This window comes from Staurois parvus, unplaced genomic scaffold (assembly GCF_062004578.1).
Source record: "Staurois parvus isolate SC_StPar_1 unplaced genomic scaffold, SC_StPar_1.0 ptg000123l, whole genome shotgun sequence".
In the NCBI taxonomy this organism is placed as follows: Eukaryota; Metazoa; Chordata; class Amphibia; order Anura; family Ranidae; genus Staurois; species Staurois parvus.
In genome coordinates this window covers 262,419-334,507 of record NW_028317919.1, presented here as the reverse complement: position 1 = coordinate 334,507, position 72,089 = coordinate 262,419, and the positions used below count along the sequence as shown (strand labels likewise).

At 42.5% G+C, this 72,089-nt stretch overlaps 1 protein-coding gene and 2 non-coding genes across 3 annotated transcripts; all 3 read left to right on the top strand.

Moving 5' to 3' along the window:
- The first annotated feature begins 36,807 nt into the window (after positions 1–36,807).
- On the top strand, positions 36,808–63,449 carry LOC149467098 (P2R1A-PPP2R2A-interacting phosphatase regulator 1-like). The gene is made up of 10 exons (XM_089672218.1): positions 36,808–37,280; positions 44,992–45,070; positions 46,189–46,245; positions 52,316–52,359; positions 52,953–53,007; positions 54,994–55,095; positions 55,892–55,980; positions 56,632–56,696; positions 57,022–57,115; positions 58,943–63,449. The coding sequence occupies exons 1-10, from the start codon at positions 37,189–37,191 to the stop codon at positions 59,082–59,084; spliced, it is 819 nt and encodes a 272-aa protein (XP_089528344.1). The 5' UTR covers positions 36,808–37,188; the 3' UTR covers positions 59,085–63,449.
- Positions 55,552–55,689, top strand: LOC149467100 (small nucleolar RNA U109). Its single transcript, XR_016312017.1, has one exon. It is a non-coding gene; the product is annotated as a small nucleolar RNA U109 (small nucleolar RNA).
- On the top strand, positions 56,747–56,884 carry LOC149467099 (small nucleolar RNA U109). Its single transcript, XR_016312018.1, has one exon. It is a non-coding gene; the product is annotated as a small nucleolar RNA U109 (small nucleolar RNA).
- Positions 63,450–72,089: the final 8,640 nt, after the last annotated feature.

The window sequence follows — 72,089 nt, the reverse complement described above, 5'->3', positions numbered from 1 at the left end:
GCTGGTTGTATTTAAAGCGGAGCTCCACCCAAAAGGGGAATTTCCACTTTAAAGACTGGTCCCCCGCTCCCCATGAAGGATTGGCATCTTTGGGGAGTGGGTACCTGAAATTGACAGGTACCCGCTCTCACTTCCGCTGCGATCACAAGTGGAAGTTGTCCTCCAACCCTCCCCCCATAGTCTTCTGGGACAAGTCTCAGAACTCTACAGGGCCATTCAGGAAGCGCAGTGGGCACCCGGCTATGAAGCCGCAAGCTGTCACAGCCGGCTGCCCACATTGAAGATGAAGGCACCTGGAACACCAGACGGCTGGTGAAACGGGCTGCAGGGAGTACACCGCAGGATTGTGGAACAGGTGAGTGGCTGTTTTTTAAAAGTCAGCAGCTACAGTTTTTGTACCTGCTGACTTTTATTTTTTCACAGTGCGACAGGAACTCCGCTTTAAGTCAATCGATGGATCGACTTGGATGCAATCAGCCTGCCCATAGATGGATCAAATCTCGGCTGGTTCAGCAGAGATTCAATCCATCTATGGCTAGCTTTACTCTTTTCATTTGTCTTTAAAGGATAAGTTCACCTTTCCTAACAGGTTACATGTTACACCCACATTCAGGGTAACATGTTACTGTAGCACCAGCCCGCGCACCCCCCTGATCCCCCGTTTTGACAGCACCTGGGTGATCTTCTCCCCCCACTAGCTGCGATACTATTTAAAAAAATGTGGCCTTACAGGACAGAATTCTGTGAATGCAAAACGACAATGTAAGGGACCGCCCGGCGGCACCTCTAGCAATCCACCGGTGGGGTGCTTCCAGAGTGCGGAATCTAAGTCCCAGAGCACTTGTTCACCAGGGCCCCTGATGGTGGGGATGGACTTGGAGCACTCTGAGACCAGGTCGCGATTACTGGGCACACCCACCACTGGTAGAGGTATTCACCGAGGGCTCCCGCAGAGGAAGAGCCTGATGTGAGGAGGTCGGGAGATCCCAACGGGATGGATGGATGGAGGGATGGATGGATGGCTGAGCAGGTGCAGGGTCAAACAAGCCGGGTCGGGAACCGTGGGGTATGCGAGGTACAAAACAGCGGGCAGAGAATAGTCGGGTCACACGCCAGGTCAGCAAAAGTATATCAGAACAAATAGGAGGCATTCAGAAGAGAGGTCAGGCAAGCCAGGGATCAGGGCAGGAGAGGGCAGCAAGGTCAGACAATCCAGGTAAGTACTCACAGTAACACAGGTATCACAGGAACAGATTAGACCGAACGGCATTCAATGACACCTCAGGGCGATTTAAATACCGCGCCCTGCGCTGTCACTCAGTGCGCATGCGCGAGCTCGCCGCGGCCGGCCCGGACCTAGTGCCCGCATTCCTGTGTGAAGCGGCGCACTGCGCCTGCGCTGGGACCAGCGCCACGGCGATCCCTGATAGACAACTTTCCACACAAACAAAGGATTTCCCAGCAGCACTTACCAACCAGCCTGCAAAACAACCAATCTGTCTAACAGTTTGCGATAAGAACAGAGGGTTTTGTTTGCACACATTTGCAAACACATGCGTATGCGCCAGTCCCACGCCAATGGTCCTCTGTATACTGTGGACCTAACTCTAAAATTTCCAGACCCTCCATAGTAGGAGCACATATATCAATGGATAGGTTAAGGGCAGGTGTGCCTGGAGGGAGACCACCCCTCCTTAAAGATACAGGGACGCACGTGACACCCAGTATAGCACAATGACAGCAAAGGCATCCAGTGTGTTCCTGCATATGTCAGATTTGACTTTTTGTTTCTCCACTTTTTTGTGTCATACCGTTACAAACAAAAGAAATAAATGTGAGAATGCCTAAACATTTGTAGTTGCAACAATTTTCTGGGTGAAGTGTTGCATTGTCTGACAGAAATGCAGGGGTGCCAATATTTTTGGCCATGACTATATATATATATATATATATATATATATTAAAGCAGAACTTTACTCTCTCAATCAGCATTAACTATTTAATTCCTTATGTTGTTCGCCTTCGTATTACTTTTACCTGTTTTAAACTTTATTTTTTTACTTCCTGGTATCTGGCCTAGGCCAAAATCATGTCATGCATCCCAGGACTCTTCATACGCATTTTCTTTTCTTTCATCTGGAGGAGGGGAAGACTGTTTTTCTCAGCTAAGCACATCCTACTGCCTGCACGCCTGACCCAAGGGTAATTGGATTCCAGGAAGTAATTGGTACATGAATAATCTGCCCTTACTCACGATGGCCACAGATAGAAATGCAAGGGTTTTTTTTTTTTCAAAGTGATTTCTCAACAAAATAAAGCATGGAGACATGGTGCTTAAGTACAGTCAAATTCCGCTTTAAGTAAATCTGTCACAAACCTGGGATTTTGAAATCAAGTACATGCTGGAAAACATGAGTTATGTATGTGCATGGAGATCGCCATCCCTCAACTTTGAGGAAGTAAATTCAGGACTTCAGGACACCTTTAATACTGAAAACTTAATTGCGGTCTTAGAAGACTAACCTCCGTAGTAGACCCCCCTCCCGCCTTCTCCTCCCATGTATCTTTTCTTTTCTATTCTTCCTTTCTTTTCATCACTCTACTTTTCTTGATCCTTGGCTTCTTCTGTTAAACCTGCTTCTGTATGCCACCCCATTGCAATCCGTCCCATTTGGAGTTCTAAAAGGACCATTTGAAATGTTCATTATTGACTTGCACAGTCTATTGTTAAAAGGAACAGGACAACATTATGCAAAGCTCTGAATATATACCAGCTTTTATGGTATCATCTCGACTCTTGACTAAATTTAGACATATATATATTAATATTACAAGCATCAAGTGTTTTTCCTGCCAAAACACTGCTGCTCCTGGACTCACTGGGAGTGTTGTTTTTTTTTTCCTGCCTCTAAACTCTCTTGCCACTAAATGCTGCTTTTGTGCATGGACACACAGACTAACATGGAGGGGTGTTTGGAAGCAGGAAAAAAACGCCTGGCACCCCTAAAAGCTACAGTAAAAATGCCTTCTGTGCATGTGGTCTAATCTGGATATTTCATGGGCTTATGAAATCCTAGTTGACAGATGTTTTGAGAACTAAGAAATATCTGCTGGCCTCTACTTCTCTGGCTTTGTCTAATTTTAATAATATTACAAATGATAATAAAATGGAAACTGGTGCTTGATACATTATGTAATATCATTATGTTCTCTTATTGAGTTCGAAGTAGCGGATCACAGTGTGTATATTAACTGGTGTGTACTTTATCTAGAGAATGCATGTTGTGAATACATTTCTGGCCATGTCCATTCCAAAGCTGAGAACTTTGGCATCTGTTTGCACTGTATGGAATCCAGCCCTAGGCCAGTTCTGTGTTTAGTAGGGACAAAGATGCAGAGACAATTAAGCAATTAATCAGCACCCCATGGGTAGAAGTGTCACAGTCATTTCATCCATCACAATGGTAATATCCATAGTCATCATTCCTGCTTACATGTCAAATGTGCTTTTTAGAGATGATGAATAGACTACAGTGTGTGTTTATCAGCTCTACAACTGCCTAGTCACACAGAACTAATCTGCATTTCTGACCCATAACAGCCAAAGGGGGAAATCATCTGTATTCCGGGAAAAGCTGTAGCATTCTGGACACTAACAGTGAATAGTGCAGGTACAATGACTACAGGATTCCCACAGGCTGCAATCATAGTAAAGGTTTCAACTAAAAAAAAAAAAAAGCTTGAGTCCAAGGATTTAGGACTAGAATCATTACATATGTATGCTCCAGAAATCACTGCTTATCTGTACTCTAAATTTCTACACTGTTCAAAAAAATCAATGGAATACTTTTTATTTAAAGTATAGCATCAAGTCAATTAAACTCCTGGGACATTGACCTAGTCAGTTAAGTAGTCAGCTTCAGCTGCTTTGGTATTAATGAAATTAACAACAGGTGCACTAGATGGGCAACAATGAGACGACCCCCAAAACAGGAATGGTTTTACAGGTGGAGGCCACTGACATTTTTTTCCCTACTCATCTTTTCTGGCTGTTTTTCACTAGTTTTGCATTTGGCTAGGGTCAGTGTCACTACTGGTAGCATGAGGCGACATCTGGACCCTACAGAGGTTGCACAGGCAGTCCAACTCCTCCAGGATGGCACATCAATACGTGTCATTGCCAGAAGATTTGATGTGTCTCCCAGCACAGTCTCAAGAGCATGGAGGAGATTCCAGGAGACAGGCCGTTACTCTAGGAGAGCTGGACAGGGCCATAGAAGGTTCTTCACCCATCAGCAGGACCAGCATCTGCTCCTTTGTGCAAAGAGGAACAGGATGAGCACTGCCAGAGCCCTACAAAATGACCTCCAGCAGGCCACTGGTGTGAATGTCTCTGACCAAACGATCAAAAACAAACTTCATGAAGGTGTTATGAGGGCCCCTCCTCTAGTGGGCCCTGTACTCACTGCCCGGCACCATAGAGCTTGATTGGCATTTGCCACTGAACACGAGAATTGGCAGATCTGCTACTGGCGCACTGTGCTTTTCACAGATGAGAGCAGATTCACCCTGAGCACGTGACAGACGTGAAAGGGTCTGGAGAAGCCATGGAGAACATTATGCTGCCTGTAACATCGTTCAGCATGAACATTTTGGAGGTGGGTCAATGATGGTCTGGGGAGGTATATCCATGGAGGGATGCACAGACCTCTACAGGATAGACAATGGCACCCTGACTGCTATTAGGTATCGGGATGAAATCCTTGGACCCATTGTCAGATCCTATGCTGGTCGAGTGGGTCCTGGGTTCCTCCTGGTGCACGACAATGCCCGGCCTCATGTGGTGAGAGTATGCAAGCAGTTCCTGGAGGACAAAGGAATTGATACCATTGAATGGCCCACACACTAGCCTGACCTAAATGCAATAGAACACCTCTGGGATATCATGTTTCGGTCACCTCTGGGATATCATGTTTTGGTCCATCCAACGCCACCAGGTTGCACCTCAGACTGGCCAGGAGCTCAGTGATGCCCTGGCCCAGATCTGGGAGGAAATACCCCAGGACACCATTCGTCGTCTTATTAGGAACATGCCCCAACATTGTCAGGCATGCATACAAGCATGTGGGGGCCATACTACTGGAATACCATTTTGAGTTGCTGCAATGAAATTTCAGCAAAATGGATTAGCCTGCTGCATCATTTTTTCACTTTGATTTTTGGGGTGTCTTTGAATTCAATCCTCTGTAGGTTGATCATTTTCATTTCCATCAAACAATGGGGGATATTTACATTCCTAACACATTACCCAGTCCATATCAGTATAGATATCCAACATGATATTTTTCCTGATCTGATGTGTTTTCAAAGTGTTCCTTTCATTTTTTTTGAGCAGTGTATATTACTTTTGTAGTGATCTGGTACATAAAGATATGTACCAACTTCCCTATTATTAAATACACTAAAAATACATATTACTCATGGAATTTAAAGGTATGTCACAATTTACACAAAGACATTTCAATAAAATTATAACATGTTTTGTTGATACAAAAATTAATTAATTAAAAACCTCTTCACAGTTCTATAAAAACCAAATTCATGAGTGTTGGAGCTTTTAATAGTAACATCTTTTTCGGGCTACACTATTAGCAGTTTTCTTTTTTTTCTATATATGTTCATTTGCTTAACAGCATATGGATCCTCAGGTGTGTTCCTCTGGCCTCTGGACTATCCGGCACTTGCTTCCTTTCCCTCTCTTTGTGTGTTTCAATATCCTCCCATGGCTTTTGGGGCAGATGGTGTTGGTCCTCCTGGAAATTCATGGTTTTTAATTAAGCTGATTTGGAAGTGTTATTATTTTGCCTTACAGATTGACAATTGGAGTCTGGACAATTAACATTTCTATATATATTATTGTCATTATACTATCTAAACACAACACACATTTGTATTTTGTAGACAATCTGTCAATGGCACCTGCTCCAGATGAAGTGAATTAAAATTCACAAAACGCATTGAGAAATGTGAAGTGAGAAATATGAAGTGTTGATCTGCCTGGTGGGACAGTATGAGAACATCCCTCTGACCAGCCCGGGGGAAATAATACTTAAGTGGAATAGATGATTTTGTTGATGTACAAACTGACAAGTGAAACATCATGATTATAGCAAGTCAATCAAATCAGACATTTGTTTTTATAGGACCGTGAAGAGGTTTTTAATGCATTATTTTTGTATCAATAAAATATTTTATGATTTCTAATGAAATTTAATTGTGTAAGTGGTGATGTACCTTTATCTATCTAAATTTAAATTACTGTCAGTTCTCATAGCAAAGTTAAAGAGTTTAAATTTAAAAAGTGCCGCTCTTGGCTAAATGTAAGAATTAACATATAGCATACTTATTTGAAAGTGCCATTGTGTTTTACTTTTCAAAGGGAAATTGTAATATATAAAATAAAAATGTATATTTTACAAATAAACATTGAATACATTCAAAAAGATTTCTAAAGCACTATGGGTTTTAGGTGTCCTTTTATGAAACTGAGATCAGCGGCGATCATAAGGATTGTTGCTGATCTCAGATCATTAGTGGTTTAGGAAACAGAGATGATCAGCGGAGAACATGTTCTCCGCTGATCATCTCAGCACACAAAGAATCTGTCACTGACGGCCAGTGTATGAAGGAGCGATGTCAGCCCTTCACTGGTGATCTGTGTGAAAATTCTCCCTCCAGATTCTCCAGTCCAGAGGTGGATAATCGGGGAGACCACAAACAAAGCAGCAGTAATTTACCACTGCTTTGTAAACTGTTTGACTGATCTCTTACTGTAATCTCGCGAGATTACAGTAACACCAGCCGTTTTCTACACTTGAAAGCATTTGTAGATCGCTTCTCTCCTCATTAGAAGCGATCTACACCGCTTCATGAACAGGCATTCAGAGGAGAACTGTCTTCTCTGGGAATGTCAGAGAACTGAGCAGTGGTCATTTACAGCAGGGGGGAAGGCGGTTGCTGGGAGCCACTGATCTGATTCATTCAAGTGTTGAAGTGTGTCAGTGTGGGTGTTTGCAATTTTCTGCTTGTGCTAGGGATCTCTGTGAACAGCAGGTAGCATACTTTTGTTTTTTAATCAAATCTGATGATGATAGTCAGTTAAACCTGTGAAAATTATATGTCAAGTGCATTATACTTTCAGATGTTTCTGAGTTGCTTTTGTTTTACCTTTTGAGTTGCTCAGCAAGGTGCATGGGGAAGAAAACAGCTCATTCACAAAGTACATGTGTACACATGCCTTGAAACAGGGAAATTTCATCTGTATATGAATACAATATGCACACAAACATGACCGTCACTGTATAGTCCATCTATTCTAATGTGCTGCAAATAGTTACATGTACTGTATGTTTAGTATAAGTAAGACATACCTTTCTATTACAGGGAATCTACAGGGGATAGACAAAAATCTGAAAACACTACATGATTTGCAGGTGTGAAAGTGATTACATGTTTCGCTTTGAAAGTGGAAGTGATGTACCATTCTTTTCCTTCCACTGTGTGATGAGACACCTAGCTAACAGGTGGAAAGCCTCAATTTCGTCACAATACAAAAGTTGTACAAGCTAGGACATAGCCCTTGAGTGGTTCAGTGGATATGCAGCTGGCTAAAGGATAGATACCAAAGGGTGGTTGTAAATGGGGTTCACTCGGAACAGAGACCAGTCACTAGTGGTGTACCGCAAGCCTCTGTGCTAGGTCCTGTTCTATTTAATCTATAGGTAAGTGATATAACTAAAGGTTTGTTGGGTAAGGTATGTCTTTTTGCTGATGACACAAAAATGTGTAATAGGGTTGATATCCCTGGAGGTGTCTATAGCATGGAACATGATTTGGTATTGCTGGGAGATTGGTCAAAAAAGTGGATATTGCTGTTCAATGTTTCTAAATGTAAAATATTGCACCTAGAGAAAATGAATCCCTTGAGAGAGTACAACATTGGGGGTACAGTGTTGGCCAGCACTTCAGAGGAAAAGGACTTGGGGGTACTTGTTTCAGATGATTTCAAAATGAGCAAACAGTGTGGCCATTCAGTGGGGAAAGCAAGCAAAATTCTAGGATGCATCGCTAGAGGGGTCACCAGCAGGAGGAAGGAGGTCCTGATTCCCCTATATAGATCTTTAGTTAGATTTCATTTAGAGTACTGTGTCCAGTTCTGGAGACCTCACTTTCAAAACGATATTGATAAGATATAACAAGTCCAGAGACGAGTAACAAAAATGGTGAAAGGTCTGGGGGAAAAAACATATCAAGAGCAACTTTAGGAACTTAACATGTACAGTCTGGAGGAAAGAAGGGAATGGGGAGACATGATTTAAACCTTTAAATACATCAAGGGGGTGAATAAGATTCCGGAGGGTGGGATTTTCAACATGAAACCAAAATCAAGAACACGGGGACATGACCTTTAACTGAAGGGAAGTTCAAACTAATCTCAGAAAGTACTATTTTAATTGAAAGAGTAGTTGATGCTTGGAAAAAAAACTTCCAGCAGAGGTTAGTGAGCCAGGCAACCGTAAATAGCTTCAAGCAGGCTTGAGACAAGTATAGATCAATATCCTATAAACCCCCTCGGTGGACCACTCCATCTTTTTCTGCCGTCACTTTTCTATGTTTCCATTCACTGCATGCGCTACTAGTAATACAGAGTTATGTCAGAACTTGTTGAGCTTCAAAGAGGGCAAATTGTTGGTGCCTGCTTAGCTGGTACCTCTGGGAAAACGTTGTCTGATAAGTATAAGTGTGGTCGACATAGTCAACTGGCCAAGAGAGACAAAAAGAAAATTGTGCAGGATTGTGACCCAGAATAAGAAATCAACTGCTACAAAAGCGGCTGCAGAGCTGAATCTCGGTTCCATGAAGACTGAGATTGAGCTCTGCATTTGTAAGAAGGGGACTTACTGTACTGATTTTCACACAGCAGTCATGCCTGACATAGAGATGGCCAACAGCGGGTGCATCTGAAAAACTGCATATACAATTAAGGTGTCAGGAATGGACTTGCCAATAATGGTGGGACTCACCTGCCTTGTGGGCTGCAGTACCAGGGCTGGCCAGCGGGTGCTCTCAGCAATCAGAGGTTCACTTCGGCAATTAGCCATCACCTGGGGCTGATTGCAGGTGTATTTAAGGGATGGCCAGACCTGCAGTCTGTGCCTTGGTGTGTGTTTTTCCATGGGCCCCTGTATCTTGTTACCTGCATTCCTGTTCCTGTTCCTGCCTGACTTACTCGTTGCCTACCCTGCCTGATCCTGACCTCTGCTGTCTTCTCCTGTTTGATCCCTGGCTTGTGACCCCGACCACTCTCTGCCTGACCCCCTGTACCTACCTGCCCGTTAGTTGCTGTACCTGGCTCGTGACCTGACTACTCTCTGCCTGCTCCTCCTGTTCCTACCTGCCCGATTGTTATTGACCCGGCCTGCCTGACTACGCTTGCATTGTATGTATTGTTATCTGTGGGTGGTTTGGTTCGTTTGCACTGTGTTTATGTTTTAGTATTGCACTGCGTTTTTTATTGTTAGTATTAATAAATTATATTGTTTATAACATATCTGAAGCCTGCGTTTCCCTGCGTCAGTTCACATACCTCTGGTCATACCTGGAGCCATGACATAAGGAAACGTATGCAGCAAATGTAGGGAATTTGAAAAAGATAACAGCGTTTCAGTAAAATAATAAAAATTATAGGAGTTCTAAACACTTTCCATTCTATTCAAAATACCTTAAGCTGTTTCTGACATGTTCATTTGTTGTTTATGTTAATGTTATTATAAAATATATAGCTTGGGGTATCTACCACGCAGGACAATAGGAAAATAATTAAAATGTTAAATTTTTTCAATATTTGATGAATTATTATTTTTTTGTCAATTTACATATATTGTTTTCTTACTTTATCTATGTAACATTAAATACCTCTCATCTATTAGGCCAAGTTTGCCTTACGTTTAAATTATTCTACCAAGCCATTATTTATTATTTTCTAACCCTTCCCAATTCGGTCCTGAACTTTAAAAATAATGATTGTTCTTGGGACTTCTGAAGGCAATTGGTTAAACTAGATTTTAGTTAGGGGTATCAGAGTAAAGGGGGCTGAATACAAATGCACGCCACACTTTTCAGATATTTATTTGTAAAAAAATTTTAAAAACCATTTATAATTTACCAGATATGTGCTACTTTGTGTTGGTCTATAACATTAAATGCCAATAAAATATATTTACGTTTTTGGTTGTAACATGAAAAATTTCAAGGGGTATGAATACTTTTTCAAGGCACTATATATATATATATATATATATATTATACATTCACATAAGTCCATCTCTCCAGAAATGTTCAATCGGGTTCAAGTCCGGGCTCTGGCTGGGCCACTCCAGGGCATTCACAGAGTTGGCCCATAGACACTCCTTTGTTATGTGGGCTGTGTGCTTAGGATCATTGTTCTGTTGAAATATGAACCGTTGCCCCAGTCTAAGGTCCAGAGCGCTCTGGAACAGGTTTTCATCAAGGATGTCTCTGTACATTGCTGCATTCATCTTTCCTTCGATCCTGACTAGTCTCCCAGTTCCTGCTGCTGAAAAACATCCTCACAGCATGCTGCTGCCACCACCATGCTTCACTGTAGGGATGGTATTGGCCAGGTGGTGAGCGGTGCCTGGTTTCCTCCAGACAAGACGCTTGGCATTCAGACCAAAGAGTCCAATCTTTGTTTCATCAGACCAGAGAGTTTTGTTTCTCATGGTCTGAGAGTTCCTCAGGTGCCTTTTGGCAAACTCCAGGCAGGCTGCCATTTGCCTTTTACTAAGGAGTGGCATCCGTCTGGCCACTCTACCATACAGACCTGATTGGTGGAGTGCTGCAGAGATGGTCGTTCTTCTGAAAGGTTCTCCTCTCTCCACAGAGAAACACTGCAGCTCTTTCAGAGTGACCATCGGGTGCTTGGTTACCACCCTGGCTAAGGCCCTTCTCCCTTGATCGCTCATTTTGGCCGGGCAGAACGTTCTAGGAAGATTCCAGGTGGTTCCAAACTTCTTCCATTTACGGATGATGGAAGTCCAATCAATTAAATTTCCCACAGGTGGACTCCAATCAAGTTATGGAAACATCTCAAGGATGATCAGTGGAAACAGGATGCACCAGAGCTCAATCTTGAGTGTCATGGCAAAGGCTGTGAATACGTATGTACATATGTTTTTTTTTTTCATTTTTAATAAATTGCAAAGATTTCAGAAATAACTTTTCATGTTGTCATTATGGGGTATTGTTTGTACAATGTTGAGGAAAAAAATGAATTGAATCCATTTTGGAATAAGGCTGTAACATAACAAAATGTGCCAAAAGTTAAGCGCTGTAAATACTTTCTGGATGCACTGTACAACTGTAATTGAGCCAAAAAGAGCATCAATCACTTGACTCATAACTCTTTTTTATGTATATTTAGACCTCATAGTGGCTGAAAGAATAAAATTGTGTGGAAAGAACTCTCCCTGCCTTGTATGCTGTGTGCCATATGGCTGATACAGCATTCCAGAAGGTGCTTCAAGGGATGTGGCAGCTAATCTGACCATGGGTGATACAGGATGTCATGTATAATCCTGAAATCTCAGAAGAAGCAAAGTTATGCAAACTGACCATTACAGCATGGATTTGATTCTATGCTTGTATTATTATTATACAGTATTTATATAGTGCCAAAGGGTTTGCTCAGCGCTGTACAATAGCAAGGGGGACAGAACATGAGACAATACAGTAACAATACAATACACAAGGGGTTCGAGGGCCCTGCTCTTTCGAGCTTACAATCTAGGAGGGAGGGGATAGTGGTACAGGAGGAAGTGGCTGTGGGGGATGGAGTGGTGGGAGGAGTAGAGGAGATCGGTTGTTAGGTGAGGGTGGGGTAGGCTTCCCTGAAGAGATGGGTTTTCACGGTGAGCCTGAAGGTGAGGAGGGTGGGTGACAGTCTGATGGATTGGGGTAGGGAGTTCCAGAGGATGGGGGAAGTCCTGGAGAAGTCCTGCAGTCGGGCGTGGGAGGAGGAGACCAGGGAGCTAGAGAGTAGGTGGTCCTGTGAGGAGCGAAGGGCACGGGTAGGGTGGTATTTGGGTATCAGGTCAGTTAGGTAGTTTGGGGTGACGTTGTGAATGGCTTTGTAGGTCAGAGTTAGTAATTTGAATTTGATGCGCTGGGCAATCGGGAGCCAGTGAAGGGATTGGCAGAGGGGGGTAGCAGATGTGGAGCGGTTGGTGAGGTGGATGAGTCTAGCCGCTGAGTTCAGGATAGACTGGAGTGGGGATAGCGTTTGTTTGGGTAGGCCAGTGAGAAGGGAGTTGCAGTAGTCCAGGCATGAGATGATGAGGGAGTGTACGAGTTGTTTAGTAGTGTCTGGGGTGAGGAATGTACGTATCTTGTATTTGTTTTGTTAAAAAATGTGTTAGAACCTCAAACATTACATCTTTTTTAAGCAGAGGCCCTAGAGACTAAATTGATGGGTTTTGCAATTTTCTATACACGGTGTTTGTGCAGCAATTTTTCAAGTGCAATTTTTTTGGTAAAAAAAATACACTTTATTGAATTTTAATGTAAAAAAGCACAATACATAACCAAATTTTTGGTAAAATATTAAGGATGATGTTACGCTGCGTAAATAGATACCAAACATGTCATGCTTTAAAACTGCAAATGCCCGTGAAAGAGTAACAAACAACATATCTTTTACTAACCAAAGGTGACGGTTTAAAAACCTATACAGGCTACCACTTTAGATTTACAGAGGAGGTCCAGTGTTAGAATTACTGCCCATGATCTTATGTTTGTAGTGATACTTCACATGTATGGGACAATGGCTGTTTGTGTGCATGTAGGGCCAACATGTGAGTTCGCCGTTGCGTGCAAGCATGGGGGGGGGGGGGGGGGGGGAGAGACAGGGCACTTTAATTTTTTTTTAAATATTTATTTATATTTATTTTCATATTGTCACAAAAAATGTTTTTTTAGCACTTTTATTGCTGTCACAAGGAATGTAAACATCCCTTGTGACAGCAATAAGCATATGCCAGGTACTCGTTATGGAGAGATCTGGGGTCAGTAAGACCCCCAAATCCCTCCTCTGGCCTTAAAAGCATTTAGTCACACCAAGATCATTATGATTGAATACTTTTCTTTTTAAACAATGGCACAGTTTATTTCCGAGTAAACCGCAAGGTCATCGCTTCTGGGTTACTATATCATGGGTCCTGACCAAGCCAATCTGGTCTTTGTTTGGCTCTGTGATCAGCACTGTTTGATTGGGAGATCCCACTAAAGTCATGGAAGACCCTGGGTGGGAATTGGCATCCCCTCCTGCTGCTTGTAATAGCAATCAAGTGGCTAGTTAGCTGCTACAATTGCTATTACAAAAGAGCCAACCTTCAGCTCTAAAAATAGTGCAAATGCAGGCATCATCCTGGTATAACCACCTGAAGTCCAGTGATATACCAGGTACATGACTGGTCAACAATTAGATAGGTGCGCACCAATAGACAGTTACAAGTAACTAAACAACCTTCTATTCTCTTACTTTGAAAGACATTTGGCTGTATAGGGATCGTGGGGCCTGCTGGTGTGATTTTTGCTGTGGGATCAGATACAGCTTAAAGGTACCCTGCATAAGAAAAACACAAACATACATATGCTATATGATAGATATCTACTTTATTGCTGTTTGTTTTCAGAGGCACTTGTTAGTAGAAAAAACAGCAAAACGTCTTGGGAATACCCCAAGAAGCAGATGAAATGGCTATTCTCTGACTCCTGGGCTGCATACTATCGCCAAAGTATTGTTTGTGGGTGATTTATCTTTACTGCCCTGAAATTATAATGCACCCCATTAGTCACACCGTGGCAAATCCTGCAGCTCCCACAAGGTCCCCCTCCTCAGCAAGTCACATATACAGGCCTGTGTGAAGTTTGCCAATGAACATCTAAATAATTCAGAAAAGGATTGGTAGAAGTGTTGTGGTCAGATGAGACCAAAATTGAGCTCTTTGGCATTAACTCGACTTGCCGTGTTTGGAGGAAGAAAAGTGCTGACTATGACCCTAAGAACACCATCCTTACTGTCAAGCACAGAGGTGAAAACATTATGCTTTTGGGCTGTTTCTCTGCTAAAGGTACAGGTCAACTTTGCTGCATTGAGGGGTCAATGGACAGGGTCATGCATTGTTATACCTTGGATGAGAACCTTCTTCCCTCAGCCAGAACACTGAAGATGGGTCGTGCATGAATCTTCCAGCATGACAATGGCCCAAAACATACCATCATGGCAAGAAAGTAGTGGCTCAAAAAGAAGCACATTAAGGTCATGGAATGGCCTAGCCAGTCTCCAGACCTTAATCCTATAGAGAATTTATGGAGGGAGCTGAAACTTTGAGTTGCCAAGCAACAAGCAAGAAACCTTAAGTATTTAGAGAAGATCTGTAAAGAAGAGTGGACCAAAATCCCTCCTAAGATGTTTGCAAACCTGGTAACCAACTACAAGAAACATCTTACCTCTGTGCTTGCCAACAAGGGTTTCTCCACCAAGTACTAAATCATGTTTTGCTTGGGGATCAAATACTTATTTTACTCACTGAACTGCAACTCAATTTATAACATTTGTATCATGTGTTTTTTCTGGATTTTTAGTTGATAATCTGTCTCTAGCATTTAAAATACACCTATGTACTTGCAACACTTTTACTGTGTGGCACTATTTTTACTACAAATTTTATAAATACTGCCATGTCTGTAATAAAGAAAGTGGAGGTAAATATGACCTTTTCTATGCTGAAGAAAAGAGCGGATTGTGTTGCAAGTTTCATAATTGTGTTGCATCTTTGAGACAATTCTGCAACAAACTTTGCTCTTGATCTGAGATTTGATACATTTCTAGTACTCTCCCAACTTCTTGAAATAGCTTCTCTGCCTGTAACGGCTGATGCACAACAAGCTTAAAAAAAGGCAGCTTTTACAGACATGGAGCATTTCTTTTTTAGAGCTGGTGTAAAAGCACCTTTATGTATGTGTACAGTGGGGCAAAAAAGTATTTAGTCAGCCACCAATTGTGCAAGTTCTCCCACTTAAAAAGATGAGAGAGGCCTGTAATTGGCATCATAGGTAGACCTCAACTATGAGAGACAAAATGAGATAAAAAATCCAGACAATCACATTGGCTGATTTGGAAAGAATTTATTTGCAAATTATGGTGGAAAATAAGTATTTGGTCACCTACAAACAAGCAAGATTTCTGGCTCTCACAGACCTGTACCTTCTTCTTTAAGAGGCTCCTCTGTCCTGCACTCATTACCTGTATCAATGGCACCTGTTTGAACTTGTTATCAGTATAGAAGACACCTGTCCACAACCTCAAACAGTCACACTCCAAACTCCACTATGGTGAAAACCAAAGAGCTGTCGAAGGACACCAGAAACAAAATTGTAGACCTGCACCAGGCTGGGAAGACTGAATCTGCAATAGGCAAGCAGCTTGGTGTGAACAAATCAACTATGGGAGCAATAATCAGAAAATGGAAGACATACAAGACCACTGATAATCTCCCTCGATCTGGGGCTCCATGCAAGATCTCACCCTGTGGGGTCAAAATGATCACAAGAACAGTGAGCAAAAATCCCAGGACCACACGGGGGGACCTAGTGAATGACCTGCAGAGGGCTGGGACCAACCTAACAAAGGCTACCATCAGTAACACACTACGCTGCCAGGGACTCAGATCCTGCAGTGCCAGACGTGTCCCCCCGCTTAAGCCAGTACATGTCCGGGCCCGTCTGAAGCTTGCTAGAGAGCATTTGGATGATCCAGAAGAGGATTGGGAGAATGTCATATGGTCAGATGAAACCAAAATAGAACTGTTTGGTAGAAACACAACTCGTCGTGTTTGGAGGAGAGAGAATGCTGAGTTGCATCCAAAGAACACCATACCTACTGTGAAGCATGGAGGTGGCAACATCATGCTTTAGGGCTGTTTCTCTGCAAAGGGACCAGGACGACTGATCCATGTACAGGACAGAATGAATGGGGCCATGTATCGTGAGATTTTAAGTGCAAACCTCCTTCCATCAGCAAGGGCATTGACGATGAAACGTGGCTGGGTCTTCCAACATGACAATGATCCCAAACATACCGCCCGGGCAAGAAAGGAGTGGCTTCGTAAGAAGCATTTCAAGGTCCTGGAGTGGCCTAGCCAGTCTCCAGATCTCAACCCCATAGAAAACCTTTGGAGGGAGTTGAAAGTCCGTGTTGACAGCGACTGCCCCAAAACATCACTGCTCTAGAGGAGATCTGCATGGAGGAATGGGCCAACATACCAGCAACAGTGTGTGCCAACCTTGTGAAGACTTACAGGAAACGTTTGACCTCTGTCATTGCCAACAAAGGATATATAACAAAGTATTGAGATGAACTTTTGATATTGACCAAATACTTATTTTCCACCATAATTTGCAAATAAATTCTTTCCAAATCAGCCAATGTGATTGTCTGGATTTTTTTTCTCATTTTGTCTCTCATAGTTGAGGTCTACCTATGATGCCAATTACAGGCCTCTATCATCTTTTTAAGTGGGAGAACTTGCACAATTGGTGGCTGACTAAATACTTTTTTGCCCCACTGTATGTGTCCATGCACACAAAGGCATTTACAGGCGTATTTGAAGAGTTTACAAGCTGTAAAAAGGAGAGGAGCTGATGACTTTTTAATGCATTCCAGTGGACAGAACAAATTAATATTCTGGCCAACAGAATGCATTAACCCTCAAACACTAGACGCACCTAAACTCGTGTGCAACACAGGGGTTTTAGCATGTTTTTAGGCATTTTCCTGCCAGGAGTTCCCGCATTCAGAGGAGCTTAAACAGACGCCTCTTGTGCATGAGGCCTAAATTATCACAGAAAATATATTTGCATCAGTTCGGTCAGAGTTACAGAGAATCACATACACCTTGATGACATGTACATGAATCTGTTACAAATGTGGTCAATTAGCACACTACCGCAAGAGATTTCTAATGACAAATCTATGACACCGTTTAGGAATTCCAGGACCATTCTCTTATCTTACTGGAAACAAGGACACAAGCTCATCTATTTAATTACTGATGTGTAGAATTTACGAAGGTTCTACGGCTAACTGGGCTTTTGTCATTGCTTTACCTGAATTTAATTAGTTACAGATCCTGTGTTATTTATGTTCTGAGCAATTACAAAGATGATTTGCCGACCCTATTAAGACATGTTCCCAGCACTGCTGACAAAGACAGTAATAACAGCTGCACAAGCTTGTTATTTAAAGCAGAATTAAACCTTTGCAAATAAATAAATTGGCTCCCAGGAGCCACAATGTGAAAAATCCCACCTATGCATAACCTACGCCTCCCCCTAATTACAGGGGTGGGATTTTGCAATTGGGGCTGGGTTACACCTCTTATATATTGGTTGCGGGGTCTGGGCTTGACGAGAATTGTTACATCTACTTGTTTTCTACTCCTTTGTGAGCATATTGGTATACATATTTTTCATCAATAAAGAGTCTCACAATAATGCACTAGGCTGGTGTGCCTTCTTCCTATACTTGATTTTTAGAACTGGTTTCCCTAAACTGAAGAGAGCAGCAAGGCTGCCATTGTGTGTTCAATGGAGGATGTCAGAGATGGAGTTTTACAGTTGATCCTACTGTGAAGATTGTTTGTTTGTACACTTAACTGTGCATGTGCAGCTCAGTGTACACAAATGCTGACAGGCAAGGAAAAGGATTTATGACGGAAGAGACCAATAGGGTTTCTTCGGTCACAAATTCTACCTATCATTATTTTTAAGTTTAATTTTGCTTTAAAAGTGTATAGATTGTAAGCTCTAACTAGTAGGGCCATCTTATTCCTACTGTATTAAATTGTATGGTATTGTCTGCCCTTATACTGTAAAACGCTGCGTAAACTGTTGACGCGATATATGTGGTGGTATCAAAAAGTTTACAGACTAGTTTTGTAACAAGCCAACAGATGGCAGCACAAGGCTGCACGCACAACCACAGGGAGCACCGGCCTTCATAAGTCAGTGTTCCAAAAGACATCAACCTGTGTACATCAGGAGCTGTGCAACTGGTGCTATTCTGTTTCAATATTTTTATTAAGAAAGTTTTGTTTTTACGAATATAACAAGCTCAAAATAAGCCCTCACAGGGGCAGAGCAGAGCAATAAACACATAAACAGAGACATCCTGCTGACTTGTATTAGTCAAATAATGAAATGTCCAGTGACATCAAGAATGGATGGCAAAAAGTCAAACCAAATAGCAGCAGTAAGCCAAAATATCGGAAAAAAAAGAAAAAACGTTAGAAGAAAAGAAAAAGAAAAAACAAAAGTGAATCAGAAAGAAAACCTGAAAGAAGGGAAACTAGAAGGATCACGGATCCGAGGCTAGCATAGGCAGCGACTATAGGAGGCCATAACTAGTAGGAGGCAGGGATGGCAAGGAATAACGTATCCCAGGTTCCCAAACCTTAAGGAATCTCGGATGAGAATCATGAAGAATGCTAGACATCTGTTAGGGATCCGGGTATGACCAGAAATGTGTGGACTGACACAGGGAAACAGGCTCCAGGTATAGTATAAACAATACAATTTATTAAAGACTAAACAATACATAAACGCAGTGCAAGACTAAACATAAACACAGTGCAACCAAACCTCCAACAGATAACAATAAGAACAATACTAAACGTAGTCAGACAGGCCGGGTCGGTAGCAAATGGGCAGGCAAGGTACAAGGAGCATACGGAAGCGTAGTCAGGAATAGCCGAGGTCAGGACAGGCAGAGTTCACGCAGAGTCAGGATTAAAGCAGAATCAGGATCAGGCAGGAAGCAGACAGGATGCAGGTACAGGGGCTTATGGGAAACATACACCAAGGCCCTGATCACAGGCCTGGCCATTCCTTAAATACACCTGCTGTAATCAGCCACAGGTGATGGCACATTGTAGGAGTGAGCCTCTGGTTGCTGAGAGCACCCGCTGGCTAGCCCTGGTACTGCAGCCCCCAAGGCAGGTGAGTCCCACCACCACTGGCAAGTCCATTCCTGACAACATCTGTTCATTCAACAACATAGCATTCATCCGGGTCTTCACCCTCTGGAAGACAACCGAAGGGGTTCTCCAAGCTTGAGCTATAGCGCGTTTGACCGAAATAAAAAGGTAGGATGCCAATTTCTGCTGAGACCTAGACAGACCCAAAATTGGGCAATGCAGGAGGGCCACCTTTGCATCTGTCAGGGATCCCCTCGTTCCGTGCCTCGATGGTCCCGGCGCAGGCGCACTGCTCCTCCCAGTACACGGGCACTAGTTCCGGGCCGGCCGCGGCGTTCGAGTTCGCGCATGCGCAGTAGAAGCCGCGGCCGCCCGCTGGGCACCAATGGCAGCGCAGGGCGGGATATTTAAATGTCCCTGAGCTGTCATTTCGTTGCCTTCTGGTCTTACCTGCTTCCTGCGTTCCTGTACCTGTGCCTAGTAAGTTATTGACCCGGATTGCTATTGACCTTGCTGATTTCTCCTGCCCAGACCCTTGCTTGCCTGACCTCTCTCCCTGGATGCCCCTCATTAGATCTGACCTCCTGTTGCTGACCTGGCGTGTGACCCGACGATTCTCTGCCTGCTCCCTTGTACCTTACCGTCCTCTACATTACCGACTCGGCCTGTCTGACTACGCACTTGCTCAGCCATCCATCCATCCATCCCATCGGGGTCACCCGACCTCCTCACATTTGGCTCTCCCTGGTTGGAACCCCTGGCGGACACCCCTACCACTGACAGGTGTGCTCAGTAGAGGCGACCTGGTCTCGGGGTACTGCAAGTCCATCCCCACCATCAGGGGCCCTGGTGAACAAGTACCCTGGGGCTTAGATTCCGCGCTCTGGGCACGCCTGACCAGTGGAGTGCTAGTGGTGCCGCTCGGCGGTCCCTCACAGTACCAGAAGGCCATGACTGAGCCTCGAGGAGGACTCTCCCCGTTGGACGAGGTTTGCAGGCACCTGGCTACCCTGAAGCAAGCTGTAAACACATTACAGGACAGATGTCTGCAGATCGAGAATCGGTTTCAGGCCTGCACCATATCTGTTCCTGTTTCACAGGCCCCGGCTCCTGCACCACCAATCGCAGCAGCCCACGAGCCGGCTCCTGGGCCTCCCACATCACTCCCTATGGCGGAACCCCGAGTACCCTTACCCGAGCGCTTCCATGGGGATCGCACACGCTTTCGGTCATTTCGTGACTCTTGTCTGCTCTTTTTTGAACTACAGCCACGGACCTTTTTGACAGAGTCAGTGAAAGTGGGGTTTGTTGTCTCCCTGTTGCAGGGTGAACCCCAAGACTGGGCCCACCGACTAAGGGGAAACAATGACCCTCACCTGGTTTCGGTCGACAGCTTCTTTAACGCCATGGCCATCTTATATGATGACCCACAACGGGCGGCCTCGGCCGAGGCCACATTATACGCACTCCGACAAGGTCGGCGGGCGGCTGAGGAATACGCCTCTGACTTTAGGCGCTGGATGGGTGACACTCGTTGGAACGAGTTCGCCCTTTTACACCAGTTTCGTATGGGCCTATCTGAGGCTCTGAAAGACGAGCTCGCCCGGGTAGAGGTGCCCGAGATATTAGAGGACTTGATTGCACTCACTATTAAAATTGACCGTAGACTACGGGAGCGCAGATTGGAGAGGTCTGGTCAGGGTCGCGGAAATCCCTGGGGGTCATTTCAGGGATCCGGTCAACATACTAGGCCAAGCATCCAGAACCTGCCGCCTGAAGATGCTCCCGAACCCATGCAGCTAGGCCTGGCTCGGCCTAAACTATCGCCTGAGGAACGCCAGCGCAGACGCTCCCAGAATCTGTGCCTGTACTGCGGCGAAGCTGGTCACATGGTGCGTTCCTGCCCGCAGAAACTGAGTAAGTTCACTTCATCTTCTTTATCTGTTGGCGATATGGCTCCGTCCCAGTACTTAGTTGTTCCCCTCTCCTTTCAGCTTTCCGAAAGGACCGTGGAGGTGACGGCCATAGTTGATTCGGGGGCATGCAGCTGTTTTGTGGATATCAATTTTGCTCACCAGCAGGGTATTCCCCTCCGCCCAAAGGAGAAGGGGTTTCATATCTTTTTGGCTGATGGTTCCCGGATAAAGTCAGGAGTAGTCAACCAGGAGACCCCTTCCATTATGACTTCCATTGCCGGTCAGCACCGGGAACTCCTCCGCCTGGATGCTATTGCATCACCCCTTTTCCCAGTCATTCTGGGGCTCCCTTGGTTGCGGGCCCATAACCCCCAAATTGACTGGGAAACTGGGGTTGTCTCGTTCCCTTCCCCATATTGTCGGGAACTGTGTCGAACTTCGGGCCCGGAGGTCCCCCAGTTTCTTCTGTGCTCTGAAGGGGATGACAGCCTGAAACAAGTGATTCCTGCAGCCTATCACAAGTTTCTTGATGTGTTCAGTGAACGGGGAGCAGATGCTCTACCCCCCCACCGCCCATATGACTGCCCGATTGATCTGTTGCCCGGTTCTGAAATCCCGTTCGGGCGAATTTTTCCCCTTTCTGAGCTAGAAATAGGGGCCCTGAAGGACTATATTGAGGATAGCCTCCGAAAGGGATTCATCCGTCCCTCCACTTCCCCAGCAGGTGCAGGGATCTTCTTTGTAGAAAAGAAGGACAAGACTTTGAGGCCATGCATTGACTATCGGGAGCTGAATAGGGTCACCATTAAAAATCGTTACCCATTACCGCTGGTACCTGAATTATTCCAGAGCTTAAAAGCTGCAGTAGTATTTACCAAGTTGGACTTAAGGGGAGCCTACAATTTGGTTCGCATAAGGGAGGGGGATGAGTGGAAGACGGCCTTCCGCACCCGTTTCGGCCATTTTGAATACCTGGTCATGCCTTTCGGGTTATGCAATGCGCCAGCCACCTTCCAGCACTTTGTAAACGACATCTTTAGGGACTTCCTGGACATCTTTGTCATCGTCTACTTAGACGACATTTTGATTTTCTCATCCTCCCTGGGGGAGCACAGGGTACATGTAACGAAGGTGTTGGGGCGGTTGCGGCAGCACGGGTTGTACGCTAAAGCAGAGAAATGCTGCTTTGAACAGGCTAGCGTTACATTCCTGGGTCTGATTATCTCCGCCACGGGGGTCGCAATGGACCCTCAGAAGGTCTCAGCGATCCTAGATTGGCCTGAACCCACGGACAGGAAAAGTGTCCAACGTTTTATTGGGTTCGCAAATTTCTACCGGAAGTTTATCAAGAACTTCTCGGGTCTGGTCTCCCCCATCACTCAATTAACTAAACTTGGGACGCGATTCAGATGGACGCCCGAGGCACAGGAAGCTTTTGAAGCACTAAAAAGGTTATTTACCTCAGCACCCATTCTGGGTCATCCCGACGCCTCCCTGCCCTACATCTTAGAAGTAGATGCATCTGAAAACGCGGTTGGCTCCATCCTTTCCCAGCGGAAGGGCGCCAAGGAATTACTTCACCCAGTAGCATTCTTTTCACGGAAACTTACCCCGGCGGAGAGGAACTACGACATTGGGGATCGCGAGCTACTGGCTATCAAAGCCGCTTTAGAGGAATGGAGGTACCTGCTGGAAGGTGCCTCCCATCCCATCCTGATTTTCACGGACCACAAGAACCTGGAATATCTGAGGACGGCCAAACGCCTACGCCCACGACAAGCAAGATGGGCATTGTTTTTCTCGAGGTTCCAGTTCCACATCACATACAGGCCCGGCTCGAAAAACACAAAGCCTGACGCATTGTCGCGCATGTATGAGGACACCAAGGAGATCCCAGTGCCCGACACTATTCTTCCTGCAGGAAATTTCTTGGCCCTTCAGACAAACCTTCGCTCCGAGATCCTGAGGGCGTCCACAGCGATGTCTACCTCCGATGGGGCCCCCCTCCAGAACAAGGAGGGACTCCTATGGAGGGAGGACCGGATTGTGGTGCCAGAGGATGCCCGAACCTTAGTCTTGGGACATTGCCATGACCACCCACTGGCAGGACATTTTGGACCGGTCAAGACCCTGGAACTCCTCCGACGTTCCTTCTGGTGGCCGGACATGGCCAAGGATTGTAAGAACTACGTGAGCTCCTGTGCCATCTGCCAGCGGAACAAGCCTTCAAGGAATAAGGCATGGGGCCTGCTACGTCCATTGCCCATCCCTGAACGGCCCTGGCAGAAAATCTCCATGGACTTCATAGTCGAGCTCCCACCTTCACTGGACCACACAGCAATTCTCGTGGTCGTGGACCGCTTATCCAAGATGGCCCATTTCATCCCTTTACGGAAGACTCCATCTGCAGCCGAGACGGCGCAAGTCTTTATTCGAGAGATCGTTAGACTGCATGGGGTTCCCGAAGACATCGTCTCGGACCGAGGGGTGCAGTTTACCTCGCGGTTTTGGAGGGCGTTGTGCAAAGCCCTGGATATCAAGCTGTCTCTTTCCTCGGCATTTCACCCTCAGACCAATGGCCAGACCGAAAGGACTAATCAGACCCTGGAGCAATACCTGCGATGCTACACATCATTCTCTCAGGACGACTGGGTGCCACTCCTCCCTTTGGCAGAATTCGCGTACAACAACGCTTGCCATTCAGCAACTGGGCAGTCCCCGTTCTTCGCCAACTATGGGTTTCATCCTGTCTTCCTCCCGGACTTGGTCCCGGAATGCCCGATTCCAGCGACACAGGATGCACTGACCTTCTTCACCTCCAACAATAAGAAACTACAGGAAGCCATCCGTCAAGCCCAAGAAGACTACAAGAGGGCTTTTAATAGAAAGCGAAGAGGGGACCTGGTGTTGCAGCCCGGAGAGAAGGTTTGGCTGGCTACGTCAAACTTGAGGATGCTCTGCCCGTCAAAAAAGTTGGGACCTAAATTCATAGGCCCCTTTTGCATCAAACGGATGGTCAATGAGGTGGCCTATGAACTTGTTCTCCCTGACACACTCAAGATCCACCCTGTCTTCCACGTGTCCCTGTTGAAACCGGTAGTCCCTGATGCCTTCCCGGAACGGGAATCCAGGCCCCCGGAGGCCGTAACGGTTGAAGAGGAAGAAGAATTCGAGGTGGAGGCAATCTTGAAGTGCCGTTGAAGGGGGGGCCAGACCCAATTTCTCATCAAGTGGAAGGGCTACGGCCCTGAGGACAATTCGTGGGAACCAGCCCATAATGTCCATGCACCTAGGCTTGTCCGGAGGTTTCTTTGTGATCACCCGTGGTGGAGAGATCGGGTGGGCATCCGGAGGTTGCCCGTAGGGGGGGGGGCAATGTCAGGGATCCCCTCGTTCCGTGCCTCGATGGTCCCGGCGCAGGCGCACTGCTCCTCCCAGTACACGGGCACTAGTTCCGGGCCGGCCGCGGCGTTCGAGTTCGCGCATGCGCAGTAGAAGCCGCGGCCGCCCGCTGGGCACCAATGGCAGCGCAGGGCGGGATATTTAAATGTCCCTGAGCTGTCATTTCGTTGCCTTCTGGTCTTACCTGCTTCCTGCGTTCCTGTACCTGTGCCTAGTAAGTTATTGACCCGGATTGCTATTGACCTTGCTGATTTCTCCTGCCCAGACCCTTGCTTGCCTGACCTCTCTCCCTGGATGCCCCTCATTAGATCTGACCTCCTGTTGCTGACCTGGCGTGTGACCCAACGATTCTCTGCCTGCTCCCTTGTACCTTACCGTCCTCTACATTACCGACTCGGCCTGTCTGACTACGCACTTGCTTAGCCATCCATCCATCCATCCCATCGGGGTCACCCGACCTCCTCACATTTGGCTCTCCCTGGTTGGAACCCCTGGCGGACACCCCTACCACTGACAGGTGTGCTCAGTAGAGGCGACCTGGTCTCGGGGTACTGCAAGTCCATCCCCACCATCAGGGGCCCTGGTGAACAAGTACCCTGGGGCTTAGATTCCGCGCTCTGGGCACGCCTGACCAGTGGAGTGCTAGTGGTGCCGCTCGGCGGTCCCTCACAGCATCCCTATGGACTGTAATATGAAATAGCATTTGTAGCAAACCAAAAACCCTAGACCAGAAGCCTATCAATCGTGGGCACGACCACGAAATGTGCAGGTCGTCCCCGCGTAGACCACAGTTCCGGAAACACCTATCTCCGCCAGTCGGATTAAAGTGAGCAGTCCAAGCTGGGACCCAGTACCGCAACTGGTACTATTCTAACCACATGCATTACCACATCTGCTATTTCATCATGGACAGCAAGGTAGAACAAAGAGCAAATGTGAAATTCTGCATGTAACTGGACACATCTGCCACAGAAATGTTTGACATGATTCGGCAAGTTTACGGTGATGCTGTAATGAGACATTTGAGGTGTATTTTAGCAGAGCAGAAGAACATCACTGGAAGATGACAAGAGATCAAGAAGACCTTCCACGAGTTCAACCCCTGAAAATATCGAAACCAACTTGTGCATGATGATCATGAGAGAACAATCCACGACATTGCTGCCATTTTCGGTGTGCTATAAGGAACCAGGCAATCCTCACGTGTGATTTGAACATGCATCTGGTTGCTGCCATGTTCGGCCCAAGGCTGCAATGATCTAACTTCTGCACTCACCCAACTCGCCAGATTTGGCTCCTGTGGACTTCACCGTCTTCCTGAAGATGAAGATCCAGCTCAAAGGTCGCCGTTTTGACAACATTGTGGAGATCCAGTGCAAATATCAGAAGGTGCTTGACACACTTCAAAAAGACTTCCAGGACACATTCCAGAAGTGGCAGGAATGCTGGAAGCACTGTATTGCTGTGCAAGGGGACTATTTTGAGGGTGATAGTGTGTAAACGTAGATACAGACAGGTCCATAAATATTGGGACATTGACACAATTCTAACATTTTTGGCTCTATACACCACCACAATGGATTTAAAATGAAACAAACAAGATGTGCTTTAACTGCAGACTGTCAGCTTTAATTTGAGGGTATTTACATCCAAATCAGGTGAACTGTGTAGGAATTACAACAGTTTGCATATGTGCCTCCCACTTGTTAAGGGACCAAAAGTAATGGGACAATTGGCTTCTCAGCTGTTCCAAGGCCAGGTGTGTGTTATTCCCTCATTATCCCAATTACAATGAGCAGATAAAAGGTCCAGAGTTCATTTCAAGTGTGTTATTTGCATTTGGAATGTGTTTCTGTCAACTCTCAATCTGAGATCCAAAGAGCTGTCACTATCAGTGAAGCAAGCCATTATTAGGCTGAAAAAACAAAACAAACCCATCAGAGAGATAGCAAAAACATTAGGCAAGGCCAAAACAACTGTTTAGAACATTCTTAAAAAGAAGGAACGCACCGGTGAGCTCAGCAACACCAAAAGACCCGGAAGACCGCGGAAAACAACTGTGGTGGATGACCAAAGAATTCTTTTCCTGGTGAAGAAAACACCCTTCACAACAGATGGCCAGATCAAGAACACTCTCCAGGAGGTAGGTGTATGTGTGTCAAAGTCAACAATCAAGAGAAGACCTCACCAGAGTGAATACAGAGGGTTCACCACAAGATGTAAACCATTGGTGAGCCTCAAAAACAGGAAGGCCAGATTAGAGTTTGCCAAATGACATCTAAAAAACCTTCACAGTTCTGGAACAACATCCTATGGACAGATGAGACCAAGATCAACTTGTACCAGAGTGATGGAAGAGAAGAGTATGGAGAAGGAAAGGAACTGCTCATGATCCTAAGCATACCACCTCATCATTGAAGCATGGTGGTGGTAGTGTCATGGCGTGGGCATGTATGGCTGCCAATGGAACTGCTTCTCTTGTATTTATTGATGATGTGACTGCTGATAAAAGCAGCAGGATGAATTCTGAAGTGTTTCGGGCAATATTATCTGCTCATATTCAGCCAAATGCTTCACAACTCATTGGACGCCGCTTCACAGTGCAGATGGACAATGACCCAAAGCAGACTGCAAAAGAAACCAAAGAGTTTTTTAAGGGAAAGAAGTGGAATGTTATGCAATGGCCAAGTCCATCACCTGACCTGAATCCGATTGAGCATGCATTTCACTTGCTGAAGACAAAACTGAAGGGAAAATGCCCCAAGAACAAGAAGGAACTGAAGACAGTTGCAGTAGAGGCCTGGCAGAGCATCACCAGGGATGAAACCCAGCGTCTGGTGATGTCTATGCGTTCCAGACTTCAGGCTGCAATTGACTGCAAAGGATTTGCAACCAAGTATTAAAAAGTGAAAGTTTGATTTATGATTATTATTCTGTCCCATTACTTTTGGTCCCTTAACAAGTGGGAGGCACATATGCAAACTGTTGTAATTCCTACACCGTTCACCTGATTTGGATGTAAATACCTCAAATTAAAGCTGACAGTCTGCAGTTAAAGCAAATCTTGTTCATTTCATTTCAAATCCATTGTGGTGGTGTATAGAGCCAAAAAAGTTAGAATTGTGTCGATGTCCCAATATTTATGGACCTGACTGTAAATAAAGTGCTTTCTTGTAAACAGATCTAGTCTCAAAACTTTTTGATACCACCTTGAAATCCTGTATAATGATAATAATTATATACAGTCAGGTCCATAAATATTGGGACATTGACACAATTCTAACATTTTTGGCTCTATACACCACCACAATGGATTTGAAATGAAACTAACAAGATGTGCTTTAACTGCAGACTGTCAGCTTTTTTGAGGGTATTTACATCCAAATCAGGTGAACAGTGTAGGAATTACAACAGTTTGCATATGTGCCTCCCACTTGTTAAGGGACCAAAAGTAATGGGACAATTGGCTTCTCAGCTGTTCCATGGCCAGGTGTGTGTTATTCCCTTATTATCCCAATTACAATGAGCAGAAAAAAGGTCCAGAGTTCATTTCAAGTGTGCTATTTGCATTTGGAATCTGTTGCTGTCAACTCTAAAGATGAGATCCAAAGAGCTGTCACTATCAGTGAAGCAAGCCATCATTAGGCTGAAAAAACAAAACAAACCCATAAGAGAGATAGCAAAAACATTAGGCGTGGCCAAAACAACTGTTTGGAACATTCTTAATAAGAAGGAATGCACCGGTGAGCTCAGCAACACCAAAAGACCTGGAAGACCACGGAAAACAACTGTGGTGGATGACCGAAGAATTCTTTCCCTGGTGAAGAAAACACCCTTCACAACAGTTGGCCAGATCAAGAACACTCTCCAGGAGGTAGGTGTATGTGTGTCAAAGTCAACAATCAAGAGAAGACTTCACCAGAGTGAATACAGAGGGTTCACCACAAGATGGAAACCATTGGTGAGCCTAAAAAACAGGAAGGCCAGATTAGAGTTTGCCAAACAACATCTCAAAAAGCCTTCACAGTTCTGGAACAACATCCTATGGACAGATGAGACCAAGATCAACTTGTACCAGAGTGATGGGAAGAGAAGAGTATGGAGAAGGAAAGGAACTGCTCATGATCCTAAGCATACCACCTCATCAGTGAAGCATGGTGGTGGTAGTGTCATGGCGTGGGCATGTATGGCTGCCAGTGGAACTGGTTCTCTTGTATTTATTGATGATGTGACTGCTGACAAAAGCAGCAGGATGAAATCTGAAGTGTTTCTGGCAATATTATCTGCTCATATTCAGCCAAATGCTTCAGAACTCATTGGGCGCCGCTTCACAGTGCAGATGGACAATGACCCAAAGCATACTGCAAAAGCAACCAAAGAGTTTTTTAAGGGAAAGAAGTGGAATGTTATGCAATGGCCAAGTCAATCACCTGACCTGAATCCGATTGAGCTGAATCCGATTGAGCATGCATTTCACTTGCTGAAGACAAAACTGAAGGGAAAATGCCCCAAGAACAAGCAGGAACCGAAGACAGTTGCAGTAGAGTCCTGGCAGAGCATCACCAGGGATGAAACCCAGCGTCTGGTGATGTCTATGCGTTCCAGACTTCAGGCTGTAATTGACTGCAAAGGATTTGCAACCAAGTATTAAAAAGTGAAAGTTTGATTTATGATTATTATTCTGTCCCATTACTTTTGGTCCCTTAACAAGTGGGAGGCACATATGCAAACTGTTGTAATTCCTACACTGTTCACCTGATTTGGATGTAAATACCCTCAAAAAAGCTGACAGTCTGCAGTTAAAGCACAGCTTGTTTGTTTCATTTCAAATCCATTGTGGTGGTGTATAGAGCCAAAAATGTTAGAATTGTGTCGATGTCCCAATATTTATGGACCTGACTGAATACAATTGTGTTCTGTTTTACTTGTTCATCCTGTGGCAGCATTGAAATGGCCCTCTATAACCATGTTCTAAGCCCATGAACTTCACAAGTACATACCATTGCTGTTATGAACAATAGAAAACAGTGCAGAGATGTACAATACCAGCTCTCTTTCCCAAGTATCCATTGTAGCAGGAAGCAGTGTAATTCATTTCACATTCCCCTGGGGGGGGCAGCACTTGAGACATCTTTAATGAGAGGCACACAAAAGATACTAAATTCTGAACAAAATGGTAGAACGTAAATTAGGGTTTGATGGCATAATAGGATTGCAGCGCCCAAAAATTGCTACCTCCAAATCACTTTCTTGATTTAATACACCTATACAGCTTTAGCTTTGAGTTATTTTACAATGTTTGCCCATATGGCCATTTTACGATAAAGCATAGTTATAATTTTTCCTTTATCATGACTTAGCAATTTATCTTCTCCAGGTCCTTTGTTCTTATCTTTCCAACCATTTCCCTTTAGATTTTTCAAGGACAAGTAAAAGAACTAATTCTTCATACCCATATTATTTTATGCAGAGACAAGACTTGCTTGAATATGTTTTAACAAAATTGTATTTGGTTTTATGGTGCATTTTATTTTTTAATACTGCACTAAACTAATCATGATTTATATCTCAGATCAGCCGTGGATGCTCTGATCTTAAAAGGAAACAACTTCAGGTAATTGTGAAAAATCTAGTCTTGTCCATAACTATTAAACATATCCAAATTTTATTAATTCTGTGCAATCTGTAATTATCTGCTGTAGCATAGGTGGGGTTCCTACTATATAGGGGATAAGTATAGTTTATGGTTACCGGATTTTCAAAACAAAATCAAGCCCCCATTTTTATTGCACCCTCAAAACAATTGGTCTAAGACTTTTGGCACAAAAGGCAGAGATGTTCAAAGTACAGAGACAAAATAAACATTTCAAATAAGAGACGCCAAGATATACATAAAAGCATCATTTATTTGTTTCAGATCATATGAATGTACAGTCAGGTCCATAAATATTGGGACATCGACACAATTCTAACATTTTTGTCTCTATACACCACCACAATGGATTTGAAATGAAACGAACAAGATGTGCTTTAACTGCAGACTGTCAGCTTTAATTTGAGGGTATTTACATCCAAATCAGGTGAACGGTGTAGGAATTACAACAGTTTGCATATGTGCCTCCCACTTATTAAGGAACCAAAAGTAATGGGACAGAATAATAATCATAAATCAAACTTTCACTTTTTAATACTTGGTTGCAAATCCTTTGCAGTCAATTACAGCCTGAAGTCTGGAACGCATAGACATCACCAGACTCTGGGTTTCATCCCTGGTGATGCTCTGCCAGGCCTCTACTGCAACTGTCTTCAGTTCCTGCTTGTTCTTGGGGCATTTTCCCTTCAGTTTTGTCTTCAGCAAGTGAAATGCATGCTCAATCGGATTCAGGTCAGGTGATTGACTTGGCCATTGCATAACATTCCACTTCTTTCCCTTAAAAAACTCTTTGGTTACTTTTGCAGTATGCTTTGGGCCATTGTCCATCTGCACTGTGAAGCGGCGTCCAATGAGTTCTGAAGCATTTGGCTGAATATGAGCAGATAATATTGCCCGAAACACTTCAGAATTCATTGTGCTGCTTTTGTCAGCAGTCACATCATCAATAAATACAAGAGAAGCAGTTCCATTGGCAGCCATACATGCCCACGCCATGACACTACCACCACCATGCTTCACTGATGAGGTGGTATGCTTAGGATCATGAGCAATTCCTTTCCTTCTCCATACTCTTCTCTTCCCATCGCTCTGGTACAAGTTGATCTTGGTCTCATCTGTCCATAGGATGTTGTTCCAGAACTTTGTAGGCTTTTTTAGATGTCGTTTGGCAAACTCTAATCTGGCCTTCCTGTTTTTGAGGCTCACCAATGGTTTACATCTTGTGGTGAACCTTCTGTATTCACTCTGGTGAAGTCTTCTCTTGATTATTGACTTTGACACACATACACCTACCTCCTGGAGAGTGTTCTTGATCTGGCCAACTGTTGTGAAGGGTGTTTTCTTCACCAGGGAAAGAATTCTTCGGTCATCCACCACAGTTGTTTTCCGTGGTCTTCCGGGTCTTTTGGTGTTGCTGAGCTCACCGGTGCGTTCCTTCTTTTTAAGAATGTTCCAAACAGTTGTTTTGGCCACGCCTAATGTTTTTGCTATCTCTCTGATGGGTTTGTTTTGTTTTTTCAGCCTAATGATGGCTTGCTTCACTGTTAGTGATAGCTCTTTGGATCTCATCTTGTGAGTTGACAGCAACAGATTACAAATGCAAATAGCACACTTGAAATGAACTCTGGACCTTTTATCTGCTCATTGTAATTGGGATAATGAGGAAATAACACACACCTGGCCATGGAACGGCTGAGAAGCCAATTGTCCCATTACTTTTGGTCCCTTAATAAGTGGGAGGCACATATGCAAACTGTTGTAATTCCTACACCGTTCACCTGATTTGGATGTAAATACCCTCAAATTAAAGCTGACAGTCTGCAGTTAAAGCACATCTTGTTCGTTTCATTTCAAATCCATTGTGGTGGTGTATAGAGCCAAAAATGTTAGAATTGTGTCGATGTCCCAATATTTATGGACCTGACTGTATATGGAGAACAGGACAATTCAAATAAATTGCTTGCTGAGCCTTGTTTAGAGCAAACTGAATTTACAATAAACAAAAGTACATTACAGTCACAGCGTGGTGGTGGGGCCCTCATCAGAAGGCTAAATTAAAATGGTGCCCGTTTCCCTGGCATTTTATTAAACTAAATTTGATAAAAATCATACAAATCCGATTTAAATTAAAAAAAATCAGATTTTTAATTTTTTTTTTTTAAATCGATTTTTGCCCACCCTGGCAGAAAGAAAACCGCTGCTTGCACATTCAGGAGAGACGTGTTTTGGCAGAAAAATATGCCTATTACACCTTAACAAGTCTAAAGGCTAGGAGCATATAGCACTTTAGCGTTCATTTATTTTAATGACCAATTAATATTCTGGCTATAGGAACGAATAATTGCCCTAATGCTTGAGGCACCTAAACGTTTGCAAAAATGCAGCTTTAGGTGCATTTTTAAAGTTGCTTTTCTCCCGCCACGAAAAAAGGTGGGCATACAGAAGAGCTGGGTAAACGACCAGTGTGCACGAGATATTATTCTGGCCATTGGAATGAATGAATACTCAAGCAATGAACATGTCTACTGTTTAGGCATATATAGATGGATTTACAGGCATTTAGCCATCTTCAGAGTTTTTTCTATCCAAAAGCTTCTCTCCTGAATGCGCTGGTGGTGCTTTTTTTCAGCCTTAAAATGCTCCTCTTCTAAAACACTTGTAAATGCATATTTATGCATGGCCACATAGGCTAACATACATATGCATTTATAGGCTGAAAAAAAAAAAAGGCAAACACCTGTAAAAGCGTTGTTTTTTTATGTGTGTTTTTTATGTGTGTGCATGAGGCCTTTGTGTAATAATATAAAGGACTATAAGGTCATTTATTATGCAGTATATTACAATATTATATATCATAATCAGACAGTGCATGGGAGAGGAATGGTTGCCATAGATAAATTGGTCATTAGCACACATTATGTAGTGACAGGTATGCATTGGTTTCCAGGTAGATTTAAGTGCATTTTCACTTTATTCCTTTGTAACAACTTAACTCTGAAAAATCTCAGGAAATCTACCTCTATTGGGCCAGTTCTAAGTGGATGCTCACAGCTTGATCAGCATGGGAATTTCAAAACACTGTGCACCTGGCAATCATGTACAGTTGTGTTCACAATAATAGCAGTCAGACATCACTGACCTGATTAATCACTGTTTTTGGTAGAAATTATATTTCTACATGGCAAATAATTTACTAGCAGGTGTAGTAGAGTAATAGAAATCCAACAGACTCAACAGTCATGACATGCATGCTGCTGATTCTGTGTAATTCAATCACTAATTGAAAGGGGCATGTTCAAAATAATAGCAGTGTGGAGTTCTATTAGTGAGTTCATTCATTCTTTGAAAAACAGGTGGCAATTATTGCCCTTATTTAAGGAAGGAAGGCAGCAAATGTTGTACATGCTGGTTACAGTGCATTTCTCTCTGAAATTCTGAGGAAAATGGGTCATTCCAGACATTGTTCAGAAGAACAGCGTACCTTGATTAAAAAGTTGATGGGAGAGGGGAAAAATATAAAGAAGTGCAGAAAAGGATAGGCTGCTCAGCTAAAATGATCGCAAATGCTTTAAAATGGCAACCAAAACCGGAAAGACGTGGAAGAAAGCGAAAAACTACCATTCGAATGGATAGAAGAATAGCCAAAATGGCAAGGACTCAGCCAACAATCAGCTCCAGGAAGATCAAAGAAGGTCTAAAGTTACCTGTGAGTACTGTTACAATTAGAAGACGCCTATGTGAAGCCAAGCTATCTGCAAGAAGCCCCCGCAAAGTCCCACTGTTGGAAAAAAGACGTGCTGAAGAGGTTACAATTTGCCAAAGAGCACATTGACTGGCCTAAAGAGAAATGGCGCAACATTTTGTGGACTGATGAAAGTAAGATTGTTCTTTTTGGGTCTAGTGGCCGGAGACAGTTTGTCAGACGAGCCCCAAACACTGAATTCAAGCCACAGTACACTGTGAAGACAGTGAAGCATGGTTGCACAAGTATCATTATATGGGGATGTTTCTCATACTATGGTGTTGGGCCTATTTATCACATACCAGGGATCATGGATCAGTTTGAATACATCAGAATACTTGAAGAGGTCATGCTGCCTTATGCTGAAGAGGAAATGCCCTTGAAATGGGTGTTTCAACAAGACAATGACCCCAAACACACCAGTAAACGTGCAACATCTTGGTTCCAGACCAACAAGATTGACGTTATGGAGTGGCCAGCCCAATCCCCGGATCTTAATCCAATAGAAAACTTGTGGGGTGACATAAAAAATGCAGTTTCTGAGGCAAAACCAAGAAATAGAGAAGAACTGTGGAATGTAGTCCAATCATCCTGGGCTGGAATACCTGTTCACAGGTGCCAGAAGTTGGTTGACTCCATGCAACAAAGATGTACAGCAGTTCTCAGAAACAAAATCTTCAAACATTTTTCAGTTTATATAGTGAATGTTTGAGTTTGTAAAGAATACAAACACTGCTATTTTTATGAACAGTCTAATATTCACTTTTCTTCCATTTTTTTTAGAGGAACAACACAAATTTGAAATATTTTTCTTCAAGTTTTGATTTGGAATAGAATGTGTAGTGTTCCCAATGCATTTGTGTGTATGGAAATAAAAGCTATTAGAAGGATTTTGAGCTTTATTCACTTTTTCAACACACTGCTATTATTTTGAACACAACTGTATATAAGCTCTAACGTTGGCCATACATACAGGGATTTGATGATTCAACCTCAATTTTGAAGTTAAATTGAAAAAGAGGTCCAAATCAAAAAATAATAAAAATCCACTATTTTATTGCTAGTCTTTTGAATTGTTCCTCTATCTAAATTAAAAAAAATTACTAGTCCATGTAGACCAGTGTTGTCTTCCTTTCAGCCCAAAGATCTCCTTCCTTCCTCTGATCCAGCATTGTCATGTTGGACATACAATATATACCACTCATGCATATGCAACCACAGGTCTGTTCCAAGTCTACGGGACCTGGCAGAGCTTTTCTGGTCTATCCGCATAGGCACGAATTGCAGACCCCCCCCCCGCACATGTGCAGACACAGCACACTTCTCTTCTGGGTCCCATACATTAGACGACCTGCTGCTTTGTGTGCATGTTTGTGGGGGGGTTGCAGGATTTCACAAATGTGTGGATGAGCCTTGGGGCTCTGCCAAGTCCTATAGACCCCTGACATGTCTGCACATTCACAAGATGTTTACTTTACATGTCATCCTTGCAAGGATGCAGGAAGAAAGAATAATATTCAAAAAGAGATTTTGTTTTTGTTTAAAAAACATTTTTTCCAATTGCATTAAAAGCAGGAGAAGGGAAATAATTTTCACAGGTGAAGATCTGCTATACAGAATCCTGTTTGAATTTGGTGGAAAATATGATTGCCTACCATGAGACCTTAGTGATCCAAAGCTGGTTGAGTAGCTGATATCACTGAAAATTGGTAATATATTGCTAGCATAATGCTGGACACACACATAATGACTTTTAATTTCCCCCACTCTCAACTTCAAAAACCAAATAGATTAAACCTACCACTAGCAGTTTTTTTAAACACTGAGAAATTATCTAAAACCGTGGTTCATTCCATTACCTATGTGATTAAAAGTTGTTGAATTGCCTGACAATTGGCATATGTATGGCCAGCATTACATTAGCATAGACACCCTCAATTGTTCTTAAGAAAGGGGGAGGCAGCTGACCTTTCTTGGCTGATTGCTATTGTTCTCTCTGGATGAGAAGTTACTGAGGCTGTCTGCTCTGTGCACAGATATGCAAGCTTGGCTGATTACAGTTCATTTCTATGCGCATCTTTAAAAAACTGTTTGGTGGTCAGACTACACTCTCTTCCATCTGTTGCCAGCTTTAGACAGACTGCAGATGTGATATAACAAGTACAAGTATTCCCCTTTGTATTGCTGCTTTCACTGCAAACTTGTGTGTGAAAAATCCATGATCCTTAACTACTTGCCTACCCAGCCAGTTCTGACACTCCTCTCCCACATGTGAAAATCGGCTTTTTCTTTTTTCTAGAAAACTACTTAGGATGCCCAAACAGATGATATATATATATATATATATATATATACACACATATACAGGGGCGGACTGACCATTCGGGCACTGCCTGAGGGCCCAGGGTCAGTAGGGGGCCCCATGAGATGCCCCTGGTACCTTTCATAGGCTTTTCTGGATGTGGTTTGTGTGTGGATGAGGACACAGGGACCCCATGAACCTCTAGTGCCCGGGGGCCCCATGAGTTGTCAGTCCGCCCCTGTGTGTGTGTGTATATATATATATATATATATATATATATATAAATTGTTTTCTTAGCAGAGGACCTAGAGAATAAAATGGTGGAAGTTGCATATTTTTAGACAATATTTGTGCAGCGGTATTTCAAATGCAATTTTTTTGAGAATAAACACAACTTAACCACTTGCACTGCTGAGGATTTACCCCCCTTCCTGACCAGGCCATTTGTGGCCTTATATCAACTATGGTTGCTTAGGATTACTGCACCTATCAATTGCTATCACTGCTGTAAACCTAAACCTGATTGGTTCCTTACAGTTACAGCACTTACCAATTGAAACCCTAAGAGTAAAGTGAACTGTGATTGGTTACTCCGGGTTACTGCAGCTTACAATCATTACTCTATGCACAGAAGCCCGCCAATCTCTCGTTGTAGAGAGGTGGGGAGAGGAGCCATTCGCTCCAGCTTGGTTATGTATATGAGAGTCTAGTCTCCGTAGTTTCTCTCCCATCACTGTGTATTGTGTAGTGGCTCAGGAACAAGTGAACAGTCTCCCTGCCTGGCGGTGTCTCCTCTCCCATCACACTCAGCCAGTCCTCGGCTTCAGTCATCAGCTGTGCGCATGCGTGCTGGTCACTGCTCCGTCTCGGCATAGGGAGGCTGGGGAGCTTGGCTTGGGCCTGAGCTGGGGCTTCCTCGGCCTGACAGAGTGTGGAGGGCGGCAGGAGAGTGGCGATCGTCTTCCCTGGCTGTAGAATGGAGCCCTGAGCTCGGAGCTCGTCTACAGAGGCCTGTACTGGGGAGGGAGGAGGAGGATCGGGGGAGCATCGCTGCCATCATGGCTCAGGAGAAAATGGAGCTGGACGTGGAGATCCCCAGCGATGGCAGCCTGAGGAGGTCCAACAGTGCCCCCCATATTAACGGGCTCAGGTGAGGATGGGGGTGTGGGTAGAGACGGAGGGGGTGTTGGATGAGCTTCAGAAATCAGGTGGCTGGATGTGTCCAGGATGGAGCCAACCTGTGGACTTCCAGCTGGGAAGGAGCTGCAGCACTCAGCATAGGACATGCTGGATGGACATGCTGGGACTGCTAGTTCTCCAGAGTCTGGCCTGCTGCATTGCCTCCAGTGTGGGATCCTGGCTATTGTCTGCTGTCCCTCACTGATGGTCCCTGGAAACATCCCAGCTAGTGGCTTCCATTCATGGTTTGCTGGAAGGTGAATGTGTGGACAGAAGAGTCTGATCCATGGGCAGGACGGTGTGATCTGGGGGCCATTCATATTGTGTGTTTGGAAAATGCATGTTTTAGCGTATTTGTAATGCTTTGTGTTTAAATTTAGGGCTGCGCATGTGTTTTGCTTGCGCTTGTCACCTGGGAAAAATTGACATTGACTTTAAAAGTTCAATGTGTTTTTAGTGTGCCCCCATTTTTCTTCAATAGAAGGTGGGTTCTTCAAACGGGGTGCTAAAAGTGCTGCAAGTGGGACTTTTCAAAAGTGCAGTGCACAGATGTGAACAGTTAGGATTGGGGGCCAGTTCACACCACGAAAACTGTTTTTGCATACAGTTCACACCACACTCTGGTGCGTTTTTGATGGGTTTGCTGTGTTCCAGCGCAGTTCTGTGCAGAGAAAATCCAGCATGTTCTACTTTTTTTTTTTTTTTTTTTTTTTTTTTTTCTGCACCTGGAACAAACTGCACTGGTGTGAACTATGGCCATTGGAATACATGATGCAGGAAAAAAAAATGCATCTGGTGTGAACCATCCGGGACCTTTTTTCATGTGCTGGGAAGGTGCATTCTAGCATGGCAAAAGCACACAGGTATGAACAGGGCCTTAGGCTAAGTTCACACCTGTGCATGTGTGGTTGATGTGTGCGTTTTCATGTTTTGTTTTTTTTTGTGGAGGAAGAGACTGGTTGTTAGACACAAACCACTTTCAAAAACGCATGTACATTGTAGTCTGGGGAGCCAAAAACACTGTCCTGTATGTGTGTGCAAAAAAAAAACTGCGAAGATGTGTATGGGACCCATAGAAAATTTTACATGGGCTGTAGTGCGTTTCTGCACTTCAGCAAACAAACTAAAAGCATAGATTTGAACCTAGCCTAAGAATCTCATTATAAGAGATATCCAAATGTAGACCCTTTACAGTGTGCGGACCAGTACACGGCATGTCACGGTGACCCTTTACAGTGTGCGGACCAGTACACGGCATGTCACGGTGACCCTTTACAGTGTGCAGACCAGTACACGGCAGGTCGCGGTGACCCTTCACAGTGTGCAGACCACTACACGGCAGGTTGCGGTGACCCTTCACGGTGTGCAGAGCACTACACGGCAGGTCGCGGTGACCCTTCACAGTGTGCAGAGCACTACACGGCAGGTCGCGGTGACCCTTCACAGTGTGCAGAGCACTACGCGGCAGGTCGCGGTGACCCTTCACAGTGTGCAGAGCACTACGCGGCAGGTCGCGGTGACCCTTCACAGTGTGCAGAGCACTACGCGGCAGGTCGCGGTGACCCTTCACAGTGTGCAGAGCACTACACGGCAGGTCGCGGTGACCCTTCACAGTGTGCAGAGCACTACACGGCAGGTCGCGGTGACCCTTCACAGTGTGCAGAGCACTACACGGCAGGTCGCGGTGACCCTTCACAGTGTGCAGAGCACTACACGGCAGGTCGCGGTGACCCTTCACAGTGTGCAGACCACTACACGGCAGGTCACGGTGAAGGGTCCTAGGAAATATTTTAATTGGCTAGTGTTTGCCTGTGCCAGAATGAGAGACAATTGGGGGTTATACAACTCATACCAAAAAAGTGAAGTCCAATGATGGGGACTGGGCCAAGGATCAGCAGTATTTGTTTTAATAACGCTGGTAACGTTAGCTGTGTAAAGTTGCGTTAAAAACGTGAGGTTTTTTAGCGTTTTTCTATTAGCGTTTAGTGACTTTTTTCATGTTTGTGGTTTTTAGTGTTTTGGGTTTTTTTGATTTTATTTTTTTTTTGTTGACCAAAAAGCAATTTTTTTCTTTTTGGTCAAAAAAAAGTCCAAAATGCTGGTTTGCTGCAATTTACCACATTTGGCTGCGTTTTTTGATGTTAGAGCATTTTTACAGCTAAAGAACCTCTTAGAAACCCACTAGTTCTGTGGTTTTTTTTTTTTTTCTCTTCTTTTTTTTTTTTTTCCAGCCAAAAAACATTGATTACAATCTGTGTGCATGGGCACATAGGATAACATGCTGGGGGGGGGGGTTACTGGCTGTAGAAAGACGTCAAAAGCCAAACAGAGCAGCTGTAAAAATGTCCATTGTGAATGAGGACTAAGCCCCAGTTCACACTAGAAAATCGGCAATCTGTGCACATTTCTCGCATTTCCTTTCAAAATGCACTTCTTTTGCAGTCTGCACAGGGTGTCAGTCGCAATTTAACAATGCTCCAAAAACAGGCCGCAAACGCAGTGTTTGCTTGCACCGGATTGGATGGTGCAAAACTACCATGTGATTTGGTTACAGTGCATTTCCAAAAGTAGTTAATGCAACTATGCCGTAGTACAGCAAAATGAATGGGCTCACACCACACTGCACTGAATTGCATGTGAATTGCACATGAATGTAGTTTTCCTGTGAAATTCCTAGTGTGAAAATAGGCTTAGTGTACTATAGGTACTTTGGCTCTTGTGGAACTACAGATCCCAGCATACCTTTTATGTGATTTGTAGTTTTACAAAACTGGAGTGACTGCTTTATCCAACAAAAATAATTTATTAAATCTACTGCATGTAGGTAATAGTTATAGTTATGGGGGGGGGGGGGTCTATAACAAGGTGACTTCTTGTGGACCATGCAAGACTCGCAAGTATGATGAGATTTGTAGTATCACCAGACATGAAGTGCTGAAGCTGCCTACCCCAGTTGAATTTTTTTTTCTTCGTCTACATACCTGCACTGAGCTTTTGTATTTCAGGGTTTTGGGGGAAAAAAAGCTTAGGAATTGCACTGAGCACTGTCCGTGTGTAACTTTTTTTTGCCCTGCATTTAATTTCTCAGGCCAGCTTTGTGGAGGTCTATCCCCTTGACATAAGCAGTACTGTTAGGCCACCTACAGAGCATTTAAATCCTAGGTGGTTCATCAGGGACCGGCCCAGATTCTATCCATCTATAAGGAGGCTGGTTGTACTGAAGTCGATCCGTCGATCGATTTTAGTACAACCATCCTTTCAAATATTTTGCATGCTATTACTGCTGGCAGCTATGGCTGCTTGCAACAATCATTGTTCTGCCGGCAGGGAAAGCTTCTTGATGGCAGAACTCAATAGTGGCTGTTGATGGTGGGGGATTGAGCAATTTTTCTTTCCTTCAACCTAGGGTTGCAGTAGGGAAAATCGCATCATCTGTGGCTTGCCTTACACTTACAGTACTGCATGTGGTTGAAGTAGGGGGCAGACTCCAGAAAGCAGTCTTGAAAAATTAACTGTTGGGGCTCATTCACATGGGTGTCCAAAACCCTGCATACAGATGTGTATAGCCTTGATTGCACCTGTACACAGCAGCAGGGAAGGCGAAGGGCCCAGTGTAGTATTGTGCTGTATTGGTCAGAGTAAAAAGAAAAATCTGCAGTCATCGTCCATGTTTAGACTGTATATTATGATGTACACTTGTAAACGTTCGCGCTAATGTTTATGTGCGTACAGCATAAATGGGTTCTATTAATAGCTGCCATTGTTTAGGGCTACCATGTAAATATCAGCAATATGGAGAAAGTGTCACCATCGATGATTACTTACTATTGATGTTTATATCTTCCCTGAATAAATCCTTTAGGCAGCAGCAACACATGGACAGAATGACCTCCAACTTCAGCCATTTACGGGGATAGTGTGTAAACAGAGGTACCACCGATTGCATTATTTAGTCAACACTAAGACGCAGCAACAGGCAATAGCGTACATGTACACTTGTAACCATTAGCAGAAGTATTCTATACACACCACATACTGACCACTTTTATATAGGTTCTTGCTACCAGTAAGATTCTGCATAAATCAGTCCCGGTGCTGTGAATGAGACCTTCGTGTAAACAAAGTATCACAGACCGTATTCAGCTGTGTTCTTGGAATCGCACTAATGCCACTATAAATACCTTAAATAGAAACTTGGCTTCCAAAAGAGAGAGTCTGTTCCCTTTTCCTTTTGGATAGTCTTCTTGTGCTGTAACAATATACTTCCAAGCCCAGTGAATTCAGCGTTGTCCTCTTCTATTGCCCTGATGTCCTGCCCTGTGCCACCATCTTCTTTTCTTGCTTTTACAGGAAGCCGCCTGGTTCCTGCAGTCCCCACAGTGACACGGCACCGGACATTGAACGTGTACAAAAAGTCTTTGCCGATACTGTACTATGAATGGTGGATAATAATGTCTCCTGGGATATCAATATTGTATATTTTGGAGACATCGCTTTCCTCCATTCATAGAACAATATGTAAACCGTCATGGTGGCAGATCTGTCTGCGCATGCGCGATATCAGGCGCCACCTTTGTTTACTTCCCCCATTTCTATATACATCTCTAAAGCCAAGTATTGACTCGGGGCTGAATACAAATGCACGCCACCATTTTCAGGTATTTATTGGTAAAAAAAATGTGAAAACCATTTAGCATTTTCCTTCCACTTCACAATTATGTGCCACTTCGTGTTGGTCTATCACATAAAACCCCAATAAAATACGTTCACGTTTTTTGGTTGTAACATGAAAAAATGTTGAAAATTGCAAGGTATATGAATACTTTCTCAAGGCCCTGTAAATGGGGGGGGGGGATTAATACTTCCTGAAATGTGACATCTGTATCCTAGGAGGCAGCGGGAGGGGAGTGAAACATCTTTTTCCCATAGAGAATGGCAGCAGGGCTAAAAAAAAAAAAAAAGTCCATCTCCAACTTCTGTTTATGTCCCCAATTCAGCTAGAGATTTTGCAGCTGTAGTGGCAACTCTGCACATGTTCATTTTCAGGGAATTTTTATGCTGAGCATTTCCTCCCTGTCACACCTGAGCAGGCCAGCCCATGTGTTTATAGAGTCATACACTATAGTCCCAAAAGCCTGCCTTTAAACACACATGAACTTTAATGGCATCCCAGTCTTCGTCCTTAGGGTTCAATATTGAATTGGCCCCCCTTTGCAGCTATAACAGCTTCAATTCTTCTGGGAAGGCTGTCCACAAGGTTTAGGAGTGTGTCTATGGCAGTGTTTCTCAACTCCAGTCCTCATGGACCCCCAACAGGTCATGTTTTCAGGATTTCCCTCGGATGAAACAGCTGTGGTAATTACTAAGGCAGTGAAACTGATCAAATCACCTGTGCAAAATAATGGAAATCCTGAAAACATGACCTGTTGGGGGTCCATGAGGACTGGAGTTGAGAAACACTGGTCTATGGGAATGTCTGACCATTCTTCCAGAAGGGCATATGTGAGGTCAGGCACTGATGTCGGACGAGAAGGCCTGGCTTGCAGTCTCCTCTAATTCATCCCAAAGGTGTTCTATTGAGTTGAGGTCAGGACTCTGTGCAGGCCAGTCAAGTTCCTCCACCTAAAACTCGCTCATCCATGTCTTTATGGACCTTGCTTTGTGCACTAGTGCACAGTCATGTTGGAACAGGAAGGGGCCATCCCCAAAGTGTTCCCACAAATTTGGGAGCATTAAAGGGTCGAAAATGGCTTGGTATGCTGACTCCTGTAGAGCTCTCTTCACTAAAACTAAGGAGCCAAGCCCAACCCCTGAAAAACAACCCCACACCATAATCCCCCCATTCTCCTGACAACCGGCAAACCCAGACACGTCCATAAGATTACCAGACAAAGAATCGTGTATCGTCACTTCAGAGGACACATCTCCACTGCTCTAGAGTCCAGAGGTGGCATTCTTTACACCACTGCATCCAATGCTTTGCATTGCACTTGGTGATGTAGAGCTTGGATACAGCTGCTCAGCCATCGAAAACCATTCCATGAAGCTCTCTATGCACTGTTGTTGTGCTAATCTGAAGGCCACACAAAGTTTGGAGGTCATTAGCTATTGACTCTGCAGACAGTTGATGTCTTGTGTGCGCTTCAGCATGCGCTGACCCCGCTCTGTCATTTTACGTGGCCTACCATTTTTTGGCTGAATTGCTGTTTTTCCCAGTTTCTTCCACTTTGCGATAACACTAACAGTTGACCGTGGAATATTTAGTAGCAAGGAAATTTCATGGATGGGACTTTTTGCACTGGTTGCAACCGATCATGTTACCACGCTTAAATTCATTGAGTTCCTGAGAGCGACCCATTCTTTCACAAATTTTTTTTTTCAGAAGCGGTCTCCATGCTTAGGAGCTTGATTATATACACCTGTGGCCATGGCGGTGATTGGAGCACCTGAATCCAATGATTTGGAGGGTTGGCCCAATACTTATGGCAATATAGTGTATGTGAGCGTATACACAGTGGTAAATGACAACCCACTCTCTCCCTCCTGCATTCTCCCTAACCAGCTAAACGCGACGGAGGCAGGATATTACATGTAGATCGATGGAGGCTGTACCTCCCTCTTATTCTAAGACACAGGCTGGAGGGGTGTGACACAGCCTGTGACTGACACAAATCCGCCCACACCTTGTTTCCACAAAATAATAAAGCTTTGATTTTCACATATATATTTGTATGCCAATTTAAAACTTGATTTTATTTATTTTTACTCTGTATTCCAAAGGCCTTTTTTTTTTTTTTTCTTTTTTTTTTTTTTTTTTTTAATTTTGAAAATGTGACCAGCAGCAGAGGACTAGACGCTCCTCCTGCTTATGTTTCCCTGCAGACAGGCTGGGAAAGATCTGGGTCATGTGGCAGCTGTATATCGATTAGGAAAAAGGTACTTAGATGTGTTTTTTGTTTTTTAATAAAATTACTGTGCCATCATCCACATAACGGAAATAGAAGGGACAATGTCAATTTAAAAAGTGTGTGTTTAGTATCACTTTAAATGATGGCCCACTTTAAGCAGCTTGGTGAATTTAACCTGATAACTCCCACAACCTAACACAGCAATTTTCAGGATTTGCGTATGTGAAAGTTTTAACATAGCTGTTGCGTCAGACTACCAACAAAGGGAGGTGTGCAGTGTTCAGCTTCCTTTCCCGTTAAGCAGTATGCATGCAATATAATTTCAGTAAATGATTTGTTTTTTCATTTGTGCATATTGTCTTTTTAGATTTTGGGTTTTCCTTTCTTTAAATACAGTGGAGTTGCACCTCATAGGAGGAAGGAATAAAAATTGCAAAGGCCACCATTTCTAACCTCCTTAAATGAGAAAACAAAAAAAAAATGCTAGTGGCCTGACTGTCATGCTGATCCAATGGTGTCAGTACTTTCATACAAAACAAGTATGCACATCTGGTGGTCTGACGTCTGCTAGTTGTGTTGTCTCAATGTGTTTTGGCTTTATTATTGGGAATCTCTGAAACATGCATGCAGCATTTTTGAAAGCTTGGCGATGTCCGCCCCCATATTTTTCTTGGTACATGATTCCTTCAAAGTCTTCTGTGCCTAATTTTAAGTGACATATTTTTAAAAAAATGTAACCTTCTTTTCTAACTGCTGCTTTTTCACTGTTTGCAGTGATCACTCACAAGTGTTCCAGCACTATGCAGCAAGGGCACGCAGAAACAGCACCACTGTGGTGAACCGCCAGAACCTGGTAAGTGTACATGGGGATCCAAAGGTAATTTCAAGTAGAGCTAAACCACCAAACCAAAATTTATCTGTGCTCTTTTCTGTTTCCAGTGCTTCAGCCTTTTCCTGGTCCTCTTCTGGATTCAACAACTTGATTGGCAGGGCCCAGATGTTGTAACTTCTGTCTGTGTGTACAGAATTGTGCCAAGACTATACACTGAGCTGCACATGCACAGCTCCGTGTACACTTGTAGAACAAAGTGCCAATAGTCGTGGAGAAACATCTGATGGAAAAGATAAATCCTCTCTTCTGTCATAAAAAGCCTACCTGGCAGCAATTTTACCAAAACATCATAAAGGTTTTTAGATTCCATTTCCAAATATGCAGTTTTGGTGCAGCACAATATTCTTGTTGTTAACACTGAGGAAAACGGATATGGACTGCATCTGGAAGAGTGTGGGATCTAAAGTTTTATTATAGGCTGGATTCACACCATGTCCATTGCATTTAGTTTGTGTTAACATGCTTTTTTGTTTTTTGACATGTGCTGACATCCGCAAATTTCATTGATGTGCATTTTTTTAACACATCGCATTAATGTTTTCAAATGCAGCATGTTAAATGCAAAGTCTGCATGTTGCTCTTTTAACCTTCATCTTTTTAGATCTATTTATATGGAAAAAAAATGTAACTGAGCATGGTTAGTCCTATCAGATAGGAAATCTGTAAAGAAAACTTTGCATGAATGTCACAACTTAATAGAGCCAAGTATTGAGTTTATATTTTTAAAGGGACCCAGTCACCACTAACAAAACTGAATAGTCTTTTAGGAAGTATTTTAATGCGTACTTGGCCCACTGCTAAAAACATCAAGATGCCTATGCAACTGGCACACGTATGAGTGTGTTGGGTATCTGGTCCTTGGCTGAGCTTCCATTTTTACTGCATCATGTAGTGTTATAAGTGTTTGCAAGAGAACCACAGAATGCAGAGAGGACCAGGAATCTGACAGATTCTGTAGACAGCGATATCTCTTGAATATGTCTGAGAAAGGTGATGCAGGCAGATACAGGTTCTCGTAAACACAGCAGCCGTCACTTTATTACTTTTACTCACCTTGTACTTTAATCTTTTCTGTACAGGTACCATCTTCCTCCCCTGTGCGAATACCAAGCAGCAGACTTCATCAGCTGAAAAGGGTAGGGATTGTTGGTCTATACATTTACTTTGATTTACAGTGTTGGTGTGCACATAGACATGATATGAGAAAAACTAATATGTTATCTCAGTTTGTATTACGTAAAAGTTGGTTAATGAATTTTAGTTGACTTCACGCAGTTTCCAGTGTGTGTACTCTGCATTTTGTAGCCATTCTTAACATTTAAGTGTTACGAAAGGCAATTTTGTTTTTTTTTTGTTTTTTGATTTTTTTTTTTTTTTGTGCGTGTTTTTAATTAGCCATGTTATACTTGCCTGCTCTGTGCAACGGTTTTGCAAAGAGCAGCTCCAAACCTCTTATTCTGGGTTCCTCCACTGTCAATCTTGGCTCCTCCTCCTTATGCCTCCATAGCAAGCCGCTTGCTTTGGGGCACACACAAAAAAAAAAAAACATTTACAAATCTGAGAGTCCTTGTTTAGCCCCAGATAATTAAAAATAGAACTCCCATTCTCAGTCACACTATGCTGTTTGCTTCCTGTATGTGTTAATGTAGGACACGGTGTTGGTACTTACACAGTGGGACCTTTAAATCTTGATTTCTAGTAAGCCTGCCAGTAATGGGATCCCCATGACTTTACAAGCTGCATGCTTGGTCCAGGTCATTAACTTGCAGCCATAGGGGGAGAATTATTGTCAGTTTTTCTATCTCTTTGGAAATAATATAGCCCTGTTTTAATAGATGTGTTTTTAAAGTATAAGTGCATTTCTACTTTCTACCTATTCAAGGCTCACCTGGTCCTCCTTGTCCTCCCATTTAAATATATATGCCTCACAGGACGATCACTTCATTTTAAAGATTATGTAAAGCCAACATTTCATATTCCTGATATGTGCCTGCTGTACCTGTATGGAAAAAGTATTTCTGTGTGTGAAACCCCTGGTATTCCTGCCAGTCCCTCTGTTTTCCTATTTAAAAACTGGCCACACTAAGCAGCAGAACACACTGTGGTCAGTTCTCAAGCTGTGCTGGGAACCCAGCCTGTTCTCTATTGATCAAACTTTACCTGAGTCACTGGAAAGATCAGTCACTGCTGTTTTCTCCTCCCCCAGTTCTTATGCAGCATAGAACAGAGAATATATGATCACATATATTTAAAAAAAAATGGTATTTATAATGTTTTTTATAAATATATACAGTTGTGTTCAAAATAATAGTGTGTTGAAAAAAGTGTATAAAGCTCAAAATCCTTTTAATCGCTTTTATTTCCATACACACAAATGCATTGGGAACACTACACATTCTATTCCAAATCAAAACATGAAGAAAAATATATCAAATTTGTGTTGTTCCTCTAAAAAAAAATTGAAGAAAAGTGAATATTAGACTGTTCAAAAAAAATAGCAGTTTCGGGTCTCTGTATCAATTTGGATAAGACTGTCGCGCTTAATATTACTTTGGCCTCAGATTTGGTTTTGCGCCTACAGTCCCACTTCCCTTATAAATGGGCTTCTTCTTCTCTTGAATATCTAGGCATCCGCTTGACCCCCACCTATGACTCACTGTTTGCTGCAAACTACTATCCACTGCTTCGCTCTGTGTCCTCTCTTATGCATTTTTGGCAATTTCCACACCTGTCATGGATTGGACGGATTAATTCAGTAAAAATGACCATCTTGCCGAAACTGCTATACTATTTTCGCACCCTCCCAGTGCGGGTTCCTCCTCATTTCCTTCGGTTGCTTCAGGCAAAGATTATGCGTTTTATCTGGGCCAATAAACGCCCCAGAGTTTCCAGAACTACGCTTTTTGTCCATAGACTTCAGGGTGGCCTTGGGGTTCCCAATGTTACTAAATATTATCAGGCGAGCCAGATCGCCCCGCTATCTATGTTGCATGCTTCCTCAGACATACCTCTCTGGGTCCTCCTGGAACTACCTAATTGTGCCCCTATTGCGATATCGACACTTCTATGGCTTCCCTCTGCCTTGCGTCCCACGGCACTGAGTCCGATTTTGCTCCATGGCTTGCAAGTGTGGGACTCGGTACGTTACTCCAGTGGCCTAATGTCACCTTTTTTGCCTTTGCTCCCAATCACTAACAACCCCCTCTTCCCACCAGGTTTAGATCAACCAAGGGCGTTTTCTTGGTGGGTGACCAATGGTTTTTCCCAGGTACGACACTTTTTGACCTCTCGGTCCTTCCCTACCTGGAATTCTCTTCGGGAGTCACTGGATGTCCCTCCGGTGGAGTTTTTTCTTTGCCTTCAATTGCGGCATTGGCTGATCTCATTGCGGGGCACGTCTGTCTTCCCGTACCAGAAATCTGCCTTTGAACAGCTTTGCCAACAATGGCCAGGCGCCCCAGGCCTTACTTCCCTTCTTTATGCAGCTTTGAATAGACGCTCGCCGCATACTTCTCTTTCATATGTCGTTCAGTGGGAGCGCGACCTGGGAGTGGCCGTGGATCCGGAGGACTGGAATAAGGCCTGGTCACTCATAGCTAAATGCTCATTTAATACGACCACGCTGGAGGCAGCCTATAAGGTATTGTTTCGCTGGTACTGGGTTCCGGCTCGGTTGGCCTGGGCTAACCCTGCCTGTAGTGATCAATGTTTTCGGGGTTGTGGCCATCGTGGAGATGTATTGCATATCTGGTGGTCATGCCCGAGACTGTTTCGTTTTTGGTCTCGTGTGTTTGGCCTCCTTTTCACCTTGTTCCATCTCTCCATCCGCCGGGATGCTCGGTATGCTTTGCTTCATTGCCCCATACCGGGCCTCTTGGCTCATCAGCAGAAGTTGGCTTCCTATCTGTTTTTATCGGCCACTAGAACAATTGCTCAGGCCTGGAAGAGTCCGGTTGTCCCTCTTCAGGGGGTGCGGGATCGTATGACCACTATGATGCTCAACGAACAGATGTCGAGTATCCGCAACGACTCCCAACATAAATTTTTGAAAATATGGGAGCCGTGGTTGCAATATGCCTTTCCCACACTCTCCCCGGCTAGTCTGGGGATGTAATGGCTTTCGGTATTGGCGCTCTTGGACCTCTGCCCCTTGCCCCTCTCTTTTTTTTTTTTTTTTTTTTTTTTTTTTTTTTTTTTTTTTTTTTCTTCCCCTCTTTCTTCTTTTTTCATTCTTTCTCTGTTTTGGTGTGACTGGCCTGCTGCATTTAGTTGTTATAGTCAGTTACAGTAATGTTTTGTAATTTATGTGCCATTGATAGCCTCTGTGTGGGCGTACCTTTTGCCCTGTTGGCTATAGAGCACTGTTTTTCCTTTTTTTTTTTTTATTTTGCATTTTTTTTATCTGTGCAATTGATAGCCCCTGCGTGGGCGTGTTTTATTGCCTCTCTTTTATACTGTTTAAAAATTAATAAAAACCATTGAAATAGAAAAAAAATAGCAGTGTTTGTATTCTTCTTTACAAACTCAAACATTCACTATATAAACTGAAAAATGTTTGAAGATTTTGCTTTCCTTTGAATCACTTAATATTTAGTTGTATAAGCACTGTTTCTGAGAACTGCTGTACATCTGTGTTGCATGGAGTCAACCAACGTCTGGCACCTGTGAGCAGGTATTCCAGCCCAGGATGATTGGACTACATTCCACAGTTCTTCTCTATTTCTTGGTTTTGCCTCAGAAACTGCATTTTTGATGTCACCCCACAGGTTTTCTATTGGATTAAGATCCGGGATTGGGCTGGCCACTCCATAACGTCAATCTTGTTGGTCTGGAACCAAGATGTTGCACATTTACTGGTGTGTTTGGGGTCGTTGTCTTGTTGGAACACCCATTTCAAGAGCATTTCCTCTTCAGCATAAGGCAGCATGACCTCTTCAAGTATTCTGATGTATTCAAACTGATCCATGATCCCTGGTATGTGATAAATAGGCCCAACACCGTAGTATGAGAAACATCCCCATATCATGATGCTTGCGCAACCATGCTTCACTGTCTTCACAGTGTACTGTGGCTTGAATTCAGTGTTTGGGGGTCGTCTGACCAACTGTCTCCGGCCACTAGACCCAAAAAGAACAATCTTACTTTCATCAGTCCACAAAATGTTGCGCCATTTCTCTTTAGGCCAGTCAATGTGCTCTTTGGCAAATTGTAACCTCTTCAGCACATGTCGTTTTTTTCAACACTGGGACTTTGCGGGGGCTTCTTGCAGATAGCTTGGCTTCACATAGGCGTCTTCTAATTGTAACAGTACTCACAGGTAACTTTAGACCCTCTTTGATCTTCCTGGAGCTGATTGTTGGCTGAGTCCTTGCCATTTTGGCTATTCTTCTATCCATTTGAATGGTAGTTTTTCGCTTTCTTCCACGTCTTTCCGGTTTTGGTTGCCATTTTAAAGCATTTGCGATCATTTTAGCTGAGCAGCCTATAATTTTCTGCACTTTATGTTTTCCCCTCTCCAATCAACTTTTGAATCAAGGTACGCTGTTCTTCTGAACAATGTCTGGAACAACCCATTTTCCTCAGAATTTCAGAGAGAAATGCACTGTAACCAGCATGTACAACATTTGCTGCCTTCCTTCCTTAAATAAGGGCAATAATTGCCACCTGTTTTTCAAAGAATGAATGACCTCTCTAATAGAACTCCACACTGCTATTATTTTGAACATGCCCCTTTCAATTAGTGATTGAATTACACAGAATCAGCAGCATGCATGTCATGATTGTTGGGTCTGTTGGATTTCTATTACTCTACTACACCTGCTAGTAAATTATTTGCCATGTAGAAATATCATTTCTACCAAAAACAGTGATTGATCAGGTTAGTGATGTCTGACTGCTATTATTTTGAACACAACTGTGTGTTTGTGTGTGTGTGTGTGTGTGTGTGTGTGTGTATAACAAAAATTGATCAACTTCCCTCTTTAACCACTTGCCAACCGCGCTATAGACAAATGACCGCTACAACGCGGTTGTACAGTTCTGGGAGGGCGTCCTTTTGCGCACCCCCGGCGATCTCCATGATCGCTGTGTCCTACGGACACAGCTGATCACATGATGTTGTAAAAGGACAATCACAGCAGCCTTTTACCATGTGATCAGCTGTGTCCAATGATGGTAAATGCAGTTGCTGGTAAATGCAGTTGTCACGGCGTGAGGAAAGTACTGCCGATAGCCAGCAACTGTCCGAGGACGGATCGGCAACAATCATTAGGGCATTGATGATCAGTGGCACCCATCAGTGCACCAGTCAGTGCCCATCATTGTTGCATATCCGTGCTGCCTCATCAATGCAGATCAGTGAAGGAGAAAAATTACCTGTTTGCAAAATTTTATAATAGAATTTTTTTTTTTTTAATAGCGCAAAAATAAAACACCCAGTGGTGATTAAATGCCATAAAAAAAGCTCTATTTGTGTGAAAAAAAATTGATAAAAATGTCATATGATTACAGTGTTGCATGACCGCGCAATTGTCATTCAAAGTGCGACAGCGCTGAAAGCTGAAAATTGGCCTGGGCAGGAAGGGGACATAAGTGCCCAGTAGGCAAGCGGTTAATTGCTTTTACTTGCTCTCCTGTGTTTGTGTGCTGTGGAGAACTGTTTGTGCTAGCTCCCTGCCATATAGCATGTCTACAGTAAAACAGACTGGTTATTGTACTCTATGGTAGAGGACTTGCTGCATTCACAGTGCTGCACAGCCACAGGCTCCCAGGAGTTTAACATTTCACTTCTTGTGTTAATGATATATTTAATAATCTATAATTATAGCTAGTTATGGTTACCTTAGATGTATAGATTTATCCCCAGGAACAATAGCTGGACATTGAAACATCTGCTCATTGTCAGTAACATTTCCCACTTGTGTTGGTACTTGGTAGACAAAATAGCAGTAGCATGGTTGCTTCCTTAATCATTGGGCATGTTGTGCAGTGATTTTTAATTTTTTTTTATTTTTTTTTCGTTCGTGAGGGTAGATGTACTTGGTATGGCCTCCTAAGCTTGCCTTAAATAGCCTTCTCTCACCACAGCAATTTATTGGACTGTTGTATTAAAACTAATTACTGCAAGACAGTTTAGGTCACTTCATCGGGTATACTATAACAAGGTTTAGAACCACAACTCAATAATATTGTGTCTTTCTTTCAAAGGAGGAAGGAGTGGATCTGATGAATCGAGAGACCGCACGTGAACGGTAAGAGTATTCCTTTTTTGACTCTCCTTGCCATGTAAAAAACATTCTAAAGCAAACAACAAAAATGTAATCTATTGTATCTTACCAGTTCTTAGATGTTTAAGACTGCATTTGTTTTCTTTTTGGGGGATTTTTCACCTGATGGAACCTGCCAGTAACACTCTTTCTGCTCTATGGTGACAGCATTCATTCAGTGTGCTGTATTTGTGGAGGAGCAGCATTGTCACCCACCCAAGTTGCTTGTTCCTTATTTGAACTGCAGAACACCTTCCCCCACTCCCCCTTCCACAACCTAGGGAGAGGTGTCCTATAGTTAAGGTTTAAACTGAGCAAGACTGATAACACTGCTTGATATTTTATTGAATGGGAATTTACAAGGACACTGAATTTCTAGCAGAATCGAGCTAATCTTAATAGAATTCTGTAAGGTAGCCTTGGCATGTACATGAATGGCGTTCTTGGACTGCAAGGTTTCTGTTTTTGGCTCTATTCAGGTTTTCATTTTGTGATATTTTGTTTGGCTGTTGTGTGGCCTATTCTAATATTTATAGAATAGTGATTCAGTTCCACTAATTTATTTTTAATCTCTTTAGGGAAGTGCAAACTGCAATGCAAATGAGCCTTTCCTGGGAGGAAAGCTTGAGCCTGGTAAGTAGTTGCACATTATCTGTTTTAATGTACACCGATAAAAAAAACAAAACTTTAAAATCCTATAAACCAGTGAATGTGACAGTTACTGCAGGTGGATCCGTTACTGTAATTTAAAACACATGCACCAAGAAATATACAAATACACCTGCAGTAAATGTTTGACTAGCAAATTTACAACTTCATGAATATACCCAATGAATTATTTCTTTGTTCTGGGTATTTAAAGTAAACCTATCACTTCTGTAACCACTTGCTTCCCAAGCCTTTTCTGACACTTCACTTCCTTCCTACATGTAAAATGTATTTATTACTTAGAACCCCCAAACATTATATATTTTTAAGCAAGGCCCTAGAGAATAAAATGATGGGTTTTGCCATTTTTTTTAATTTCACACCGTATTTGCGCAGATATTTTTTTTTTTTTTTTTGGGAAAAAATATGCTTTAATGGATTTTAGTGAACATGGACACACTATAATACCAATTTTTTTGTAAAATATAAAATCTGATGTTACACCGAGAAAAGAGATACCAAACATGTCACGCTTTAAAACTGCACGCTACTGGAATGGTGACATACTACGATACTTCCATAGGCGACACTTTAAAAGTCTTTACAGATTTACCAGTTTAGATTTACACACCATTTTATTTATTTTTACACTTTCTTTAAAAAAAAATAAAATTCTGATCACTTTTATTGCTGTCACAAGGAATGTAAAGATCTCTTTTGACAGCAATAGGCAGTATCAGGTACACCCGTAAAAGCAATCCAGTGGCTGCTTAGCCACTTGGATAACTTTTACATGAAACGCAATCACTGGGGCTTTCAAACAATACTGGGTTTGTGGTTGTAGCCTGAACCATGATCCCAGTATAACCGCTTCCCTACCAGGACTTGTATAAACATGCGCGGGTAGGGAAGTAGTTAAAGCAGTAAAGCACTAGCGCGGCGACTGGTATTTTCCTGCATCAGTTCAACACCAGTCACTACAAGGGCACATGGAAAACACTGCAACAGAACCCCTGGGTGCTGAGCAGTGTCATGAGAAAAAAAAAATGCATAGTGTGTGCATTTTTCTGAAACAGACCGGAGCTTATCTGAAGGCTCCATGCATTACCTGTTTCTACGCACCACAGTGAAGCTGCAGTGCATAGAAATTAATGAACCGTCATTTTGCCATTTCATTAAAGTTGGAAGAATGAAATTGCACGGTGAGGTGTGCTTTAAATGTGCAACACTGCTACCATGACCTTCCAATGACAGGTGCCTGCATAGTAAAACCCTGCTTTTTACTTTATAGGCCCTTTAAAGTCAAGCAGTTGAATACCTTGGTAGCCGTCCCATTCCCAGTAATACATGCACCCATCCCCCACTCTCTCCCTTCTTTTTTTTTTTTTTTTGTCCTTGACAGGACTGAAACATTGTGTTTTGAGGGATGGGGAGGTAATTTACAGAATGTGACTGCTTACCTCTGGCACCAAACTGTCCTGCCCTTGCTATTTTCTACGAGCCAGCTACACCACCCCTCAATTTAGAAGAAATGGGAAGGGTGGAGCTTCCCTTAATTTCCTTTTCACAAAGTTGAGATTTGCATAATCAAGAACCCGAACTGTGGGACTCCTACAATGTTCTAAAAAGAAAACTAACTTTATCCTGGCCACTTCCAGTGGCATTTTAATTTGACATGGTAAAAAAAAAAAAAGCTATGTTCTAATTTTACCTAAACCCTCGAGTTGCCCGCCTGTCTACGCATAGCTTTAGTGCCTTTGGAGTTGATCTGGAACAGGTATGTAGTTCAGGAGTTGTGATGGCTTAGGGTCAGTGAGAGGGTAGTATGTACAGGCAGCCACCATTTTCTAGGTGAAGGTTTCATATATAAACTTTTTTTGGTTGAGTGTGTGTTGTGTGTTTTTTATTATGTTTGCTCAAGTTAATTTTTCCATCTGCTTCTTGTGAGCCTAAAACACTTTCTTTTTACAGAGTGATAATGATTTTGACAAGCTTGATAAACCTTCATCTCCAAAACGTGTTGACTTTACTCCAGTGTCACCAGCCCCTTCACCTACAAGAGGCATAGGAAAGGTAATATCTTTTTTTTTCTGCTTTTGGTCTTGGTCAGAAGACTAGAGCAAAAAGACTTTAACCCCATAGGGACAAATTTTGCTAATTTATTCTAGTCAAATGAGGCATGAGATTAAATCTGTTGCCCCTGTGTTACTATGTGTTCTCTAAAGTCATTGTGCTCTTCCCTGCTTTATATTAGTCTCTATGGTTTTTATTCTGGAATTCAGATTCATTTTGCTACTTTTTAATATTTGAGCATATGAAGAGAAGTTTGGACCTTGAAAATTCCTTACTTACATGTGTAGTGTGTGTCCAAAAAAACCCTGTTCTTCCAAGCTACATCTACACCCTCTGGACATTATACCTGTAGATCTTGAGCTCTCCTGGGCCATGCCATGGACAAATTACTTCAACACTGATTGCTGGAAAGCCAGTAGTATTTGCTTTTGCTGATGAAGTTAACACCTTTTAAGTAAGCATGTTTAATTGGCATTATGTGTCCTTTTCCTATAGGGCACATGTACTTTTACACATGCAATATAAACCAAAGGAGTTATCAGGGCTGCCAGCCTTTAAGAACAGGCTGAGTGGTAGTATAATACTTCTACATGTCTAAAAGTGTGAATACCTTTACTGCAGGTTAGATGTGCATAATTGTATTAATTTTTTTTCCCAATATAAAGCCAAACAAGTTCTGAAGCTGTAACAATGTTGCCACCCTTCAGATGAAAAAATCCTAGTTAAACCTAGGTGTTAAATATAAATACTCTTGTACAGATCAAAGGACATCATTGTTGTTTTTTGTCACCCACAGCAATGTTTCTCACCTTCTTTACAAATGTGTCTGAGCAGTAATGGCTTGCCTCCAAGCCCCATACCTAGTCCCACAAGACGATTTACCACGTAAGTATTATATTTCAAGACTCTGTAATGTGTCTTTTTATTTGTACTTTGTTGTGAAAGTGATGAAAAGGAAACACAAATGTTGTCCAGCAGATGGAAAACAATCTGTTTGCCATGGGCAGTATCTCTATTTGTATAGATTTAGCTTTTTAAGGGTAACCTTTTCTACAGAGCATATTATTGGTGGGCCTTTCTCAGAATTGGATGCGTACAGATTGGAAAGTCCCAATCAGACTTTCACTGTTCACATAGTATATAAAACGTAGTATCACAGGAAAAAAAACAATTTGCATAGTCCATACACTTGAATGTGAATGGGTTATTGAAACCTGGGCACTTTCCATCTTATGGAGCCTCGATCTACTAATCTATGCATAATAGCTGAGCTATATATTTACCGCATTATACCATGGAACCCTATTAGCTTGTATTTCATAGGACATTATATTTGAGGAGGATTGTTCTATTAGGCCTTGAGTTTCCTAGCTCTTTTCTGGTTTGGTGGTTTCATGTGCAGTGTCCCTGGTTTGTCTACTGCTTTTCTTGATGCTGGTGAGAGTTATTTTCCTAGGGGTGTGTTTTGTGCAAAGTTTTTAGCAATATTTGATGTGATTACACTGAATACAGTTTGTTTTTTTTTCCCCTCATTAGCAGGAGGAGTCAGAGCCCAATAAACTGCATTCGCCCGAGTGCACTTGGTCCCATAAAAAGAAAAGGTAGGGTATATTATGCGTTTAATCTTATTAGCTTGTGTGAGTCTTGCAGGATGCATGACAGATATTTAGGTGTACCATTTGGTGGGACATCAGTATATCTAGGTCATGCAAAAGCAAACTGATGCAGAGTCATCAGGGCTGCCAGTTGTAAAGTACAGACTGAGTGGTAGTATATGACTCCTACATTGCTTGTTTTTTTTTTTTTTCTGTAATTCCAAAGGAAAGACTAGAACACACAAACACTGAGAAATCATATGTACAAGCCCAAAGCCAAAATCTTTCCTGATTTTAAACCAAACACTAACTAAGGTTTATTTGTTTTCAGTTGAAATGGAAATCGAAAACCAACCAAAAAGGCTGTTTCAAGGAACTACAAACATGCTGTCCCCTGACACGACTCATCTATCCGATTACAGTTGGTAAGATTACATTCTGGTTTTCTAGAATTATTGAGGGGCTCAGCAGCAGTACCAGAGTTTAGTGGTGGGGTGCACTATGGAAATCTGTCAGGTCAAAATTCAAAAATGTGAGCTCTTTTGGGCTTACAACACACATGGATTGGTTTACTAAACCTGTAATATAAACCTGCACCTTAAGATATATCCCCACTTCCTAGTAAAGCTGCTAACACTAAAAAGACTTGTGTACTAAGTTTAAAATGGCAAATAATAATGTAGCGCTAAATCCCAAACCAAAATAATGCCAAAAATTCTACACATTGTTTTTTACACATTGTTTTATCAGCGTCTTTTCATGTATACAATTGTTTGTATTATTTTGGTTTGGAATTTAGCGCTACACTGTTATTTGGTTTACTAAACCTGAATGGTGCAAAATCTGGTGCAGCACTGCACAGAAATCCACTTCCAGAGTTTATTGCCAAAGCTTAATTGAACAAGCTGAAGTTGGAAGCCGATTGGCAACCATGCACAGCTGTAACACATTCTGAGTGCTCCAGTTCTAGTAAGTATTCCCCAAAGCATTGTGCGAACTTGGTGGTATCGGCCCTACCCAGATTTCTTTTGCTAAACTACTTAAACCCACCTACTCTGCTATCTCAAAACATAAAGGCTGATTATTCTGTAGTCCAGAGTATGAATTACTTTTGTGAGCAATACACAGGAACACTCTGAACTTGTGACATAATCAAGTTTGTTTTTTGCAAGGGATCAGTTCACCTTTTTGGAACATTACATGTTCGGACAGTATTTAGGGTGGTGTTAGCATGTAACATATTCCAGTTCCTGCAGCCTCCCCCTCTGATCCCTGCCTCCAGTGTGACAGCGGGCGGGAAATCCTTTCCTTGTACCTTCTGTCACAATTTGAATAAAAACAACGTGGCCTTGCAGGACTTTGCCTACACGGTCATGTCATTCATTCAGTGTCCTGTGAATGGATGGACAACTACCGTCAGCCACCATGGCTGATGGCTTGTCATTCTGAATGAACTGAGAGGGTGCTGGTGAGTTCCTTTTTGTAGTTCATTCGCAAGCTCTGCAGTTTTGTAACTGACAGCATGTACTGTATGTGGGTATGGGCTATAAGCTGCAGGGCTTGTATGAAGAAGCCTGACATTGTACCCTTGATCATGGGCGCAATGCGTTTTCAGGCTGCTGCAGAAAAAAATAAATGCACTGTTTTTTTTTCCCTGCAAAAATATGTGCATTTACTATAATATTTTGTGTTTTTGTTTTTTTAAGGTGAAATTATTCTTTTTTTTTAAAGCTCTGGAGCAAAGTGCACTTAAGAGTACACGGTCTATTTATCTTGTATAAATCAGCCACATTATCTGTCTACTAATTACTGCAGAGAGTCTGTTTTATTCAATCAGCAGTGAAATAAAAGGATCAAAAATTGCTCCTGTTTTTTACAATAATTACAAACTATACATAAAACCAAGCTTGTTTTTTTTGTTTTTTTTTAATGAAGTAATACAAGCTGGTTACGGAAAGAAACTATAGTTTTCAAGAAATGCTTTGACAAAATTCATTACTAAATGCCATACCCTCTTATACTTTCATATTGGTTTTGGCAATTGCTGTGCAACATTTTGCATAATGCACTTCTGTATTGGAGCTGAACTTGTGCATTTCTTTTGGTAAGGAAAGGCATTGTAATGAGTTTTTAAGGAATGTATGAATAGGGTGGTGAAAAAATCTTGGCCGTATTGCTACTTCAGCTCTTGTACTGGACAGCAAGTTTATTGGGGTTTCCCCAATTCATTAACACTTCTTCTCCATTTCCAGCCTTTCCTCAGACCTTGATAGCAGCAGCAGCATTGGCTTCTCTGACTCAACGGCTAAAGATGGTTGTGTGACTGACTCACCCGTGGCTTGTTCCAACTCCAGTTCTTCATTCATATCATTAGATGATCTTTCTCCAAAATGAAGGTCCCAGCCCAGATTGTTAGGAGACTGCATGGCGGAGTAAATAAAGGAGCAAAACGATCTCTACACTTCAAGCCCAGTCGCTATGTGTGTATTATTTAAATTTTTTTTTTTTTTTATAATTATGTATATAATAAATGCCCTGCCTGTGTGGACTGTTACAGAAAAGAAAGTGGGGAGGGGGCTGTATATTTTATGTACAGAATAGTATGTACAGTATGTGTACATATTGCCTGTATCTGCCAGGTCTTTGTGAATTTTTTTTCTTTTGATATTTTAATGTGTATTTATTTTAAAATTAAAGGATGTAAGGTCTAATTGCGGTCTAAGAATGTACTTAAACTTGGTTTGGTGACCAATTTTTGACCAGCATTGACTGTTGGAGAAAAAAATTGCCAACCAGTAATCTGTCATTGATGGCTCTTTCATTCATCATTTTTTTTTATTTTTTTTTTTGTTTGTTTTTGCGTCAACTTGAGAAGATTTTCACATTCACTTGAAATTGACAAATTGAATTGGTGCTGTTAGGCTACTGTTCATGTCCTCTTATTTTTTTTTTTTTTTTCCTGGCCACTCCAGGTAGTCTCACGTTACCATTTATGTACTTGTATGAACACATGTCCCATGGCAGCTTGGTCTAGTTGGTTGTTTGTGGCTGAAAATTGCAGTGTTGGTTTATGCTGTGCATATGGCAGTCTGTTCTATTCCTTCCAACCACGGCAACCTTCCTCACTGTATGTTCATTTGTATCCCAGTTTCAGGTGACCAAATGATAGAAATTGGTTGGTGCAGTTCATCTGGCACTGGCATCTTTTTTCTAATACAGTTTTCAGTCATGTGGTTACTGAAAACTAAGAGTGAAACTGTTCTATGGACAGTTTCTGTGCTTTAAAAGCTGGATAAAAATCAAAACCAGTGTCTAGCTTAGATAGATGCACAGGACAGCCTGTAAAAGAAGATTGAATATACTTGCCTTTCCAGCAGGCTGTGTATTAAAGCTGCTGTTCTCCACTTGCAGCTTGAATTCCACACTTGAAGTGTGTAGAATATCTGCTACCCCACTGCAAGCTGTAGTTATAACTGGCTCCTTACCTCACTACAGTACGCACAAGAGAACCCACTGTGAGCAATGAGGTAACAGATATTCCACCTATCCAATGGGACTAATACCTGCAGTATCCAGAAGCAGTAAGTAGCTTCTTAACACAAGGACCACTGGAAAAGTAAGCATTACTCTTCACAGGCCGCCTTGTATTTAGAAGTAACCCTGTGGTGACAGGGTCACTTTAAGTCTAGATGGTATAGGGATTTAGAGGCAGCCAGGTGCACAAGATGAATATTCACATGAAAAATAATTGTTCCTTGCCATGTCTCTGTCATGTTTGACTAGCATTATTAGCTTTACTAGCGAAAGTGTGCCTGTTTCAGAATGGGAGATTTATATGTTCTTACAAGTGTGTGAAACTTTAAGAAATAAAACCACTTTTATCATTTGAATTAATCTTTAGTTTCATGGTGGATCAAGTTAAAGTGTAACTATGGCCAAAATCTAAAATTATTTTATTACCTGGTAGTCCAGTCAGTAAGTCTGTTTTTCTGCTTCCCAAAACTAGTTTACCCAGGCAGGGAGTGCTTACAATTCTCAGCTTTTATTCAGTTACATATAACCTTTAGCCCCAAAGGGGGGGAGGCTTTTGCTGTAACTGCTTGAAGTGTTAGCTGGACTTGGGATTTAGATTGTTAGTCACTAATTCTACTAGTCCATCCAACACCACCCTCTCCATTGATTGATAATGCTGCTGTCGAAAGGTGGCTATTGTTGCTCCACCATAGATGCAGTGGAAGAGTGAATGTAGCCACCAGAAGATGGGGGAGGTATTCCTGGAGCGTCACCAGGTTAAAGTGGGATAAATGCCTGGAAAAAAAAGTGGTTTTGCACAGAGCAGTCCGGATCCTCCTTTTTGTCGGGTCCCCTGCCAGTGTTCCTGGCCCCTCCCCCTTGCTCAGTGCCCCCATAGCAAGCCGCTTGCTATGGGGGCACTGGTATGTGTTCGCTCCCGTGCTGGCTCTGTATGTCTGAGACACTCTTCACTGGGTCTAAAACGAGGTATGTAATGAAAACAAATGTTTTTATTCAAACGTTTATTTAACTTATTGATGAGGATAGAAAGAGAGGAAACCAAGGAAGGCAAAGTATAAGCAGAGGGGGAACCAAGGAAGGCAAAGTATAAGCAGATTAAACTTCAGCTTTATTATGGACCAACTAGGGCTTTACTGTCAGTCTGACACTGAACATGTTTATGGGGAAGGAGCGAGCACAAGCAGTGTGCTCCTGCCTTCTCCATTGTCCCTCCAGCAGGCTGTGTTTGGAGAATAGACTAAGGAGGTACAAATGCAGCAGTCTCTTCTAAACACCTGTCAGGAGGACATGTACTACTACTGTGCTTAGGAAGGGGGGTGAGGTGTTTGCAGTGGTGAGCAAAGTTTGGCTGACCTCTCACTTTTACCAGAAACTGGGCGCCCATATGTTTTTTTGGACCGTGAGTATTCTGGGAGGTATTTTTAACAATGTGAGAAAACTACAGGTGCTAACATGCCCAGCTATAGCGTGTATTTACTTCAGCTATTGCTGAAAAAAAATCTGTTTTCCTTTAAGTCATGTATGTAACATAGTGTGCAGTGAACTGTATGCATTCTACAGGCGAACGTTCCAAGGTTTTTTCAAACTATTGTAAGACCACTAAAGTTGCAGTGTAAGTGCCAAAAAAGACTGTAGAAAACAAAGTACTTTTATAGAAGTACATATTCGCTTTAGAACACATCTGGCTGCATGGTGACTTTATTATCATATACATCTATCAAAACCCTTGCAAAAGTAGTGCCATTCGCTTAAAATGTACATTGGTTTGTTTTTACCACACTGGGTACGTGAGTTTTATCAGAAAGTTACCAGCAGGAAGAATCCCTTTTAGCAATAATCACGTTTGTGGATTTTGTCCAAAAAATGCATAGCCAGAACTTTTTTTTTTTTTTTGGTAAGTAAACCTGTCACAAGATTATTATTATTATTATACAGTATTTATAAAGCGCCAATAGTTTGCTCAGCGCTGTACATTACAAAGGGGGACAGAACATGTGACAGAACAATACCAATACAATGCAAAACATGAGGGGATCGAGGACCCTGCTCTTTCAAGCTTACAATCTAGGAGGGAGGGGATGGTGGCACAGGAGGAGATAGCTGTGGGGGATGGAGTGGATGAGAAGCATTAATGTGTGCTGAGTGTTTGAGACCAGGGCAAATTGGGTTGCCGCACATAAGAATATTTCAAATTGCAGATGAAGGCAAATTGATATAGCTGATGCAGAAAGATGAAAGAAAGCTGCTCGATTTCCCCATCAATACAATGTGTTGATGGGGGAATCCCTCTCATGGAGCAATTGTGTTCTGGCAGGGAGAGCGGGAGCTATCCTTGAACACAATAGTTACTGATAGCGGCTATAGCCTCTGGCAGTAATCGCAAGCTGAAAATCTGACATGGTTGTACCCAAGTCTATCCAATCAGCTTTCCCATAGTTGGATTGAATCTTGGCCAGTCCCCTTTGAGATTTGAACCATCTATGGCCGGCTTAAGTTAAGAGCAGTGAGACACTCCTGGATCCCAGAATGCAAAGTCATTGTTTTTTTTGCTGCAGAGTATAAAGAAGTGTGCATATTTTTCAGTGCTGGATGCACAGTTGGTTCAATGCTTTACTCTGCTTGTGTTTTAGATTTGTGTATAATACACACATTTTTTTTTTTTTTTTTTTTTGTTCCTGAGATCCCAGGAGGGAAATTATTGTGTGGGCACACTGATAACTGCTGTCAGACAAGGTGTGTATGTCTAGACGTTAATCAATTTTACACCGAATCTTCACTCTCCTCTATAGCATGTCCCAGCACAATCTGTTCCTTCTTCCTTTTTTTTTTTTTTTTCAGTAGCTAAAAAGTGCTTGTGTTGTCAGATTTTTTTTTTTCTTTTGCTTTTTATTTGACAGGTTTACTTTTTTACACCCCTAATTGTATATTAAATTTGTTGGATCATCCTGGAAAAAAAACAGTGTAAATTCTCTGTAAATGTTTGAATGTTAAGTTTACTTTCAGTTATGGATCTTTTTCCAGTCAGTAATGTATATTTAAGCTTGAAGCTTATGTCTGTGTCATTTTAATGTGTTTTTATTTTGACACTATCATCAACTCATTACTTTGTTAAAATAGAGCTTTAAGTAGGCTAGCCATCTATTTTGTATAGATAAGATTTTCACAAATGCCTATATTTGTAATGTTTTATTCTTGGAATAAATGTATATGTATGCATGTCTTGCATCTGTGTTGTCCTCCTGTTTATTGAGTGTTAACAAAGCTGATGATTTTTTTTTTTTTAAAAGATGTAGACCTTTAAGGCCTCGTGCGCACTGGATTTTATAAAAACACCAGTAGCGTTAGCTGTAGAATGCTGCAGTAACGTGAGGTTTTGTAGTGTTGTTTTTTTTTCAGTGTTTGCGTTTTTTAGCTATACTCCCACAAAATCTTCAGGCTCAAAAATGCTTATAAGCGCTGGATAGTCACGTTTTTTAGACTCCACGCTGGTAGCGCTAGCTGTGTAAAGTCACATTAAAAACGCAAGTTTTTTTTAGTGTTTTTGCACAAGTTTTTTTGCTGTGTCTGTGGGTTTTTGTTTTTAGCGTTTTTTACAGACACTGCCATTTTTGGACTTTATTCAGCAAAAATGTTTGTTTGCCACGTTTTAGGCTCCATGCACACTGGGCGTTTTTAATAAGCAGAGAAAAAAACACTAAAAACTGTCGCAAAACTCTGAAAAACTCACGTTTTTAAAGTTACTTTACATAGCTAACGTTACCAGCGTTATTAAAATGCCCTGTGTGCATGGAGCCTTAGCGTGTAATATGGTACAGATGACTTTCCTTTAAGTACTTCATTACAGGGCACTTTTACTCCCTTCCTGCCCAGACCAATTTTGAGCTTTCAGTGCTCTCACACTTTGACAACTACTCAGTCATGCTTCACTGTACCCCAACATTTTTTTTCAGAGAGAGCTTTATTTTGGTGGTACTTATTGGTCACTGGGTTTTTTTATTTTTTGCGAAAAATAAAAAAAAAAAAATCCTATTTTATTTATACCGTTACATTTATTAGACTAAATAATATACCCTGGTTTGGGTAATTTTTACCAGTGTGAAAGTTGGTCTACAAGCTATGGTACCAATCATTGAAAATTGATCACACTGATGTACAGACTGCCTATCATTTCATGAGGCCCTAACATGCCAAATACAAATACTCCCCAAATGACCCCTTTTTGGAAAGTAGACAGTCCAAGCTATATAGTAAGAGGCATGGTGATTTTTTTTTTTTTTTTTTTGAAGATGTGTTTTTCTCACACACGGTATATGCATACTTGCAATTACACCCCAAAACACATTCTGCTACTCTTCTTGAGTATGGCAATACCACCCATGTGAGACTTTTTTTTTCTTTTCCCACAGCCTGACCACGTACAGATGCCCAAAATCCAATCCAAAATCCAAGTACCACCATCAGGTATTCAAGGGGCATACATTGCACTTTTTAATTTCCTGATTTACCTATCAAATTTTTAAAGGCCCTGGAGCTCCAGGATAATGGAATTACCAACAAAATGAACCCATTTTGGAAAGCACACCCCAACCAACGTATACAGTGAGGAACAGAAGTATTTGAACACCCTGTGATTTTGCAAGTTCTCCCACTTAGAAATCCTGGAGGGGCCTGAAATTCACATTGTAGGTGCATTCCCACTCTGAGAGACAGAATTAAAAAAAAAAAATTCAGGAAATCACATTGTATGATTTTTAAAGAATGTATTTGTCTTGCACTGCTGAACATAAGTATTTGAACACCTGAGAAAATCAGTGTTAATATTTGGTACAGAAGCCTTTGTTTGCAATTAGAGGTCAAACGTTTCCTGTAGTTCTTGACCAGGTTTGCACACACTGCAACAGGGATTTTGGCCCACTCCTCCACACAGATCTCCTCTAGATCTGTCAGGTTTCGGGGCTGTCGCTGAGCAACATGGAGTCTCAGCTCCCTCCAAAGATGTTTTATTGGATTTAGGTCTGGAGACTGGCTAGGCCACTCCAGAACCTTGATATGCTTCTTATGGAGCCATTCCTTGGTTATCCTGGCTGTGTGCTTCGGGTCGTAGTGTTGTGTTCTACCGACAGTGACCTTTGAAACTGTGGTCCCAGTTCTCTTCATGTCATTGACCAGCTCCTCCCTTGTAGTTCTGGGCTGATTCCTCACCTTTCTTATCAGTGATACCCCACGAGGTGAGATCTTGCATGGAGCCCCAGTCCGAGGGAGACTGACAGTCATCTATAGCCTCTTCCATTTTGTAACACTTACTCCAACAGTTGATCTATTTTCACCAAGCTGCTTGGCAATTGCCCCGTAGCCCTTTCCAGCCTTGTGGATGTCCACAATTTTGTCTCTGGTGTCTTTTGACAGCTCTTTAGTCTTGCCCATGGTAGTAGTTGGCGTCTGACTGACTGTGGGGTGGACAGGTGTCTTTAAAGAGCTCAGACAGGTGCTACTAAGTTAGATTGATGAATGGAGTAGAGGTGGACTTTTTTTTTTCAAAGGCACAGTAACAGGTCTTTGAGAGCCAGAATTCTTGCTGTTTCTTAGGTGTTCAAATACTTATGTTCAGCAGCGCAAGACAAATTCTTTCAAAATCATACAATGTGATTTCCTGATTTTTTTTTTTTTTTTAATTCGGTCTCAGAATGGGAATGCACATACAATGTGAATTTCAGACCCCTCCAAGATTTTCTCAGGTGTTCAAATACATATGTTCAGCAGTGAAGGACAAATAAATTCTTTAAAAATCATACAATGTGATTTCCTGGATATTTATTTTTTTAATTCTGTCTGAGTGGGAATGCATCTACAATGTGAATTTGAGACCCCTCCATGATTTCTAAGTGGGAGAACTTGCAAAATTGCAGGGTGTTCAGATACTTCTGTTCCTCACTGTATGCTATGAGGCATAATGAGTCTTTTTGAACATGTAATTTTTTTTTAAATGTGGAAAGAAAATGAAAACTTGGACATAGCCAGAATTACACCCCAAAATACATTCTGCTCTTCCTCCTGAGTAAGGCAATACCACATGCATGAGACTTTTTTCACAACCTAGCTAAACAAAGGGTAAACAGAAGATTACCTGTGGTTATAGTAGAACAGTTGTCTGCAGAGGAGTGCTGTGGTCTGCAATAGCCAAACAAATAGTCCAGACAGCAGCCAGGGACATAGTCCAAAAAAAAAAAGCCCTGGGTAATTACAGGCAGAGATATGGTCAGCACAGTATTGGTCAGGCACCAAGAAGGAACATCAGGCTTAGGGCCTCGGTCAGATAAGACCTGCCCACAGGTGTAGAGGCTTCGTCCCACCCAGCCTCTTTGATGCTTATGGACTAACAGACCCTGATCCGAGAATTACATAACCTGGTGAAAACAAAAAAATTGTTTTTTCTCTACTCTGAAGCCCCTCACATATGCAAGACCCTGTGTTCTCTTTTATCCCACTACTACAAAAGCAGATTAGTTCAAGTGGCAGGCAAAAAAACATGGTCGATTAACAGGCCGAGGTCAGTGCAGGTGGGTGGCAGAAACGTGGTTTAGAAACAATCCAGACAGCAGGCAAAAGCATTGTCGGTAAACAGGCTAGGGTCAGGTAGAAGGCAGAAAAGCGGTTTAGATACAATCTAGACTGCAGGCAGAGACATCATCGGTAACCAGGCCAGGGTCAGTTAACGTGGAAGGCAGAGGCATGGTCAATCAAGGCAGCAGGCAAATGATCACAGATTTTAGGAACTGAAATGGCAGACTGTTAAAAATAAGGGGAACTAATATTTTAGTGACGTGTGATAACGTCAGAAGCAGTCTCTGATGCATAGGCCAGGTTAGGAGAGACACTGGGGACAATGAGCACCGATGTCTCTCCTAACACCTCTTCTGCTACATACCCGACCTTTTTTTTTTTTTGGTGTCTTCTTCCTTATTCTGTGGGTGGAATGTTTACTGGAAAATGTTGCTTGTGAAATCTGCTCACACAATTGGAGCGAATGTTTTCTGGGGAGGGAATCCTTGGTGGTAGATCAGGGCAGTCATAATTTCTTCTATATATTTGAGGAAGGTGGTGGGTCTTTCTGTTGACTTTTAATAGATTACAAATGCATTGTAAGTGGCCAAATGTAAAAAATAAATTGCCCCCCCATGAACCGATCATAATCATGGATACATTCAGGTTTTTGTTTGGGACCGCGTCTTCCATGAATTTTCACTGAGGTATCGTGTATGGTGGACATGATGTAAACATCTCTCTTATCCCTCCACTTCATGGCCAATACTTCCTCGTTTCTCAGACTTGTGGATTCCCCCCTTTGTAGCCTTGTGGTTACTAAACTTTGTGGGAAGCCCTTTTTTTTTTTTTTCCGGGTGGTACCGCAGGCTAAGATTTTTCCATGGTACAGGTGCTGGAAAAGGGGCAGACTGCTATAGTGGAATGTCAGGTCCCAGACAATTTTGCCACTTGTGTAGATGAAGGGCACTTAGGGGGCTGGAGCTGAGAGTCTTTGCCTTCATACACGTGAAAGGCATGCACATATACTGTAGCTCTTTCACAGAGCTTGTTCAGCTTCAATCCATACCTGGCCCTTTTACTGGGAATATATTGCTTGAATCCCAGCCAGCCAGTCAAGTGGACAGGGGGTTCATCCACACAAATATGTTGCTCAGTAACATAAAGTTCTGCAAATCTCTTAGCAAAAGAATTTATTAGGGGGCTGATTTTGTACAGTTTGTCATAGTTTGGATGATCTCGGGTAGGGCACAGTGAGTTATCATTGAAATGCAGGAATCGCAAGATCAGATCATAGCCTGAGCTGGACATCACAGCAGAATGGGCATATGATGGATGGGGTTGGTGGACCAGTAAGCATGCAGTTTTTTTTTTTTTTTTTTTTGTAAGCCCCATGTTAAAACATAAGGCCCAATAACTATTTTAACTTCTCCACTGTGAGACGTCTCCAATGAAAAGTACGGGCATAGGATGTATTGGGGATTGTTATCAATATATTGCTGAGCAAATAGGTTTATCTGGTCCACAATGTATTGAAGTAAATCGGCTGGGGAAAACAAATAAAAAAATAAATTTCAGAAAAATTTTCAGTAGTGGTCTGCACACTTGGCTGTGTGGTGAAAGGAGGGAGTGAGGCTGATCCTGAGCTGGAAGGCAGCCATAGTGGGTTTGCCAGGGCATCAGGAAGATATGTTTGGGCCCTAATTCTTGGGGTCTGGTTATTGACCATTGGGGGTATGGCGTTGCTTGTGGTTGCCTGCTCTTCCTTTTAGGAGGGACTGCTTCCTCTGACCCACTACTTTCTACTGGCTCGTATTCCGAATCAGAATCGGATGGTGAGAGCTCCCCGCTGCTCTCATCTGTAATGCTGAGGATTTTGAGGGCCTTCTCACTAGTAAAGTATTTTTTGGACATTGTGGCTCTGGTGATTGTGGCTGTATGAGGAGTAAACTGCTGATGGGTAGCTCTAGTTGAGTACACTGCTGATGGGTGGCAGTTGTGTCGACTCAGTGACGGGTACACTGATGGGCTGCACTGACAGGTCTACTGCTAGCTATGCACTGATTGCAATCCACTGATGGGGATGCACTGACAGATCCATTGATGGGTCCACTATTGACTCCACTGATGGGCTGATCTGACAGATCCACTGATGGCACTGACAGAAACTCTTTATTAACAGCAGTGTGGTGCATAGTAGTGAAAGTGTTAACTGTTAAACTTGCTATTCCTGGGTTCTCCTCCTTACACAGGAATGGTGTGTGAGAAGAAGACAGGAACAGTCAGTGACCGCTGTGTGTTTATATTTATCATCGGCTGTAATAGGTCATAGCCGTTGTCACATCTCAAATTGTCAGGGCTGTGCTCACTTACCTTTTTATACTGAACAGAGTTGATCGCTGGGAAAAGCAAAACCCGTTGAAATGGCTGACAGGGTTTTTATGACAATAGAGACCCTTTTGGCTCTCCCTGCCAGTTGAAGTTTGTGTACACTGTGTGTGTGTAGCTTGGCATACATTTTGCATCACAGCTCCATTCCAAAACTATGTGACTTTAATACACATGCACGGGAGTGACATCATCCTGCCTTGGCCAATCAAGTGGCTGAAGAGTCTGAACCTGGAAGTTAGACTGAAAGAAGATGGAAATGCCTTTGACTGACTAGAGCACTGACATTGCATCACTGGAGGGGATCAAGCTAAGTCTACCATAATGTGCTCATATGCTGTGCATGCAAACATGTTATGGCAGAAAGCTTCTAAAGGCCCAATTGTGTTGTTGTTGTAGGTTATATATATATATATATTTTTTAATATTTTTGTTTTCTTTCTTCAGAGGTTCAATTCAACTCTGAAACAAACCCCCATTCACCCCTGTTGCAATAACCATTATGAAGAAAATCTTCAAAGTTCACAACAGAGGCATGGCCCCTCCCCCTCTAAATTCATACTACACACAGATAGTTTAGGATTTGTTTTAAAGCTCCTTTGCTGCTTGTTAACCATGTATGTAAACTTTAATATGGTGCTATTGGAAATGGACAAAATCAGTCTACTTCATTGTGTCTGTGTATAACAATTCAGCAACTACTACCAGACTGCTAGTCATTAAGCCCTGGTTCACACTGATGCATTCCAGAATGCATATATTCACATGTCAAGGGAGATAACATGGCTCTCTATGGAGGTTGTTCACACCTATGCATTTAATCAAGTCCTGTGCATGTTTAGTGTGATGTGGTGTGTGCTTGAGCCCCATAGACATTTTGTTATGCTACCCAAGCCCCTTAAGACAACAGTGGACTTTAATCCATTTGAACAATTATTCAGAAGAAGAGAAGTACGAAAACAGGGTACTTCTCGAATGTATAAATTTCTTAATGTATAATTAGGAATTACTCCACCCCCCTATATGGTAAAATGGGAGAGGGATTTCGGAATTGCACTAGATGAGCATCAGAGAGAGAAAATATATAGACTGGCACAGGGAGCTGTAGATATGAAGGTAGTAGAAATGAACTATAAGTGTTTAGCTAGGTGGTATATCACACCGAGTGTGGTGCATAGGCAACAAATAGATAAATCACCCTTGTGCTGGAGGGGATGTGAGAATGTGGGCACAATGGGCACATATTTGGTGGGAGTGTCCTAAGATACAGAAGTATTGGGGTGAAATAATGCACCAAATACAGGGGATCACAGAAATTAGTGTCCTGAAAGATCCAGGTACATGTTTATTCCATAAAACCGAGACCACGGTAGAAAAATATAAAAATACGGTGATATTCCATCTTATAAATGCGGTAAAGGGACTCATACCTACATTTTGGCAAGAACAAGAAGTACCGAAAATAAAGGACTGGATAAGCAGAGTAGACTATGTGTACGAGATGGAGGAGGATAAAATGTTGAGATTTCGGGAAAAATGGGAGGCATATATAGAAAATGATATAATGGAAGAGATAGTAGGAAATTAAGAAATAAAAAAGGGACAGGTAGATTAGGAAGAAGGTGTAGGAAGCTCTGAAAGTATCTTGGAAATAAATAGGAGCGGGGTGCTAAAAAAAAGAAAAAATGGAGGAAGATGGGGCTGGGAGTGGGAGGGAGGAGGAATAGGTTTTTTGGGGGGAGAATTGTTTAAATGAAAATGTCTTTCTATATGTGAATAATATGATTATTTATTGTTAAGTAAAAAATTTGAAAACTAATAAAAAATTTAAATAAAAAAAAAAGAAACAGCGGTGAAAAAGCATAGGTGTTCAAATGCAATGTCATTTAAGTTTAAGAGATACACTTATTAATAATGTCACAAAATTATGCAGAACAGAAATCAAAGCTGTGTAAAATCATTGCTACAGAACAAACAGCAATAACAGCTTAAATATAGTAGAAAAACACCGTCTGCATTTCCCCAAGGTGGTGAGCACTTGGTACACTGGCCTGTAGTGTCCTCCTAGCACCCGGACAAATGTGGAGATAAAAGGATGACAGCAGCTCAGTCTTCCACAATGAATACGTTTATTGATCCAGATGTGCTACAAAATATTACATGGCTTATGTGTTTTGGCATGTAGCCTTAGTCACAGCCAATGGCATAAGTATTATTTTGTATCACATCTGAATCAATAAATGTATTCATTGCAGAAGATTGAGCTGTCGGCTTGATTTTATGTACAAACGGCAATAACACTTTACAGAAGAGGTTATCGCACAAGATTTAGTATAAATGCTACAATTTAGTCATCGAGTCAGTCTTTTACACACTATAGTGATGGGATTTTTGTAGAAAAGTTGGAAATGGTGGCAAATTTGTACATTGAGGCCCTGTTCATACTGGCCTTGGAAACGCCTTTTGCCGCTCCTTGAACATCCAGTAAAGAAGCCTGCTATGGATAAGATGGACAGCGGACAAAGTTGTTCACGTTTGAAAAACATGAAGTGTTTATGTTGCTGTACAGCAAAAATCAAGCTACATGTTAAGTCTGGGAGGAGTTGTCAGCTCCTTCCATTCAAACCTATGGTAACACGCCTGTAGCATTTACAGTGCATTTGACAAGCGTTAAATATCAGTGAGATAAAAGGTGGAATATGAGTGACATGGAGGAAAAAAAAATCACTTGGATGGCGTCTGGGGTAAGTTTTTTTTTTCCATTTCCATTAGGCTATAGGGGCATTGGTGCAAGTTACTGTCAGTGTGAATTTAGCCCAAAACTGTGATACTTTTTGGTGTCTCTCACCCTGTGGGGGTTATTTACTAAAACTGAAGAGTGCAAAATCTGGTGCAACTGTGCATAGGAAAAAATATCAGCTTCTAGGTTTTATTGCC

Bases quoted from the DNA above. Each gene is read 5' to 3' on its own strand.
- LOC149467098 (XM_089672218.1), top strand. From the start codon at position 37,189: ATGGCTCAGGAGAAAATGGAGCTGGACGTGGAGATCCCCAGCGATGGC. The intron at 55,096-55,891 runs GTAATATCTTTT...TGTCACCCACAG, and splicing joins CTACAAGAGGCATAGGAAAG to CAATGTTTCTCACCTTCTTT. The intron at 56,697-57,021 runs GTAGGGTATATT...ATTTGTTTTCAG, and splicing joins TGGTCCCATAAAAAGAAAAG to TTGAAATGGAAATCGAAAAC.